The 60,948-nt window shown below is 43.2% G+C and overlaps 1 protein-coding gene across 1 annotated transcript; it reads left to right on the top strand.

The window, feature by feature from the left end:
- Nucleotides 1-2,304: 2,304 nt before the first annotated feature.
- Nucleotides 2,305-52,876, top strand: MPHOSPH8 (M-phase phosphoprotein 8; the record flags this gene model as incomplete). The annotated part of the gene is made up of 14 exons (XM_080689415.1): nucleotides 2,305-2,517; nucleotides 15,678-15,833; nucleotides 20,419-21,270; nucleotides 22,216-22,315; nucleotides 23,469-23,726; nucleotides 27,639-27,764; nucleotides 27,845-27,933; nucleotides 36,293-36,433; nucleotides 39,657-39,743; nucleotides 41,222-41,376; nucleotides 43,376-43,530; nucleotides 50,176-50,303; nucleotides 52,420-52,503; nucleotides 52,835-52,876. 14 exons carry the CDS (start codon nucleotides 2,305-2,307, stop codon nucleotides 52,874-52,876), a joined length of 2,586 nt encoding a protein of 861 aa, XP_080545541.1.
- Nucleotides 52,877-60,948: the final 8,072 nt, after the last annotated feature.

Raw genomic sequence — 60,948 nt, forward strand, 5'->3', positions numbered from 1 at the left:
TGGGGATGGAACCCTTCTACCTCTGGGCTATACTCCCAGACCTATTTTATATTTTATTTGGAAACAGAGTTCTCTTAAGCCAGCTGAAGCTGGCTTCAAACCTGCACGATCCTCCTGCTTCAGCTTCCCAAGTGGTAATTACAAGCGTATACCACCACGCCTGGCAGGAGCAGATGAATTTTAAGAGGCAAAAAACTAAAAGAAAAAAGAGGCAAATTAAAATAACTGGCCCTAGCTGGGTGTGGTGGCACAGGCTTGTCATCTTAGCATTCGGGAGGCTGAGACTGGAGGATTGCAGTTCGCAGACAGCCTCAGCTACTTAGAGAGGTCCTCTGCAACTCAGTAAGACCTGGTTTCAAAATAAAGAATAAAAAATAGGGCAGGAGGTGTAGATCGGAGGTCTAATGCCTCTGGGTTCCATCCCCAGACCCGCAAAAAAAAAAAAAAAAAAAAAAGAAAAGAAAAGAAAAGAATCCTAGGAGAGACAAAGCAAGCAGAGGACTAAGCCCCATATCTAATGAAAGCCAATATCTTGCCATGTCAAGAGTCACCCAGGCTTCTCTATTGCAATATCCAGCCTTGTTAGAGGGCTGATCAAAGGGGGCCTTGCCAAGCCGCAGGCATCCTCAGTCTTTGAGGGCAGCCATGATGGGAGCAGATGACCTCACTTCCCTTCAGAGGTGAAGGCAACACATTTCCAATGTTTCCTCTTTACAGAGGTGGCACAACCCAGGAGCAGATGGACTCTGCTCAGGGACAGTCCTTGATCCAATATCCAGGTGCTTTTTTTTTTTTTTTTTTTTTTTTTTTTGGTGGTACTGGGGTTCCTGGAAGCCCTTCTACCTCCGGGCTACACTCCCAGACCTATTTTTACATTTTTATTTGGAAACAGGGTCTCCTAAGCCAGCGCGCGGCTGGCTTCGAACCTGCGCGATCCTTCTGTCTCTGCCTCCCAAGCGCGGGGATTACAAGCCTGTGCCACCACGCCCAGCTCCAGGTGCTTTGCAATAATGGCAGGTGCCAGACCTCCAGCCCATTCCCTTTCTCTAGAAGAGCCTTTCAGTACCTCTGAAGGGGCAGAGACTTCTTATCCAGTGCCAGTAGGGGTCATTTTGGGTATCTCAGAGACACTCTGGACAATGTTTAGAGATCTTGGCCTCTCTCCCCAAGGCTGTTCTCACCCTCTCTTGAGATAGCCTGAACGTGTATCTTTACTTTGCTTAATTTAAAACCTCTGCCTTGAGTGGGGTGTGGTGGCGCACCCTTGTAATCCCAGTACTTGGGAGGCTGAGACAGGAGGATGAGGACCTTTGCAACTTAGTGAGACCTTGTTTCAAAATAAAGAATAAGCTGAGCATGGTGGCAAAGCTTGTAATCCCAGCATCCGGGAGGCTGAGACAGAGAACTGAGGTTCACTGACAGCTTCAGGTACTTAGTGAGGCCCTCTGCAACTCAGTGAGACAGGAGAATCAGGGTTCATGGACAGCCTCAGCAACTTAGGCCCTTTGCAAGTCAGTGAGACCCTGTTTCAAAATAAATGATAAAAAATAGGGCTGGGGTGTAGCTCAGAGGTAGAATGCCCCTGAGTTCCATCCCTAGTACTGTAAAAAATAGAAGGAAAGAAAGAAAGAAAGAAGAAAGAAAGAAAGAAAGAAAGAGAATAAAAAATAGGTCTACTTCAGAGGTAGAATGCCTCTGGGTCCAATCCCCTATACTGCAAAAAATAAAAAATAAAAAATAAAACCTCTGCCTTGCCTTTTTCTCTGGCGCATGTTGAAACTCTTTTCACGTGGAAGTCAAAAAACCCACAGAAGTTATCATGTTGTTAATAACAGCAAGCACTCAGTTCAATCCCAAATACTACACAGACACACAAATCACGTGAATTATAGTTGATTGGTTCCTTTGCAGGTGTTAAACCAATCCCAATCGTATGTGTATATCTGTGTATGACTTCCAGTAGTTGGTACCCTACGCTGAAATGGCCAACTTGCGGGTGGCTCCAGGCATCTCTCGGGTCGGCCCCGCTCCCCACCCCGCCCCCGCTCCAGGTCAGCGGGCCGCCGCCCCCGCCGGCTCGTCCCGCCCCCGCGGTGCGCTTCCGGCTCGGCGTGCTTCCGTCCCCCGCTTCTTTTGAGTCCTCGGGCCGCCTGCCTCCTCCTGATTGGTTGCTGTGCCCGCCACTCCGACGCCCGAAGCCCACCATTGGCTGGTTTTCCTCAAGGCCGCGTCACGCCGCCAAGGTGGGTGAGTGCGGTGCGCGGTCCCGGGCCGTTTTCTTCGGCGGTTTGTGCATCTCCTACCATGACGGCGCCCGTGTCGGTGGCGGAAGGGGCGAGTATGACCGCCGCGGCTGTGTCAGTCGCCAGTGGCGGTGGTGGGTCGCTTGAAGAAGGAGTCGGCATAGCGGGCGAGGAGGACTCGGCCGCGCGGGGAACGGAGGCCCTCGGGGACAGTGAAGAGGACGGGGAGGACGTGTTCGAGGTGGAGAAGATTCTGGATATGAAGACCGAGGGGGTACGAGGGCCTGGGCGGCGCGGGAGGAGGGTCGGGGTGCGACGCGTGGCGGTGGGGCCGTGGCAGTGGGGCGGCCTCTAGGCTGTGAAGGAGTGTCAGTGGAGTAATGCATCCGAGTGCGAGGTCTGCACCATCAGCGTTTGCAGAACCAGAAGAAAACATCCTCACCTGTTCAGGAATTCCTATCTGCCCTCAAGATAAAGATGCATTTTTAAAAAAATAAACTTTGGATGGTACTGGTGATGGAGTTCAGGAGCCCTCCCCCTTTGGGCTACACTCCACGGCCCCCTTTTTTGTGGTACTGGGTATTGAACCCAGGGGCATTTCACCCCCGAGCTACATCTCCAGCCCTTTTTATTTATTTATTTTTTATTTGGAAATTGGCTCCCGCTAAATTGGTGAGGCTGGCCTGGAACCTGCGATCCCCTTTTTCATCCTCCCAAGTACTGGGTTTACAGGAATGCACCACCACAGCCGGCTATTATTTATTTATTTATTTATTTATTTATCTATCTATGCGGTACTGGGGATGGAGTCCATGGGCATTCTACCTCTGAGCTACACCCCCAGCCCTATTTTTTTTATTATTTATTTTGAAACAGGGTCTCACTGAGTTGCACAGGGCCTCACTAAGTAGTTGAAGTAGTCTGCGAACCGTGATCCTCCTGTCTCAGCCTCCTGAATGCTGGAATTACAAGCATATGCCACCACACCCGACACATTTTTTTTTTCGAAATAGGCTCTTGCTACGTTGCTGAAGCTGGCCTTGAACCTGCGATTCTCCTGTCTCAGTCTCCCAAGTAATGGGATTACAAACATATGCCTCCATGCCTGGCTTGTATTAATTTCATTATCTGTTATTTCCCTTTTGTCTTATTCTGCCTTCTGGTAGTCGTTTTTTTATCCATTCATTCAGCAACCTTTTTTTTTTTCTACCAACTACCAATTTGTGTGCCATTTTGGTCCTGATTATACAGAGATAATTTAAGCACAGTTGCTAACATTGGAAAATTCTGTCCAGGGGGTGTTGAATAATTGAAAATCTCCTGGCATGGTGGTGCACCCTTGTAATCCTTATGTTCAGGAGGCTAAGACAGAATCACAGGTTGGAGGCCAGCTTCAGGAATTTAGTAAGACTTTGTTTCAAAATAAAAAATAGAGCTGAGCCAAGTTATGCACACCTGTATTCCCATTACTAAGACAGAAGGATCACAGGTTGGAGGACCGTGTGAGCAATTTAGTGAGACTGTATTTCAAAATAAGAAATAGGATAGGGCTGAGGGTATAACTTAGAGGTAGACCATCCCTGGGTTCAACCCCAGTACCAAAAGAAAAAGAATCATTATCTGAATCTTGTCATTATTTTATTACTTTCTTACCTTTCTTTTGAAGTTTTATCACCTAAGTATCTATTCCTCAACATAGTTTTGCCTTATATTTAACATGTGTGTGCCTTTTTTTCCTCCTCATTTCATTTCTCTGCTGGGGATAGAACCCAGGGTCTCATGCATGCCAGGGCAAGTACTTTACCACTGAGCTTCATCCCCAGCTGTTTTAATTTCTATGTTTACTTATTTTGTGGTACTGGGGATTGAACCCAGCCAGGGCTATTCTACTTCTGAGCTACACCTCCAGCCCATCCATCCTTTCGTTTGTTTATTTATTTATTTATTTATTTATTTATTTATTTATTTATTTATTGTGTGTGGGAATTGAACCCAGGGGCATTCTATGACCGAGCTACAATTACCTGGCTCTTTTTTATTTTTCATTTGCAACAGGGTCTCTTGTGTAGGGTCCGAGTGTAGTGGCACATACACTTAAAATCCTAGTACTTGAGAGGCTGAGACAGGAGGGTCGCAGGTTGATGCCAGCCTTAGCTACTTAGTGAGGTCTTCTACAACTTAGTGAGACCCTGTTTCAAAATTTAAAGAATAAAAAAATAGGACTGGGAGTGTAGCTTGGAGGTAGAATGCCCCTAGGTTCAATCCTCAGTACTGAAAAAAAAAAAAAGGTTGAGGGTGTAGTTTGGAGGTAGAATGCCCCCGGGTTCAATCCCCAATACCGAAAAAAAAAAAAAAAGAAAAAGAAAAATTGGGCTGGGGGAGTAGTACTGATGGAGAATTCTCTCGTCCAGTCATCAGTACCAGACACACACACAAACAAAAACAGGGTCTTGCTAAATTACTGAGAGCCTCTGAATTGCTAAGGCTGGCTTCACACCTGAGATTTTCCTGTTTCAGCCTCCCAAATACTGGTATTACAGGAGTGTGCCACCATACCCTGCTTCCCAGGCCTTTAAACAGGGTCTTGCTAGGTTGCTGAGTCTGAGTCTTAAGTTGTGGAGGCTGGTTTCTTTTTTTTTTTTTTTTTTTGAGGGTCTGGGGATGGAACCCAGGGGCATTCGACCTCTGAGCTACTCCCCCTGCCCTATTTTTTATTCTTCATTTTGAAACAGGGTCGTACTGAGTTGCAAGGGCCTCACTAAGTAGCTGAGTATCCCACTAAGTAGCTGAGCTGTCTCAGACTCCCGAATGCTGGGATAACAAGCATGTATGACCACGAACGGCATATTGTTTTTTATTTTGAGACAGAATCTCACTGAATTGCCCAGGTTGGCCTTCAACTTCTGAGCCTCCTATGTCAGCCTCCCGTGTAGCTGCGTATAGATATGCCCTACCACCTTAAGCTCTGAAACATTCTCTGGTCCAGGATATTTTGTTTTTTGTGTTTGTGGTACCCAGGGCTACATCTGAGCTCTATTTTTTTTTTTTTTTTTTTTGGAGGTACTAAGGATTGAACCCAAAGGCATTCTACCTCCATACTACAACCCTAACCCTTTTTTTATTCTTTAATTTGAAACAGGGTCTTACTAAGTTGCAGAGAGCCTCACTAAGTAGGTGAGTGAGGCTGGCCACAAACCTGTGATCCTCCTTTCTCAGCCTCCCAAGCATTGGGATTACAAGTGTGCACCACCACTCTCAATACTGTATTGGTCTTTTTTTAGTAAATGTTGAAGGTGTAACTTCTAAAAATGGTTGATGGGTGGAATTAATCTAATAGATTTGCTACTTGTGATGTTTCAGATAGTCTGTGTTCTGTTTTTTCTTTTATCTGTATTTTGTGTCTGTTATACTGGAGAGATGTGTTTAGAGCTTCAGTTTTTATTGAAAATTTAGTCTTTTCCTCTTTATAGTTATATAAGTTTTGCTGTATACTTTTTTTGTGTTTGTGTATGCTACTAGGGATGGAACCCAGGGATATTCTACCTCCAAGCTACACCCCCAGTCATACTGTTTATTTTTTTATTTTATTTATTTATTTATTTATTTGGTGGTACTGGGGTTCCTGGAAGCCCTTCTTCCTCTGGGCTACACTCCCAGACCTATTTTATATTTTTGAGACAGTGTCTCTTATGCCAGCGCGGCTGGCTTCGAACCTGCGCGATCCTCCTGTCTCCGCCTCCCAAGCGCGGGGATTACAAGCGTGCGCCACCACGCCCGGCAATACTGTTTATTTTGAAATAGGATCTCACCAAGTTGCAGAGGGCCTTGTGTTCCTGAGGCTGGCCTCACACTTGAGACCCTTTTATCTTACTAAGTATGTGCCACCATGCCTGGGTATGTCTTCAGTTCTAACTACACCTTCACATATGTCCTTACAAGTTATTTTTTTTTTTTGCTAAACAGAATATGTATACATTTTCATGTGGTTACAAACACTGTCTTACTTTCTAGTATTAAATCATAAGACAGTATTGTTGCATCACAAATAGAATGATAGAAGGGCAGTATATGGGTATGACTGAGGGTAAAATGGCAGAGATCAGGTCTTGGTAATCAGCTTGTAGTGTATTTTATTTATTTGTTTTTTATTTGGAGAGAGCTTCTTGCTATGTTCCCCAAGCTGGTCTTGGAATCCTGGGCTCAAGTTTCAGTTCCTTCTACCTTGGGCTCCCAGTAGCTGAGGCTACAGGCTCATGAACCTGGCTTCAGTTTTCTTGGAAAGTTGATTGCCTTGAAGGTGGTATGAATAAAATCAAGCAGATGTTGAAAAGAATGAAAAATTATTTTAGATGAACAAGGAAATGGGCAAAAGACACAACACATAAGTAACTGTTTTGTGGTACTGGAGATTGAACCTGGGGACATTCTGCCTCTGAGCTATACCTCTAGCCTTTATTTTTATTATTTATTTTTTTTATTTTTTTGCAGTTCTGGGAATGGAACCCAGGGGCATTCTGCCTCCAAGCTACATCTCCAGCCCAATTTTTTATTCTTTATTTTGAAACAGCGTCTCACTAAGTTGCAGAGGGCCTCAATAAAGTAGCCAAAGCTGGCCACAAACCTGTGATCCTCCTGTCTCAGTCTCTCAGTATTGGGATTACAGGGGAGCGCCACCCCGCCTGGTTCTTTATTTTTATTTTTTTTTATTTATTTATTTATTTATTTATTTATTTATTTATTTATTTATTTATTTTTGGTGGTACTGGGGGTGGAACCCAGAGGCTTTCTACCTCTGGGCTATACTTCCAGACCTATTTTATACTTTATTTGGAAACAGGGTCTCACTAAGTAGCCGAGGCTGGCTTCAAACCTGCGTGATCCTCCTGTCTCAGCCTCCCAAGTGCAGGGATTATAAGCGTGCGCCACCACGCCCGGCCTTTTATTTTTATTTTAAAATAAGATCTCATAAGTTGCTGAGGTTGGCTGGGACCTGGAATCTTCCTGTCTCAACCTCCTAAGTACTGGGATTACAGGTGTGCACAACTGGGCCAGTTTACGTAACCATTTTCAGCATACAATTCAGTGGCATTAGTTATATTCACTGTGTCCTATAACCATCACCTCTATTTACAGAAACTTTTCATCCCAGAGACTCTAACCCTCAAACAGTAACTTTCCATTCTTTTTGCCCACATCCTGCCAGTCCCTGGAAACATTTAATCTACTTTCTTGGGTTTTTTTGGTTGTTGTTGTTTGTTTTGTTTGGTGCTGACACTTGGACCCCGGGGGCATTCTACCCTTGGGCCACACTCCTAACCTTATTTTATTTTTTGTTTTGAAACGACGTTTTGCTAAATTGCTGAGGCTGGTCTCAAACCTATATTTCTTCTGTCTAAACCTTCTAATACTGGGATTACAGATGTGTGCCACAACACCCAGCTTTTTTTTTTTTTTTTTTTTTTTTTTTTTTTGCGGGTCTGTGGTTGGAATCCAGGGGCATTTGACCTCTGAGCTATACCCACTGCCCTATTTTTTATTCTTTATTTTGAAGCAGGGTGTCACTAAGTTGTGAAGGGCCTCACTAAGTAGCTGAGGCTGTCCGCCTCAGCTGCGATCCTCCAGTCTCAGCCTCCCAAATGCTGGGATTACAAGCGTGCGCCACCACACCCAGCTCCCAGCTTTTTAATCTACTTTCTTTCTTAATAAAGTTGCCTATTCTAGGTCCCTCATATATGTGAGATAGTAAATACTTATTTTCTTGTGTCTAGCTTATTTCACTTAGCATATTTTCAAGATAGAGATATGTTGTGGCATGTGTCAGGATTTTGTGTGTGTGTGTGTCTATGTGTGTGTGTCTATGTGTGTGTGTATGTGTGTTTTACTGGGAATTGAACCCAGAGTAATTCTGCCTACTAGCTACTCCCAAACTGATTTTATTTATTTGGAAGCAGAGTCTCACTAGGTTGCTGAGAGCCTCACTTAAATTGCTGAGGCTGGCCAGGCATGGTGGCGCACACTTGTAATCCCCGCGCTTGGGAGGCAGAGACAGGAGGATCGCACAGGTTCGAAGCCAGCCACTCTGGCTTAAGGGACCCTGTTTCCAAATAAAAATATATTAAAAAAAAATAGATCTGGGAGTGTAGCCCGGAGATAGAAGGGTTTCCAGAAACCCCAGTACCACCAAAAAAAAAAAAAAAAAAATTGCTGAGGCTGTCTTCTAACTTGTGATCCTCCTTGTTGCGGGGTGAAATGTGCGTGGTATGTGTGGGGAGAAGTAATTCCCCCACCACCACCACACAAACAGACAAACAGAAAAACCGTGGATTCTTGTCCTAAGCTAAGAATAAATATTCATCGCTTGGACAGCTGCTGAAGATTTAAAGAAGTTTATTACAAAGATAGAAATATAGAGATAGTTACAGCCCTGTGCCGGAGAGGGGCACAGGGGGGCAATTCAAATGAAAATGCCAAAGAACTCCAGTTTACTGTTTTATCCCGACCAAGTCCGTGGCAGGTCTTTTGATCTGGAGATAATGCTACCCCCTTATCTCCAGCCCCTGGCTCTGCTTCTGCTATCTCTGCAGCCGGTTTTTGTTTTGTTTTGTTTTGTTTTGTTTTGTTTTGTTTTTTGGGGGGGAGCCATCCTGTCTCCAAACACAGGCCTATACCTTTTGTTTCATCCCCCAAGATGTGTGAACTTGTTTCTCCAGGATCTGGGATTTCCTCCCCTCTCTGGCTCCAGCCTTTTTTCTCTTTTAAAATGTAAATTACAAGTCCCCTTCCTGCTAGCTAGCCCTGGCTTTCTTAGTAAAAAAAAAAGATATATTTTTAAAATTGGAAATCTTTCCCAATACTGATATATTAATACATTTTAAAACCTCTTCCCAATACTAATACACTCCTGTCTCAGCCTTCCCAAGTACTAGGTGAAAGGTTTGAGCCGCTGCCCCGCAGGGGGCGGGGCCGGAAGCTAGGAGGCGGAGCTCCGTGATTCCCAGAGGAGACCACTCCCCTCGATTTAAGGCAGCTGCTGCTAACACACAGAGCGAAGCGCGGCACAGGCGCACACAGGGAGACAGGAGCTCCGCTCGCATGGGATTCCGCCCCCGCGGGAGCGGGGACCAATAAAAGCATGCATATCATTTATATCAGTTTCCTGCGTGTATCTGTGCGCCGATGGGACCCGTCGCATCTTTTTACACTAGGATTACAAGCATGCACCCCCATGCTCAGCCTCTCTTATGTTTTAAGGCTAAATAATTTCCCACTGTATATTCTGTATCTGTTTATCCATGAATCCATCGATGGACACTTGGGTTGCTTCTCTTTCTGGCTTTTATGAATAATGTTAAGATCACCATTGGTGTACACATATCTATTTGAGTCCCTCTTCAATTCCTTGGGTATATACATTTATGTGGAATTCCTGGGTCATAGAATGATTCTATGTTTAACTTTTTGAGAAACTCTTTTCCATAGTAGCAGTACCATTTTACAGTTCCAACACCTAGATTACAAGGTTCCAATTTCTCTGTCCTTACCAAAACTTTTTATTTTGTTGTTAATTCAGTAACTAGGTATGAAGTGGTATCTTACTTTGTATTTTTATTTGTCTCTCCCTAAGGATTAATGAGGTTGAGCATCTTTGCTTGTTGGTAGTTCCTGTATTTTTGGAGAAATGTCTGTTCCAGTCTTCTGCTTATGTTTGAATTGTAGTGCATATATTATTTGTGTGTCATAGGAATTGTTTATATGTTCTGATTCCACATCCCCTCCACCCCCTTGGGTACTGGGGATTGAACTTGGGCATTCTGTCTACAAGCTATATTTCTAACCTTTTTTTTTTTTTGGTAGTACTGGGGTTCCTGGAAACCCTTCTACCTCTGGGCTACACTCCCAGAATATTTTTATACTTTTTTATTTGGAAACAGGGTCTCTTAAGCCAGCAAGGCTGGCTTCGAACCTGCGCGATCCTCCTGTCTCCACCTCCCAAGCGCGGGGACTACAAGGGTGCACCACCATGCCCGGCCTATATTCCCAACCTTTTTTTTAAAAAAAAAAAAAAATTTAACTTTGAAACGGGGTCTGGCTAAGCTGTTGAGGCTGGCTTTGAACCTGTTATCCTCCTGTCTGGTCCTCCCAAGTACTGGGGTTACAGTGTGTGCCACTGTCCCTGGAAAGACTTCTGGAATTTTGATAGAGATTGCACTGAATTTGTACATTATTTTGGGTGGAGATATTTTAACAATATGCAGTCTTTCTACCTTAGAATGCAGGATGTTCTACTTATTTTAGGTCATCTTTAATTTACTTAGCATGGATTTTTCCTTTCTTGGGGGATATAGTAGGGATCAATCAGGGGTGTACTACCACTGAGGTATATAGCCAAATCCCTTTTTATTATTTTTAATTTTTTAATATTTTGTGGGTCTGGGGATGGAACCCAGGGGCATTCGACCTCCAGGCTACACCCCCTGCCCTATTTTTTATTCTTTATTTTGAAACCGGGTCTCACTGAGTTGCAGAGGGCCTCACTAAGTAGCTGAGGCTGTCCGCGAACCGTGATCTTCTGGTCTCAGCCTCCCGAATACTGGGATTACAAGTGTGCGCCACCATGCCCAGCTGCCAATCCCTTTTTATTTTTATTTTTATTTTTATTTAATGGGGGGGTCTGCCTCTGAGCTACACCTTCAGCCCTATTTTATTTTGAGACAGGGTCTTATTAAGTTACAGAGGGCCTAAGTTGCTGACACTGGCTGCAAACCTGTGATCCTCCTGTCTCAGCCTCTCAAGTACTGGGATTACAAGTGTGTGCCACTACACCCAGTGTCTTATTTTATTTTATTTATTTATTTATTTGTTTATTTAGTACTGGGGATGGAACCCAGGGACATTCTACCTCTGAGCCACACCCCAGCCCTATTTTTTTTTTTAATTTTATTTGGAAACAGGGCCTCACTAATTTGCTGAGAGCCCCACTAAGTAGCTGAGGCTGGCTTCGAACCTGTGCGATCCTCCTGTCTCACCTCCCAAGTATTTGGATTACAAGAATGCACCAATACGCCCAGCTTCATTCTTTATTTTAAAACAGGGTTTCACTAAAGTTGTGGAGGTCCTTACTGTGTATCTGAGGATGGCCTTGAATCTGTAGTCCTCCTGTCTCGGCCTCCCAAGTACTGGGATTACAACCGTATGACACCATGCCTGGCTATGCCTAGTTTTTATTAAGTTTTTTTTACCAAATTTCTGGCTAGATCTTTTAGTACTCTGTTAAATAAGAGTAATAAAAGTAGGCATGTAATACTTTTTTACAGAAAAGATGTAAATAGCTTAATGGTAGTTCTACAAGTAGGTATGGCATAGAGCAGAAGTCAGGTGACTTTTGGTAAGTGACCCTAACCTCAGTAATCCCAGTGCTTGGGGGTTGAGACAGGAGGATCTCAAGTTTGAAGCCAGCCTCAACAACTTAGACCCTGCTTGCTTTTTTTTTTTTTTTTTCTTTTTTTTGTGGTACTAGGGATTGAACCCAGGGGCATTTCTAACTGGAGATGAACCCAGGGGAATTCTACCTCTGAGCTTTTATTTTTTATTTTGAAACAAGGTCTCACTGAGTTGCAAAAGATCTAAGTAACTGAGGCTGCCCTAACCATGATCCTCATGTTTCAGCCTCCCAAATGCTGGGATTACAAGCATGTGCCACCATGCCTGACGTTTTATTCTTTATTGTGAAACAGGGTCTCACTAAGTTGCGGAGGGCCTCACTAGCTGAGGCTGGCTACGAACCCAGATCCTTCTGTCTCAGCTTCCCAAGTACTGGGATTACAAGTGTGTGCTACCATGCCCAGATAGACCCTGTTTTCAAATAAAAAGTAAAATAGGGATGGGGGTATAGTTCAGAGGTAGAATGCCCCTGGGTTTAATTCTCAGCACCACACCTCAACAAGGTGGGTTCAATCCTCAACACCTCAACAAGCAAAAAAAAGTTAGTGTTCACTGTTGTCATTGTAGAAGTACATTGTCATGTCAAACCTTCCTTCTTTCAAACAGTGATCTTCTCTCTTAAGAACTTCCCCAGTGAAACACCCAGGCCCCAGGCCCTTGCCTACTTCAGACATGGACACATACTGCTCTTATAGTGGGGAAGCGAGGTGGACACAGGCTCTGGGATAAGCTTCAGGGTTTGAGTTCTAGCTGAACTGCTCATTAGATGTGTGATCTTGACTAGTTATTTAATCTATCCAGAAGCTTCAACTTTCTCATACATAAAATGAGTAAAACCACCTACTTGATAGGGTGGTTATAAAGATTAAATAAGCTAATAAATGCAAATATTTTGACAGTACCTTCGAGCTATATCACTAGACCAATTTTATTTATTTATTTATTTATTTATTTATTTATTTATTGAAGGTTTGGGGATAGAACCCAGAGGCATTTGACCTCCAAACTACACTCCCTGCCCAATTTTTTAATCTTTATTTTGGAACAGAGTTGTAGAGGGCCTCACTAAGTAGCTGAGGCTGTCCGCGAACTGCGATTCTCCTGTCTCAGTCTCCCAAATGCTGGGATTACAAGTGTGCGCCACCACGCCCAGCTCTTGACTAATTTTATTTTTTATTTGGAAACAAGGCCTCACTAAGTTGTGGAGGGCCTCATTAAGTTGCTGAGGCTGGCTGTGAACCTCTAATCCTCCTGTCTCAGCCTGCCAAGTATTGGAATTACAAGTGTGCACCACCATGCCCAACTATTTATTTATTTATTTATTTATTTATTTATTGCAGTACTAGGGATGGAACTCAGGGTCATTCTACCTCTGAGTCACACCCCCAGCCCTATTTTTTTGTTCTTTTTTTTTTTTTTTTTTGGTGGTACTGGGGTTCCTGGAAGCCCTTCTACCTCCAGGCTACACTCCCAGACCTATTTTTATATTTTTTATCTGGAAACAGGGTCTCCTAAACCAGCGTGCGCGGCTGGCTTCAAACCTGCGCGATTCTCCTGTCTCTGCCTCCAAAGCGCGGGGATTACAAGCGTGCACCACCACGCCTGGCTTATTTTTTTATATTTTTGAAACAGGGTCTCTTAAGCCAGCAAGGCTGGCTTCGAACCTGCGCGATCCTCCTGTCTCCGCCTCCCAAGTGAGGGGATTACAAGCATAACCCTGGGTTCCATCCCCAGGCCTGAAAAAAAAGTAAAGCCATTCTTAACTCCCAAAATGAGCAAAATTAGGATGCAGGCCCTGCTAGTTTGTTGATTCCTGATAGAGGTGGACTTTTGTGTTGATGCAAGTGAAAGTTGGAGCATCTTTTCTGGAAGGTATTTGGTAGTGTGTTTTAACAGTTAAATAGCATTTTGGGGGTGGTACTAAGGATTAACTCAGAGACATTCTATCTCTAACCTACACCCTCAGCCCCATGTTTTTGTTTTGTTTTGTTTTGTTTTGTGGTATTAGGAATGCAACCAGGGGCCTTCTACCTCCAGGCTATCCTCCCAGACCTATTTTGTACTTTATTTGGAAACAGGGTCTCACTAAGTTGCTGAGAGCCTCACTAAGTAGTTGAGGCTGGCTTCAAACCCATGCAATCCTCCTGTCTCAGCCTTCCAAAACCTGGAATTAAAATTGTGTACCCACACCTGACTCCTTTTTTTTTTTTAACAGTCTAAGTTGCTGAGGATGGCCTCAGACTTGTTCTTTTTTTCAACCTCCAAATACTGGGATTACAGGTATATGCCACCACACCTGGCAATGGCTGATGGTTTTTTTTCCCCCTGATACTAGGGTTTGAATCCAGGGGCATTATACCTCTGAGCTACTCCCCCAGTCCTATTTTGGTTTTAATTTTTTTTAGTTATTATTTTTTTTTAATTTTGAAACAGGGTCTCACTAAGTTGCAGAGGATCTTGCTTAATTGCCAAGGCTGATCATAAACCTGTAATCCTGCTGCCTCAGCCTCCTAAGTATTGGGATTATAGGCGTATGCCACTACACTGGCTAGCTATGTTTTTTTTTTTACCTCATTGAAATCCTGTTGGGGAATTTATTCTATACCCTAATCAGAAATACTTAAGACGTGTGTGTGTGTGTATACATATACATATATATATACATATATACATATATATACATATATACACACACACACACACACACACATATATATATATATATATATATATATATATATATATATATATAATTAAAACTGTCTTTGGGATTACAGATATGTACCACCATGCACAGTTTAATAGTTTTCCTTTTCTTTTAGGGTACTGGGAATGGAACCGAGAGGCATTGTACTTCTAAGCTACATACCAGCTGTATTTTATTTATTTATTTATTTATTTATTTATTTATTTATACTGGGAGTTAAACCCAGGGGTATTCTGTCTCTGAGCTATACCCCCAGCCCTAGTTTATTTTATTTTTTGTGGTGTTGGGAATAGAATATAAGAGCATTCTACCCCTGAGATACACCTCCAGCTCTGTTTTTATTTATTTATTTATTTATTTATTTATTTATTTTTGAAACAGGGTCTCACTAAGTTACAGGAGCCTCACTAAGTTGCTGAGGCTTTCCTTAAACCTGTGATCCTTCTGTCTCAGCCTCCCGAGTACTGGATTTACAAGTGTGGGCCACCACACCAGCTTTATTCTTCATTTTGAAACAGGGTCTCACTAAGTTGCAGAGGGTTTTAGCTAAGGCTGGCCGGGAACCTGCAATCCTCCTGTCTCAACATTCCAAGTACTAGGATTACAATGGTATGCCACCACGCCCACCATTACTTTTGTTTTTGAACAGGGGCTTGCTAGGTTGCTGAGTCTTGTTACATTGCTGAGGCTGTCCTCGAACCTGCTATCTTCCAGTCTCAGCCTCCCAAGAACTGGGATTACAGTAGTACACCACCAAATGACCTTTAGTTTTCTACTTATTAAAGATAGACCAATGGTACTTTTCTTAAACCACTTGCCTCAAGATCTGAAAATACATACTTTATAATGTGATGTTAATTTTCATTTAGGAGCATTTCTTCAAGTTTTTATGTGTTCTCAGCAATTTGTGTTTTGAATTTTTTTTTTTCAATACTGGGATTGGAACCCAGGGGCATTTGACCTCTGAGCCACACCCCAGCCCTATTTTTTGTTCTTTATTTTATTTTATTTTATTTTGCAGGTCTGGGGATGGAACCCAGGGGCATTCGACCTCCAAGCTACACCCCCTGCCCTATTTTTTATTCTTTATTTTGAAACCAGGTCTCACTGAGTTGCAGAGGGCCTCACTAAGCAGCTGAGGCTGTCCACGAACTGCGATCCTCCAGTCTCAGCCTCTCAAATGCTGGGATTACAAGCGTGCGCCACCACTCCCAGCCTCAGCTGTGTTTTGAAATTTAATCAGTCAGTAATATGTTCTTTTTGCCTGTTTTCAATTTATGCCACAGGGTAAAATCCTCTATAAAGTTCGATGGAAAGGGTACACATCCGATGATGACACCTGGGAGCCTGAGGTCCACCTGGAGGACTGCAAAGAAGTGCTTCTGGAATTCAGGAAGAAAGTTGCGGAGAACAAAGCTAGAACAGTCAAAAAAGACCTTCAGGTATGTTTTACCACTTGTTTGTTTCTTGCCTTTCCACACATAAACTTACTGTAAATTGTACTGATATGAACTATGTGTGATAAATAATTTAAAATTAATAAAACACAAAATATGTATTCATGGGAGGGGTGTGGTGTGGAGTATTAGAGATTGAACCCAGGGGCATTCTACCTCAGAGATACATACCCTACTTTTTGTTGTTGTTGTTTAAAAACAGGGTCTTACTAGGTTATAGAAAGTCTCACTATATTTATGATGCTGTCCTCAAACCTGCAATCCTCTTGTCTCAGACTCTCAAGTATTGAGATTATTGGCATGTGCCACCACACCAGTTCTATAACACTGTTTTTGTTTTGTTTTTTTTTTTTGGTACTGGGGATGAAACCGAGGGGCATTCTACCTCTGAGCTACGCCCTCAGCTCTAGTTTTTATTCTTTATTTTGAAACAGAGTCTCACTGAGTTGCAAAGGGCCTCACTAAGTAGTAGCTGAGGCTTTCAGCGAACCGCAATCTCCTGTCTCAGCCTCCCAAATGTATAACACTCTCTAGTGTGAATTTTATATATATTATTTGTTCTCACAGATTGTTTTCAGTGATTTTCGCTAACCTTTCTGTGCACAATCTGATTTTAGTTAAAAAGTATAATTTGGACATTGTGTTAGCTAACACTAATAAAATGCCTGAGATAATCAAATTATAAATAGAAAAGGTTTATTTTGGCTTACATAATGTAGGTTCCATTCTAAGTCAGGCTGACCCATTCTTGGCTTCCTTAATGGGGGAGATACTGGATGGCAGAGGTAGGCAGCATGTAGAGATGCAAATTACTTGCCCTATAAGCCAGGAAACAGGACCCAGAGTCATTTGTGAGGGTACACCTACCCAAGGACCTAAGGACTTCCCATTAGGTTCCACTTCCTAAAGGTTCTACATTAGCTGGGCTTGGTGGCGCATGCTTGTGATCCCTGCATTTGGGAGGCTGAGACAGGAATATCACAGTTCGCAGCCAACCTCAGCTACTTATTGAGGCCGTTTGTAACTCAGTGAGACCCTGTTTCAAAATAAAGAGTAAAAACTAGGGCTGGGGGTGTAGCTCAGAGGTAGAATGCCCCTGGGTTCCATCCCCAGTACCGCATAAATAATTAATAAATAAATAAATGTTCTACCTTTTAGATGGCTGAAACTACTGAATATCAAACCTTTTTCTGTGTGTAATGTATGTGGTATTGGGAACTGAGTGCAGGAGTGTTCTCTCTCTCCGAGATATATCCCAAGCTCTTATTTTTTATTTTGAAACAGGATCTTACTACATTGCTGAGAGATTTGATAAGTTGCTAAGACTGGCCTTGAACCTGTGATCTTCCTGTCTCAGTCTCCCAAGTACTGGGATTATAGATGTGCACCACCACACTCAGCCATGGGCCTTGCCTTAATATTCAAAGTAAGGCAGGCATAAGTTTTTTTTTTTTTTCTTTTCCTCTTGCAATACTGGGGATTGAACCAAGGGCTTCATGCATGCTAGGCAAGTGCTCCACCTCTGAGCTATGTCTCTAGCTCACAACACTCTAAAGTGTTGGTTAATATTTTTCTTTAAGAGTAACATAGGGCCAGGCGTGGTGGCACACGCTTGTAATCCCCGCACTTGGGAGGCAGAGACAGGAGGATCGTGCAGGTTCGAAGCTCAGGGGTTGAGTCCAGAGCTCAGGCATGGGGTGAGAGGTAGAGAGACAAGGAGAGCAAGGGCTGTATTCTCTAGCAAGAGAGAGAGCCAGGGATTCAAGGACACAAGCATAGTCCCTAAGGCCACATCCCCAGTGACCTAACTCCTCTGGCCACACCAGGCTGGGATTACAAGCATCCACCACCATGCCCAGCTTATTTTTATTTTGAAACAGGGTTTCTCTAGGTTACTGAATGTCTCACTACTTGCTGAGACTGTCCTCAAACCTGTGATCCTCCTCTGTCAGCCTTCCAAGTCCTGGATTACAGGTGTGTGCATGCCCGGCTTACAACATACTTTTTTTTTTTGGTGGTGGTGGTACTGAGGTTCCTGGAAGCCCTTCTACCTCCAGGCTACACTCCCAGACCTAGTTTTTATATTTTTATTTGGAAGCAGGGTCTCTTAAGCCAGCACAGCTGGCTTTGAACCTGTGCAATCCTCCTGTCTCCGCCTCCCAAGCGCAGGGTTTACAAGCGTGCGCCACCACGCCTGGCTAAAGTATATGTTTACAACACAGGTTAAATATAAAAGTATGTTGTGCCGGGCGTGGTGGCGCACGCTTGTAATCCCAGCATTTGGAAGGCTGAAACAGGAGTGTCGCGGTTCATGGACAGCCTCAGTCACTAGTGAAGCCCTGTTTCAAAACAATCTTTCTTGGTTACATTTTTTGCAAGTTACATGTTATGACTACAGGTATGACGCTATTTTTAAATGTGTGTACGTGGTACTAGGGATTGAACCAAGAAGAGCATTCTTTTTTTTTTTTTTTTTTTTTTTTTTTTTTTTTTTTTTTGTTGGTACTGGGGATGGACCCAGGGGAATTCTACTTCCATGCTACACCTCCTGTCCTATTTTTTATTCTTTCTTTCTTTCTTTCTTTCTTTCTTTCTTTCTTTCTTTCTTTTTTTTTTTTTTGGTGGTGGTACTGGGGTTCCTGGAAACCCTTCTCTGGGCTACTCCCAGACCTATTTTTTAAATTTTTATTTGGAAACAGGGTCTCTTAAACCAGCAACGGGCTTTGAACCTGCAGGATCCTCCTGTCTCTGCCTCCCAAGTGCGGGAATTACAAGCGTGTGCCACCACACCCGGCTCTATTCTTTATTTTTGAAACAAGGTCTCACTGAGTTGCAAAGGGCCTCACTAAGTAGCTGAGGCTGTCCATGAACTAGGATCCTCCTGTCTCAGCCTTCCAGTTGCTGGAATTACAAGCATGTACCACCATACCCAGCTTCCAAGAGGCATTCTACCTCCATGCTACACCTCCAGCCCTATTTTATTTTGTTGTTTGTTTGTTTGTTTGTTTGTGTGTGGTACTGTGGGTGGAACCCAGGGGCTTTTCTACCTCTGGGATATACTCCCAGACCTATTTTATACTTTATTTGGAAACAGGGCCTCAGTAAGTTGCTGAGAGCCTCATTTAGTAGCTGAGGTTGGTTTCGAACCTGTGTGGTCCTCCTGTCTCAGCCTCCCAAGCACTGGGCCTTGGATATGTTAGGCAAGTTCTCTGCCACTGAGCTATATCCCTTGCCCTTTTTATTTTACTTTGAGACAGGCTCTTGCTTAGTTGCATAGGCTGGCCTTCAAGTTGGTAATCTTCCTGCCTTGGCTTCCCAAGTGGCTGGAATTATAGGCCTGTTGTACCATGTGCAGCCTGTATATCATATATCACTCTTCTCCCTCCCCTCCCTCTTTCTTTCTTTCTTTCTTTCTTTCTTTCTTTCTTTCTTTCTTTCTTTCTTTCTTGATACTGGGGATTTAACTCATGGACATTCTATCTCCAAGCTACACCCCCAGCCTTATTTATTTATTTATTTATTTATTGTGGTGCTGGGATTGAACCCTTCTTTATTTTGAAGCAGGGTCACACTAAGTTGTGGAAGGCCTCACTAAGCAGCTGAGGCTGGCCATGAACCCGGATCCTCTTATATCAGCCTCTCTGGGATTACAAGTGTGTGCCATCAAGCCCAACTCCTGTTTTATTTTTAATTATTTTTAAATAGGTTATGCTACGTTGCTGAAAGTCTTGCTAAGTTACTGAAGCTCTCCTTGAACCTGTGATCCTCCTGTTTCAGTTTCCCAAGTATTGAGATTATAGGCGTGTGCCACCATGCCCAGCTTTGGATCAATTTTTGAAGGTAAAAATGTTAATTCATTTAAAATTATTCTTGGGCTGATTATCCAACTCTTGTTTTTTCACTTCATACTTAAAGTCTTCGCTATTTTATTGCTTTGTTGTAGCTCTTCCTGATGGTAGACAAGAATAAGTGATTGGAGGAACTCTGCTTAAGTCAAAGTTCTGTCCTCTGCAGTTTCAAAAAAAGATTGAAGGAGAAGATTGAAAGATTGAAATGTTAAACTGGTACACATATTTCAAAAACTTTAAATTGATTTTGTAGCTGGGCGTGGTGGCGCACACTTGTAATCCCAGCATTCGGGAGGCTGAGACTGGAAGATCGCGGTTCACAGACAGCCTCAGCTACTTAGTGAGGCCCTCTGCAACTCAGTGAGACCCAGTTTCAAAATAAAGAATGAAGCCGGGCGTGGTGGCGCAGGCTTGTAATCCCCGCGCTCGGGAGGCAGAGACAGGAGGATCGCGCAGGTTCGAAGCCAGCCGCGCACGCTGGCTTAGGAGACCCTGTTTCCAAATAAAAATGTAAAAATAGGTCTGGGAGTGTAGCCCGGAGGTAGAAGGGCTTCCAGGAACCCCAGTACCACCAAAAAAAAAAAAAAAGAATGAAAAATAGGGCAGAGGTGTAGCTCGGAGGTCGAATGCCCCTGGGTTTCATCCCCAGACCCGCAAAAAATCAAAATAAATTAAAATAAAATTATTTTGTAATTGTTTTGATTTTTATTTGCATTTTGTAGAGACTGTCCTTGAGTAATGACATATTTGAGGCAAACTCTGATAGTGATCAGCAGAGTGAGACAAAAGAAGATACTTCCCCAAGGAAGAAGAAGAAAAAATTAAGGCACAAAGAAGAGAAAAGCCCAGATGATCTGAAAAAGAGAAAAGTGAAGACCGGGAAGCCAAGAGATCAGTCCAAGTCAGACCTGGACAGCGCCTTCGAAAACGCAGCTTTTGATTTAAGGACCAAGAAAAGAATTTTGGAAGCCAAAGAAGAATTAAAGGACTCCAAAAAGCCCAAGAAGGATGAAATAAGAGAAGCCAGGGAGTTAAAGAAAGTTAAAAAGGTTGAAATAAGAGATCTGAAAACTAAACTAAGGGAAGATTCCAAAGAAAATAGAAAAACAAAAAAAGAGAAATGTGTCGAATCTCAGCTGGAGTCTGAATCGAGTGTCCTTAATGATTCCTCTTTTCAGGAAGAGGACAATGAAGAGTTGTGTCCTGATAACAGAGAAGAGAGACAAAAAATTAAAAGCGCAAAGGATAAAGCAGGGCAGGATGTCATACAAGAGAGTGTCTTTGAGAAGCATTTGGCTGGCGCGCTCAGTACTGACGAGGACACCGATGGCAAAGCCAAGAGGAAGAAAAAGAAACCAAGGAAGACTGAGGAGCCAAAAGGGACCAAGAAGGAAGAAGACAGGAACGTCTTCCCTGAGAAGAAGACTGTCCCTAAGAAGCAAAGGAATCAAGAGAAAGGCAGGAGCGACCCAGATGCAGACAAGCTGACATCTCTTCTGGCTGCCCAGACACAGAGGAGCTTCAGGTCTAGCGGGGAAGAGAGAGTCCTCAGGTCCTATGACTGGACGGAAGAGGTGAGGAGATGGGGAAACCTCAGGGTAACAAAATGCCCAGGCTAGGCCGGCCAGCGCTGTGTTGAAGTCTCACAAAGAAGGAGCAGGACCTGGTCAAACCTAGAGCTTGTGCTTCTGTCATCAGGGCTCTGTTGAATGGAGTGAGCGACTGGGTAGCTCTGAGCGCTGAGGCGCTCCGGACTGGGGTGCCTGCTTGTCATAGTAGCTGACTGCACACATGCATTTGTTTGTGTGTATGGTGTGGGGAGTACTTGGGATGGAACTCAGATGCTCCACTACAGAACTATGATCCCAGCTCTTCATTTATGTATTTGTTTATGTTTTTATTTTTGTGATGCTGGAGATTAGATTCAGAAAGATTCTACCTCTGAGGTATAACCCTTGCCCCCCCCCCACCTTTGTTTTATGGTGCTGGGTCATTCTAACCTCTGAGCTCTACCCCAAGCCATATTTTATTTTCTATTTGGATACAGGGTCTCACTAACTTATTGTGGGTTTCCTCCAACCTCGATACACCTGTCTTAGCCTCTCCTGCTGAGATTACCGGCATGCACCACCATGCCTGGCTCCACATCCCTTTTTATTTTTTGAGATGGTCTCGCTAAGTTACCCTGGCTGGCTTCAAACTTGACAATCCTTCTGCTTCAGCTTCCCCAAGAACTGGGATTTTGGATGTGTGCCACCACTCCCAGGTGGTTTTGCATTTTGCATTTGCTATTATAAGTTACCATGTTTGAAGGGTGTAATCTTTACTGAGAAAGCAGAGTGAGAAAGATGAAATGGTCAGTGATCACACACCCTATTAATCATAGGGGCACATTGACACCAGGGACCTATATTTTTCAGTTTTCAAATCATAGTATCAGCTTTTGATTCTTTCTTGTTTTGGGTCTGGTTTTTTTTTTTGTTTGTTTGTTTGTTGGTTGGTTGGTTTTGTTTTTTTAGGAGAAAGAAACCAAAAAAAATGAACCCAAAGAGAAATGCCAGAAAAGGAGTGATTCAGATAAGGAAGAAAAAGGCCGAAAAGAGCCAAAGGGATCAAAAAGTAAGTGTAAATGCTAAATAACATTTTACTGTTTTTATTACTATCTTGTTATTTTTCTTTTTTTTTTTAATTTTTATTTTTTGGTGGTACTGAGTGTGGAACCCAGGGACTTTTCTACCTCTGAGCTACACTCCCAGACCTATTTTATACTTTACTTGGAAACAGGGTCTCACTAAGTTGCTGAGAGCCTCACTCAGTAGCTGAGACTGGCTTTGAACCTGTGCGATCCTCCTGTCTCATCCTCCCAAGCGCTGGGATTACAAGATTGTGTGATCATGCCCGGCCCATTATTACTGTCTTTTTATATCGTGAACTCAGTTTACTGTGAAGATAATCTTTTTTTTCTAATATGCAGGGCAAGGGAATGGGAAAATTCCATTTACTGGTTACTTTAGAGTTTTATGCTACTCTTATTTAACTAGTTACTTAGGTTTGTTCATTTGCTTGTTTGTTTGTTTGTTTTGTGGTACTTGGGATCAAACCCAGGGACAATTTATCTCTGAGCTATACCCAAGTAATTTGTTTTGTGTGGTACTGGGGATGGAACCCAGGGGCATTCTACTTCCAAGTTACACTCCCAGCCCTACCCCCCCCCCCCCCGCGGGTCTGGGGATGGAACCACAGGGGCATTCAACCTCCAAGCTACAACCCCTGCTCTTCGTTTTTATTCTTTATTTTGAAACAGGGCCTCACTAAGTAGCTGAGGCCCTCCATGAACTGTGATCCTCCCGTCTCAGCCTTCCAAATGCTGGGATTACAAGCGTGCGCCGCCACGCCCGGCTTTCCCAGCGCTATTTTTTATTCTTTATTTTGAAACAGCATCTCACTGAGTTGCGAAGGGCCTCACTAAGTAGCTGAGGCTGTCCGCGAACTGCAATCCTCCTGTCTCAACCTCTCAAATGCTGGGATTACAAGTGTGCGCCACCACGCCCGGCTTTCCCCAAGTACTTTTTATTTTTTTTTTTGTTTTGAAATAGGGTCTTGCTAGGTTGCTGAGAGTCTCCTTAAGTTGCTGAGGCTGGTCTTGAACCTGCTACCCTCCTGTCTCAGCCTCCCAGGTACACCCAGCTTCTTTCATTCTTAATCAGTTTTCCTTTTTATTGCAACAGAAATTTTGACACATGTTTAATAACAGTTTTAATTTTTGCACTAGTATTTAAGGAAATCAGAAATGCATTCGATTTATTTAAAAAAACTACAGAAGAAAAAAATGATGTTTCTGAGAATAATCGGAAAAGAGAAGAAATACCACAGGATTGTAAAACCACTGAAGATCTCAAAGCTGAGGAAAAGAAGCATTCACTTAGAGAGCGGAGGAGCACCAGAGATGAGGCTGACAGCTGGGCGCACATTGCTGCAGACGGCAGACAGAAGAGCTGGGATAATATGTGCCACATGGGTGAGAACTCCGGTGAGTTTGTTGCATGTTTTGCTGAATGATTTCAGAGTAACAAACCATGTTATTTACACTGCTCCCACTGATCTCAGATGCTGGGATAGTAACAGATTTTATTTATTTTTGTGGTACTGGAGATTTTGATTGCCTGGATGAATAACTTTGTTTTCAAGACTTTAAAACATGTGTGTGCGTGCGTGCGTGCGTGCGTGTGTGTGTGTGTGTGTTACTAGAGGTGGAACCCAAGGGCTTTTCTAACTCTGGGCTATACTGTAGCTGAGGCTGGCTTCAAACCTGTGTGATCCTAGACAGCCTTCCAAGCGCTGGGATTACAAGCATGTGTCACCACACCCAGCTGTTTGATTTTTAATGGATCAAATGAATATTTTCTACATTCCAGTAATTGCTTATTAGCATATTCAGGAATTATAAATACTGCCATCTAGGTGCAGTGGCACATGCCTATAATCCCATTACTCTGGAAGCTGAGACAGGAGGATCACAGGTTCAATTTAGGAAGACCCTGTTTCAAAATAAAAAGCAAAAAGGGCTAGGATATAGCTTGGAGGTGCTCTACCTTGTTCTGGCCCTGGATTTGATCCCTAGTACTATACAAAAATAAAAAGAAGAAGAGCTGATTGTGGTGGAGCACACTTGTAATCCCAGTACTTTGGAGGCTGAGATAGAAAGGAGAATTGCAGGTTTGTAGCCAGCCTCAGATACTTATTAAAGCTCTCCGCAACTTAGTGAGACCCTGTTTCAAAATAAAGGATAAAAAATAGGGCTGGTGATGTAGTTCAGGGGTAGATGCCCCTGGGTTCCATCCCATGTACCACAAAAAGAAAAGAAGAAAAATTATGAAGACCATTGGTTTTTGAGCCAGATTGAGTATCATTAGGTTTCATTTTAAAAATGATCACATACAGACTTATTTGTATTCTTCCTTTTAACTTCACAGTAAATAACACCAAGTAAGATTGTACTACTGGAGCAGGGCGTTGGTAGCACATGCTTGCAATACCAGTACTTAGGAAGCTGAGACAGGAGGATCACAGGTTTGCAACCAGCCTCAGCAATTTAGCAAGGCCCTTTGCAACTTAGTGAGACCCTATTAAAAGACAAAAAATAAAATCGAGCTGAGGGTTTAGCTCAGAAATAGAATGACCCTGGGTTCAATCCCCATTACTCCCCACACCACAGACACAATTGAGTGGAATCAAGAGTATATTGTTGAGGAGGCTGAGACAGAAGGATCACAGTTGGAGGACAGCTGTAGCTACTTAGGCCCTCCGCAACTTAGTGAGATCTTGTTTCAAAATAAAGAAAAAATATGGATGGGGATGTAGCTTGGAGGTAAAAATAGGGCTGGGGGAGGTAGAATACCCCTGGGCTCCACCCCCAGTACTGAAAAAAACAAAACAAAAAGATTGTATTGCTGGATGTGATGTCACATGCATGCTGAGGCAGGAGGATGGCAGGTTCAAGGCCAGCCTCAGCAACTTTGTGAGATGTGTTTCAAAATAAACCAAAAAGTGCTGGGGATATAGCTCAGTGGAAAATGCTTGCATAGACTGTGTGAGACCTTGGGTTCAATCCCCAGAACCGTAGCACAGGAAAAAGATAATATTGTAAACATTACCCTGAGTATCGTGAGAGCATTGGAATTGGTTGAGAAGGGAAAGACCAGGATAGCAAGTTTGAGGCCAGCCTGGGTAAATTAGCAGGACCTGGTGTTGAAATTAGAAATTTTTTAAAAAGGGTTGAGCCGGGTGTGATGGCACATGCTTGTAATCCCAGCACTTGGGAGGCTGAGACAGGAGGATTGTACAGGTTCAAAGCCAGCCTCAGCTACTTAGTGAGGCTCTCAGCAACTTAGTGAGACCTTGTTTCCAAATAAAATATAAAATAGGTCTGGGGGTGTAGCCTGGAAGTAGAAAGCCCCTGGGTTTCATCCCAGTTCCACAAAAAGGGAGGAGGCTGGGATATAGCTTAGTAGTGAAGTGCTCCTGATTTCAATCCCTAGTATTACCCCCCCCAAAAAAAAAAGATGCAGTAGAATAATGAAGTCTTATTATTTTAAGTAAAAAGAGACAACTAGGCTGGGCATGGTGGCATACCCTTGTAATCCCAGCATTTGCCAGGATGAGACAGGAGGATCTCAGTTCATAGACAGCCTCAGCTACTTAGTGAGGCCCTTTGCAACTCAGTGAGACCCTGTTTCAAAATAAAAAATGGGGCCCAAGCCAGGCTTGGTGGCACACGCTTGTAATCCCAGCATTCAGGAGGCTGAGACTGGAGGATTGCGGTTCACGGACAGCCTCAGCTAGTTTGTGAGGCCCTCTGCAATTCAGTGAGACACGGTTTCAAAAAAGAATAAAAAATAGGGCAGGGGGTGTAGCTTAGAGGTCGAATTCCTAGACCTGCAAAAAAAAAAAATGGGAGTGTAGCTCAGAGGTAGATGCTGAATTCGATCCCCAGTACCGGAAAAAAAAAAAAAAAAAAAAAAAAAGCCAACAACAACAAAAATGAAATAACTGTAGACTACATATGGATTAAAAGGACAAAAGAATTCTGTTAGTAGTTTCTTTATTTCTTCTTTTTTTTTTTTTTTTTGTGGTGCTGGGGATGAAATCCAGGAGCCTTCTACCTCCGGGCTACACTCCCAGACCTATTTTATATTTTATTTGGAGACAGGGTCTCAGTAAGTTGCTGAGAGCCTCACTAAGTATGTGAGGCTGGCTTTGGACCTGCGCAATCCTCTTGTCTCAGCCTCCCAAGTACTGGGATCGCAAGTGTGCGCCACCTTGCCTGGCCCTGTGAGTAGTTTCTTACCAGTAGATTTGAAAATCAAATGACAAGGGTAAATATAATTTAACAAAACCCACCTATGAAAAAAATGGACTGAGCTGAGCTTAGTGGCAAATGCCTATGATCCCAGTACTTGGGAGGCTGAGACAGGAGGATCACAGGTTCAAGACCATTCTTAGCAATTTAGTGAAACCCTGTTTCAAAGTAAAAAAAAGTGATCAGAGGTAGAGGTCAGAGTTAGAATGTCCCTGGATTCAATTCCCAGGGTCACAATTTATTTTTTTTTTTAAGCCAGGCATGGTGGTGCATGCCCAAATCCCAGTACCTAGGAGCCTGAGACAGAAGGATCGCAGCCAGCCTCAGGTACTTAGTGAGGCCTTCCATAAACTTAGCAAGACCTTGCTTCAAAATAAAAAAGTAAAAAAGAGCTGTGGGTATAGCTCAGAGGTTTTAATCCCTAGTACTATGTGCATATGCGCATGGGCGCGTGCTCACACAGACACACACACAGAGTTGTCTTACAAATACTGTGTGTGTATTTGGGTGTGTGTGTGTGTGCTGGGGACTGTAACAGGAGCATTGTATCTCTGAGCCATATCCTAGCCCTATTTTTTTGCGGGGGGGGGGGGTGGGGTCTGGGGATGGAACCCAGGGGCATTTGATCTCCAAGCTACATCTCCTGCCCTATTTTTTTATTCTTTATTTTGCAACAGGGTCTCACTGAGTTGCCAAGGGCCTTACTAAGTAGCTGAGGCTGTCCATGAACTGCGATCCTCTGGTCTCAGCCTCCCAAATGCTGGGATTATTAGTGTGCGCCACCATGCCCAGCTTCCGAGCCCTATTTTTTATTTTGTTCTTTTTTGGGGAGGGGTACTGGAGATTGAACCCAGGGACATTCTACTTCTGAGCTAAATTCCCAGCCTTTTTTTTTTTTTTTTTTTTTTTGAAACGGTGCATGCTAAGGTCCTAAAGATCTTGCAGAGTTTCTGAGGCTGTCCTTAAACCTCCTGTCCTCCTGTCTCAGCCTTCCAAGTACTGGGACTTCACGCTTGGTGCATTGTGGGTTTTAAAATAATCTTCCAGAACAATGTATGTTAATAAAGGTTGTATGTATTTCAGATGGCAAGCAACAAATCCTGAGTTTGGGCATGGACCTTCAGCTGGAATGGATGAATTTAGAAGATTTTCAAAGGCACCTTGATGGAGAAGATGAGACTTTTCCAACAGCAGATGTGATTCCAAATAGTGAGTGGTTTTGAAATTACCCAGTTCTCTGACATATATCTAGATATATAAAACCTAATTCATCTTTTCTTTGATTTTAGATTTGTTGAGGGATGCTGTGAAAAATGGGGATTATATTACTGTAAAGATTGCACTTAACTCAAATGAAGAATACAACCTGGACCAGGAGGTAATATGTCTTTTAAAAAATCCCACAAAAGAACATTGAAAGTAGCTCTTTTAACATCTTTTGTGTCTGGGGGGTGGTACTGGGGATTGAACTCAGGTACATTTAATCTCCAAGCTACAATCCCAGCCCTGTTTTTATTCTTATTTTTTATTTTCTGTGGTACTGGGGATGGAACCCAGGGGCATTCTACTTCTGAGCTACACCCCCAGCCCTGTTTTTTATTCTTTATCTAGAAACAAGGTGTCATTGAGTTGCAAAGGGCCTCTCTAAGTAGCTGAAGCTGTCTGAGAACCCTGATCCTCTGTTTCAGCCTCCCAAATGTTGGGATTACAAGCGTGCGCTACCACACCCAGCTTATTCTTTATTTTTGAAACAGGGTCTCACTAGGTTGTGGACGATCTCAGTAAGTAGCTGAGGCTGGCCGCCAACCTGCGATTCTCCTGTCTCAGTCTCCCAAGTACTATGATTTTAAGTGTGTGCCACCATGACCAGCTTCTACATCTTTTGATATTTCCCTTTCTTTTTTTCTTTCCTTCTTTTTTTTTTTTTTTTTTTTTTTCTTTTTCATACTAGGGTTTGGGCTTAGAGGCATTCTACCTCCACATTGTGCCCCCAGCTCGATTTTATTTTTTTTATTTGGAAACAGAATGTCACTAGGTTGCTGAGAGCCTCACTGCCTTGCCAAGGCTGGGTATAATAAGCATGTGCTTATACACACTGGGATAATAAGCATCCACCATCATGCCTGGCTTCAGTTTTTTTTTTTTTTTAATTACAAAAAATGCATATCAGCCAGGTAAGGTGTTGTATGCTACATTTATAAGCCTAGTATCTAGATATCTGAGACAGGAAGATCACAAGTTTGAGGTCAGCCTCAGCGAGACCTTTATCAACTTACTGATATCCCATTTCAAAATAATAACAAGAAACATAGTCACATTGTAGTATTGTTTAAATGTACAGTTGTACTCCCTATAATTCTTCCCACCACAGTGACCATGTGGTCTCTCTGGGTCTGTCCCTGGCTTACCCTCTGCCATTGAGTAGCACAGAGAACTGTTTTCACATGGCCATTGTGGTGTTCTTTGTTAGGGACACAGCTATGCAGTTGCCCATCTTTCCATTTGTTGCTAAGGATCTTTCACACTGATGTGTACGAATGTTTTTACATTGGAAGCATATTAACCCTTTCTTCCCAGTTTTCAAGTTTTCTTTTTCTTTTTTTTTATTGGTGCATTGTATTCATACATCATAACGGGGTTAAAAAAAAAATACTTTTGTAGACATACATGCGCACATCACCCAGTTAGCCCCTACCCGATCCCCACCCCATTCCCTCCCCATCCCTCCTTCCCATGCTTGGCTTAGTGGTTGAAATCTAGTATTATAGCAATTTATCCAAAATTAACAATGATAATCTCACATAACAGTTTCATTTGTCTGATACCAAGCTTTTGATGACTTAAAGATAACATTTCAATATTTCTTTTTGCTTTCTTTCTTACCAGAGAATATTTTTTTTTCTTTTTTTTTTTTTAGGTGAAACTATCATACATTTACTTATTTATTTTTCAAAAAAAAAAATCTATCCTAATATGGAATATGGACTCTAGATACCCAAAATGATCTTGAAAAAGAACAAAGCTAGAAGATGTATATTTTCTGATTTCAAACCATATAAAGCTACAATAATTGAAACAGTGTAGTACTGTTCTAAAGGCAGATATATAAACCATTGGAGTTAAATAAAAGCCTAGAGCTAAATTCTTCCCTATATTGTCAAGTTATTTTTGACAAGGTTTCCACGAACATTTGGTGGTGGAAATAATAATCTTTTAACTAAATATTGTTGAAAAATAATAATTACATGAAAAAGAATAAAATTGGACCCTTTCCTAACACCATATACAAATATTAACTCAAAATAGATAAAAGACCTAAATATAAATCTTAAGACTATAAACTTTTAGAAGAAAATCTGGGTCATAAAACCTCACAACATTGAAATTGGCAGTGATTTCTTGGATATGATTTCAATGGCACAGGCAACAAAAGGGTAAACAAACTCCCTAAAAGATAAAAAAATATTGTATATCCAAAGATAATGTAAATAGTTAAAAGTTACTGATAGAATGGGATAAAATATTTCCAAATGCTATATCTGAAGGTATATTAATATTCCAACTAGAAATCCTAAGAATTAGCAACAATAAAAGCAAACAATACAGTTTAGAAATAGGTAAAAGACTAACATAAATAATGAATCTCCACAGATAACCAATCTTAGTTGTCTGTTGGATGGAAAATCTTGTTTCTCTGGTTCTGGTGTGTGTTACCTATTTCTTCTTTGTAGTTAATCTCTTTGAGTATTTTCTCTAGCACTGGTTTTGAGGACATAAATTCCTTCAGTTTCTGTTTGTCATGGAAGCTTCTTATTTCCCCATCTAATTTGATAGAAAGTTTTGCTGGGTAAGAAATGTTTGGCTGGAAGTTGTTTTCTTTCAGAGTTTGGGATATGTTACTCCAAGCCCTTCTGGCTCTCATGACTTGGTTTGGGAAGTCTGGAGTGATTCTAATTGGTTTGCCTCTGAATGTCACTTGGCCCTTTGTTTTTGTTGCCTTTAAGATTCTCTGCTTGGCTTCCACATTGGTCATTTTGACAATTATGTGGCGTGGGGATCCTCTTCTTCGATCCTGTCTAAAGGGAGTTCTATAAGTTTCCTGGACATGTGTATCAACCTCTTGCTCTATGTTTGGAAAATTTTCTGCTATTACTTCCTTGAAGAGATTGTTGATCCCTTTGGTTTCACCTTCTTTTCCCTGCTCTATTCCAATTATTCTTAGGTTAGCTCTCTTAAAGTGGGCCCATATTTCTTCAGTGTCAGATTCCTGCTGTCGGATTTTTTTTTCTAAATTAGAAACTGCGTTCATTTTTTGAATGATCATCTTCTAAGAGCGAGATTCTATTCTCCATGTGGTCTAGTCGGTTGTTTGTACTTTGAATTGAGGCCTTTACTTCATTAATTGCATCCTTTATCTCTTTTTGACTCTCTCTGAATTTTTTTCGAAACACCTCTATTATTTCTACAGTTATTTTCCTGATTTGATCTTCTAGAAATCTCTGAATTTCTGTTTTATCGGGTTCTGATGTTGTGGGGTTGTGGGCATTCATTGCTCCATTGTTATTCCTCTTTCCCATGATTTAGGAAGTTTATGCCTTCTCTGGGTTCTTCCCTTGGGTCACTACGACTTCACTTAAGGTGCTCTGGATCTCGAGTCTGTAGGGTATCTCGGTCCCCACTACTCCTTTACTGGGTTGTATCGCAGAGTCTCAGACCCTGGGAGTCAATCGAGGCTGCTTTAGACCATGGGGGGGTGCCAGGTTGGGCGTTCTCCTATGGTGTGATATCTCTGCCACCGCCACTCGCCCACTGGGTCAAATCCCTGGGAGTACAGTACTGGGGTTTCTCCTCTAGGGGCCACAATTTGACTCACTGTTGTTGAGTTCACAGATGGAGCTGTAGTGGACTCGGTGAATTCACTGCTGCTGCTGCCGCCAGTGGCAATATGACGCCGCTGCCACGCCCTCAGCCATGAGGATGGCGTATTTCTTCTCTGGTTTTGAGCTCCGCTCTGAGCCCCTGCAGGGTGTTCTGAGCCCAGCCACTGGGAGCTTTAGATGCGCCCTGCACCGAGAAATCTGCCGAATTCCTCCCGGCTGATTCGCAGCGGCTCACCTCGGCTCGCTGTCTGCGCTCCTCTCTGGAGCCTGGTGGGCTGTTGAGTGCGTTGGTCTGGTGCCGTCCAGTGAATTCGCCGCTGCCGCCGGCAGTAAGGCACTGTTGCCGCGTCCTCGGCAGTGAGGCCAGCATATCTCCTCTGTGGCTCTGAGCTCTGTTCTGAGTCCCCCTCCTCTCTGGGGCCTGGTGCTGCAAGGGAAGATGGCGCCTGCCGCTTTGTGCCGTGGCTCCGGCAACAGCACTGCAGTCTGGTTTCTTTCTGGTGTCTTGTTTTTCCAGCCCTCTTTTTCTCTGTCCCTTGTAATTACATTTTTTGTTTCTCTGCTGATGGTGTTTTCTAGCTATGAAAGGCGCTGACTTTGTGGTAATAGAGATTGGTTGTTAGCGGGGCTCATAAGCCCCGCTTTTCTCCGTCGCCATCTTCCCGGAAGTCTCCTCCAGTTTTCAAGTTTTGAAGTGTGTGTGTGTTACTAGGGATTGAACCCAAGAGCCTTCAAACCTCTAATCTACACCCCTGCCCTTTTTATTTTTTTACTTTTTATATTCTTGCGGTACCAGGGATGGAACCCAGGGGCATTGTACCTCCGAGCGACACCCCCAGCCCTAATTTTTATTCTTTATTTTGAAACAGGGTCTCACTGAGTTGCAGAGGGCCTAAGTAGTAGCTGAGGCTTTCCAAAAATGCTGGGATTACAAGTGTGTGTCACCACACTTGGCTTTTTATTTTTTATTTTAAAGCAGGGTCTCATTAAGTTGCTGAGGCTGGCCTCAAACCTGTGATTTTCTTTTTTTGCTGTACCAGGGCTGGAACCCAGGGGCATTTTACCTCCGAGCTACACTCCCAGCCCTATTTTTTAGTCCTTTTTAATTTTGAAACAGTGTCTCACTGAGTTGAGAAGATCCTTGCTAAGTAGCTGAGGCTGTCTGTAAACCGTGATCCTCCTGTCTTAGCCTCCAGAATGCTGGAATTACAAGCATGAGCCAACACCTCCAGCTAAACCTGTGATTCTTTTGTCTTAGCCTACTAAATACTGGGATCACATATGTGCACCACTGCACCCTCTTGTGTTTTCAAACTTTTTTTTTTTTTTCCTGGCTGTGTTTTGAGTCTTTCATTGCATTAAGGAAGATTTACTATTAGTCACATCTGTTGATATACTTTATTGAGTGTCCTATCTTGCTTAGAAAGATTCATTATCTTAGTTTTCTTGCTTTAATTTTATTTTTGTGGTACTGAGGATTGAACCCAGGGGCATTCTACAAACAAGCTACAATCCCAACTCTATTTTTATTCTTTACCAACCTGCAATCCTTCTGTCTCAGCTTCCAAAATACTGGGATTACAAGTGTGCCACCATGCCCAGCTCCTTTAGTTTTATTTTGTGTGTGTGTGTGCGCAACTGAGGATGAAACCCAGGGGAATTCTACCTCTAAGCTAAATGCCCCAGCTCTATTTTATTCTTTTATTTTGAAATAGGATCTCACTAAGTTGTGGAGGGTCTCACTAAGTTACTGAGGTTAGCTGCAAACCTGTGGTCTTCCTGTCTCAGCTTCTTATTGGTGATATATTTCTAAGGTTTAATTCTTTGGGATTGAAGTTTAGAATATATTGTTGGTATTTTGATTAATATTATATAAAATAAAACTGGGCATAGTGGTGTAAGCCTTTTTTATTTTTTTCTCAGTACTGGAGATGGAACCCAGGGGCATTCTACCTCCAAGCTACACTCTAACCCTATGTTTTATTTTTTATTTTGAAACAGGATCTCACTGAGTTGCAAAGAGCCTCACTAAGTAGCTGAGGGTGTCCTCAAACTGTGATCCTCCTGTCTCAGCCTCCCAAATGCTGGGATTACAAGTATGTGCCACCATGCCCAGCCAGTGCACACCTTCTAATAGCAGTACTTGGAGGTTGAGACAGGAGTATTGCAAGTTTGAAGCTAGCCTAGGCAACATATCAAGACCCTGTTTAAAAACAAAAAATAAACCGGATGTGGTGGCGCATGCTTCTAATCCCAGCATTTGGGAGGCTGAGACTGGAGAATCACAGTTTGCGGACAGTTTCTAATCCCAGCATTTGGGAGGCTGAGACTGGAGAATCACAGTTTGCGGACAGTTTCAGCTACTTAGGGAGGCTTTTCACAACTTAATGAGACCCTGCTTCAAATTAAAGAATAAAAAATAGGGCAGGGGGTATAGCTCAGAGGTCGAATGCCCCTAGGTTCCATCCTCAGATGCACAAAAAATAAATATTTTTAAAAAACCAAAAAATAAAAGGACTAAGGGTATATAGCTCAGTGGTAGAATGTCCCTGGGTTCAAGCCCTAGTACTAGTACTTGCCAAAAAAAATTTACATAAAATATACAGAATAATTTAACTAAGAATTAACTTTTTAATTTACATCTTATGTCTTCCATCTGTGAACAAAATCACCACATTTAACTCTTTGTTTAATTTTTTGCAGTAACTGAGCATGCATCCCAAGGGCATTCTACTTCCGAGCTACATCCCCAGCCCTATTTTTTATTCTTTATTTTGAACCAGGGTCTCACTGAGTTGCAAAGGGCTTAAGTAGCCAATGCTGTCCTTGAAACACGATCCTCATGTGTCAGCCTCCTGAATGCTAGGATTACAAACATGTGCCACCACGCCTAGCTTCACATTTAACTTGTTATACACTTAAGCAGTTTGCTTTGGATTTGATTATCTACAAATGATAACTCACCATTTGTTCTATATTATGCAAATTGTTGATGCATTTTTGCCTATGATCCTAGTACTTGGGAGGCTGAGACAAGAGGATCACAGGTTCAAGACCAGCCTCAGCAACTTTTTTTTGTGTGTGTGGTACTAGGAATGGAACCTAGGGAGATTATATCTATACCCCCAGCCCTAGTTTTTAGCCTTTTTATTTTCTGAAATAGGGTCTCACTGAGTTGCAAAGAGCCTCGCCAAGTAGCTGAGGCTATCCACAAACCACTATCCTCTGGTCTCCGCCTCCCAAATGCTGGGATTACAAGTGTGTGCCACCATGCCCGGCCAGCCTCAGCAACTTTGTGAGACTCCACAACTTAGGCTGTGTTTCAGAAAATATATAGAATAGAGCCGGGGATGGAACTCAATCCCCAATATCACACACACACACACACAAAAAGTTGTAAAATGTTACTTTAACAGTTACTTGTGAAAACAGTTTTAAAGGTTATTAGGTCATTGTTCTGAAAAACCTAAAAGATGTTTAATTCAGTGGGCTTACTGATTTCACATTGAAACATCTTGAGTGAAAAGACTTGTTTTTGTGTGTGGTATTGAACCCAGGGGCATTCTATCTCCAAGCTACACTCCAACCATTGATTGATTGATTGATTGATTGATTGTGGTTCTAGGGATTTAATCCAGGCACATATTAACTCAAAGTCACCCTCTCAGCTCTATTTTATTCATTTATTTATTTATTTATTTATTTATTTATTTGAGAGTCTGGGGATGGAACCCAGGGACATTCAACCTCTGAGCCACACCCCCTGCACTATTTTTTATTTTTTATTTTGAAACAGGGTCTCACTAAGTTGCGAAGGGGCTCACTAAGTAGCTGAGGCTGTCCGCAAACTGCAATCCTCCAGTCTCAGAATGTTCCAGTCCTCCTGAATGCTGGGATTACAAGCGTGGGCCACCACACCCAGCTTTATTTTTTTATTTTGAAAGAGGGTATCTACTTGAAAGGCTGTGACAGAAGGATCATGGGTTCGTGGCCAGCCTCAGTTACTTAGGCCCTCTACAACTTAGTGAGATCTCTTTCAAAATAAAGAAAAAAAATCTGGGGGTGTAGTTTAGAGATAGAATGCCCCTGGATTCAATCCTTAGTACCACCAAAAAAAAAAAAAAGAAAGAAAAAAGAAACAAAGTCTCACAAAGTTGCAGAGGGCCTCATAACTGCTGAGGCTGGCCACAAACATGTGATCCTCTTGTCTAAGCCTCCCAAGTACTGGGTAGGAGTGTGTGCTACCACACCCACATTTATTTTAAAACGGGATCTCACTAGGTTGATTAGATCTCACTACTTTCTGTGGCTGTTAACCTGTGATCCTCTTGTCTCAGCTTCCCAAGTAGTGGGATTACAAGTGTTCCACCACATCTGACACTTGATTTTAAAATTTTTCTAGTAGCTGGGCGTGGTGGTACATGCTTCTCCTAGTACTTGGAAGGCTGAGACAGGAGGATCACAGGTTGGCAGCCAGCCTCAGCTACAAATGAGGCCCTTTGCAACTCAGTGAAACCCTGTTTCAAAATAAAGAATAAAAAATAGGGCTAGAGATGCAGCATGGAGGTAGAATGCCCCAGGTTCAATCCACAGTACCAAAAGAGAAAACAAAACAAAAATTTCTAGTTAAAGCCTAACCAACTGGGTACGGTATCACATGTCTGTAAATCCTAGCACTTGGGAGGCTGAGACAGAAGGATCATAAGTTTCAGGACAGCCTTAGCAACATAGCAAGACCCTGTTTAAAAGTAAAATAGGGCTGGGGGAGTGCAGGTCAGAGGTAGAATGCTCTGGGTTCAATCATGAGCACTGCACACCATAAAAGACTAAGCTGCTGTTTGTTAACAAACCACACAGGATGCTAGCGGGATGACACTGGTGATGCTGGCTGCGGCAGGAGGACAAGATGACCTCCTGAGACTCCTCATCACCAAGGGCGCAAGAGTGAATGGGCGGCAGAAGAATGGCACCACAGCTCTTATCCATGCTGCCGAGAAGGTGTGAAGCTGCACGGCATCAGGTTCTCCCGCAGTCAGAGCGGTCAGACCATTCCAGTGCTCACATAGTCACACAACCGTAGGCTTTCCTGCTTCAGTTGACTGTGATGTGTGATGGCTGGATGTTGTGATCATCATAGTATTTTATAATAAAAAAAAAATTTTTTTCCAGTACTGGGGATGGAACCTCTGAGTTACACCCCAGCCCTATTTTTTTATTCTTTATTTTGAAACAGGGTCTCACTGAGTTGCAAAGGGCCTCAGTAAGTAGCTGAAGCTGACCACGAATCGCGATCCTCCTGTCTCAACCTCTCAAATGCTGGGATTACAAGTGTGTGTCACCATGATCAAAGTTTCAAAATGTGACTCACCTAGTTTGAAGTAATTTATATTGGATATGACCTCTAGTTAAGGTACCACTATTGATTTCACCCTGAGATAATTTTTTGATGGGCTGTACCTGTAATCCTAGTATTTGGGAGGCCAAGATAGGAGGATCGTAGGTTCAGGGACAGCCTCAGCAACCTAGTGAGGCTCTCAGTAACCTCAGTAGTGAGACCCTGTTTCAAAAGAAAACCATAAAAAGGGCTAGAGGTGTACTTGGAGATAAAATGCCCCTGGGTTCCATCGCTAGTACCACACCCAAACATACAAAATGTTTTCAAGTGTTATCTTCTCTTTTGTGGTACCTCTTTAGGTATACTTCCAGCCACCCCCCTTTTTTTCAATGAAACAGGGTCTTGCCGTGTTTCTGAGGACCTGAGTTGCTGAGGATGGCTTCCAACCTGTGATCCTCCTGTCTCAACCTCCCAAATACTGGGCTTGCAAGAGTGAGTCACTACACCTGGAAAGTATTATCTTTTTAAAGGGGTTCTTTTTTTTTTTGGAACCAGGGATCAAACCCAGAGCACCGCAGCTGCAAAGCAGGTGCTTTGCCACTGAGCTACATCCCAGCCCTGAAAGTATTATCTTTTTAAAGGACTTATACTCAGAGACATTCTACCTCCAAACTACACATTAGCATTTATTTATTTATTTATTTATGGCGGTACTGGGGATCAAACTCAGGGGCATTCTCCCTCTGAGCTACATCCCCAGCCCTATTTTTCTTTTTTATTCTTTATTTTGAAACATGGTCTCACTAAGTAGCAGAGGGCTTCACTAAGTAGCTGAGGCTGGTCATGAACCTGTGATCCTCCTATCTCAGCCTCCCAAGTTCTGAGATTACAAGTGTCTGCCACCACGCCTAGCTTATTTTTCATTTTTGAAAAAGGCTGTCAAGTAGCTGAGGTTCTTGCTAAGTTGCTGAGGCTGGCCTCAAATCTGAAATTCTCCTGTCTTAGCTTCCCAGGCAGTGGGCTTTCAGGTGTAAGTATAACACACCTGGCTGCAGAGGTTATTGCATAGAGACAGCAAGTCACTGCTGTTATCAGTGGTGCCTAGGGGGCTCCCATGGTCCCCACAGTAAAGAAACGGGAAGAGAGTGGCTCCTACCCACTTGGGACACAGTGTGCCTTGTCTTATCAAATTTTAAACCATCTTTTAAAAAAATGTCACTTAAAAGAATTTAGGGCTGAGCACAGTGTCACACACCTGTAATCTCAGGACATGGGAGGCTGTGACAGAATTGCAGGTATGAGGCCAGTCTCAGCAACATAGTAATACCTTCAGTAACTTAGACCATATTCTTTTTTTTTTTTTTTTTTTTTTTTTTTTGCGATACTAGGGAGGAAACCCAGGAGCATTGCACTTGGTCCTATTTTTAGTCTGTCTGTCTATCTATTTATTTATTTGCAATACTGGGGATGGAACCCAGGGTCATTCTACCTACAAGCTATACCATATCCCAGCCCTATTTTTTATACTTTTTCTTTTTCATTTTTCTTTTTCTTTTTTTGCAGGTCTAGGGATGGAACCCAAGGGCATTCGAACTCCAAGCTACACCCCCTGCCCTATTTTTTTTTTTTTTTAAATAAGGTCTCACTAAATTCCTGAGAGCCTCACTAACTAGCTGAAGCTGGCTTTGAACCTATGCAATCCTCCTGTCTCAGCCTCCCAAGTGCTGGGATTACAAGCGTGTGCTACCATGCCCAGCATTAGTTTTTTTACTTATATTTATTTATTTATTTATTTATTTATTCTTCATTTTGAAACAGGGTCTCACTAAGTTGCAGAGAACCTCACTAAGAAGCTGAGGCTGTTCGTGAACTGCAATCCTCTGGTCTCAACCTCCCAAATACTGGGATTACAAATGTGCGCCACCACACCTGGCTCATTTTTTTATTTTTATTTGTGTATTTATTTATTCATTTATTTATTGAGGGTTTGGGGAATGGAACCCAGGGGTATTTGACCTCCGAGCTACATCCCCTGCCATATATTTTATTCTTTATTTTGAAACAGGGTCTCACTAAGTTGCAGAGGGTCTCACTAAGTAGTCGAGGCTGTCCGCAAACCCCGATCCTCTAGTCTCAGCCTCCCGAATGCTGGGATTACAAGCGTGCGCCACCATGCCTGGCAGTTTTATTTTTTGAAAAAGGGTCTGACTAAATAGCAAAAGATCTTGCTAAGTAGCTAAGGCTGTCTGCGAACTGAGATCCTCTGGTCTCTGCCTCCCGAATGCTGGGATTACAAGCGTGTTTCACCATGCTCAGCTCTTAGACCCTATTTCAAAATAAAAATAGAGCTGGGTCCAGGCATTTTGACATACCTATGACCTCAGTACTTGGGAAGCTAAGACAAGTTGATCACAGTTGGATAGAAGCCAGCCTCATCAATTCAGTGAGACTTGTATCAACTTAATGAGATCCTGTTTACAAATATAAAAAATTAAATAGGGCTTGGAGTGTAGCTCGGAGGTAGAATGCCTCCTGGGTTTCATCTGCAGCAACACACACACACACACACACACACACACACACACACACACACCTAGGGATGTAGCTTCAAGGTAGAACACCCTGGGTTCAATCCTCAATACCAGTTAAAAAAAAGAATTTTGGGAGCATGGTGTGGTGGTGCACACCTGAAATCCCTATACTTGGGAGGTTGAGACAGGAGGTTTGCAGGTTCATGGCCAGCCTCAGCAATTTAGTGAGACCTGTTTCAAAATAATAGAATAGGTCTGAGGGTGTAGTTTGGAGGCAGAATGTCCCCTGCAGTCAATCCCCAGTACCCACAAAAAGGGAGGAGAAGAGAACTAAATTTCTTCTTCTCTTTAACAGAACTTTCTGACGACAGTGGCTATTCTCTTGGAAGCTGGAGCTTTTGTAAATGTCCAGCAGAGCAATGGTGAAACCGCACTCATGAAGGTATGCCTCACTCTACAGGTTTTGACTTGGTGCTGGAGCGAGAAGAGCCCAGGACAGACATCCCTAGGCTCTTGAAGCTGGCACACAAGCAGGAAGGCCCCACAGAATAGCACTCAGCTTGGTCAGCCATGTGAATGGAATAAGCACAGGATGGGGAACTAGGGTGAGACATCCGAGGGTGCAGCAGGCACTGAGCAGTGTCCTGAGGGTCATACACAGGCATGTGTCAGTGGAAAATGGAGCAGGACAGGAAGCCTGCAGATGTTTGGGAAGAACTGCCCCACAGAGGAGAAGTGCTGCCCTGAGCTGAAGGGGCAGAAGAAAGAGCAGTCACATCAAGGTTACGCTTCACTGCAGAGCATGTCTAGGTGGCAGCAAGGCCCAAAGGCAGGAGGAAGGCGTCTGTACATTAATCTAGGCAAATGTGGCCCACAGCCACCAAGAATGTGTTTGGCCTTTCTCCAAAACTATTAACATGTCCAGTGGCAGTTAACAATTTGGTGTCTATCATTGGCTGATACGGCATGCTTGGCCTTTTCTGTTTGTTTGGCACTGGGGATTGAACCCAGGGTCATTTTACCTCCAAACTACACTCCCAGCACTCTTTATTGCTATTTCTGAAGCTGGCCTTAACCTGTGGTCCTCCTGTCTCAGCCTCCCAAGTACTGGGATACAGGCATGTGCCACCATGATCTGCTGGCTGGCTATGACCTTGTCCAGTAGGGTTAGAGAAGTGTGCCAGAGGCACCTCACAGGCACAATGATAGTTGCAAGCCATGTAGCTCAGGTGGGTTCCTATGCCAGTCTCTGTAGGTGCAGAGACCAGGGAACAGGAAAGAGCATGCCATGCTCTCCTGTGCTCGCTGTGTACTCCCTGTGCATGCTATCACTGCACCAGATGTGCAGATTTTCCTTTGCCCCAAGGGCCCCCGCCAGGTCTGAGTCTTTGCTCTGGCTGTGCCAGGCCCCAAGCTAGTCTTCTGTCAAGATAGAGGAAGCCCAGACACCAAGTCGCACTTACTTCCTTTATGTGTGCTACTGCCACATGCATTGGCCAGAGGAGGTAGCATGGAGCATCCTTGTACTAGACACTCCTAGGCCTGTGAGCAGCAGGAGTTAGGCAGCTCTGTGACAGAAAGGACAGGAGTTCGGGCCACTTCTCAGAGGGCTGGCCTCCTAGCAGGAGTGGCATGCATAGAGATGAGTCTCAGGGACAGCAGCTATGGCCATACGTTGAGAATGGTGTGACCCGGTGGAAAGGACGAAGCCTGGGCTCTACTAGGCGGGGGCATAGCAGGAGTCCAGGAAGGTGACAGCCAAGGGTGTGTGATGCTGCAGAGTCCTGACCTGGGTTTCTTGCCCTTCCTCCTTCATGATTGGCCTCCAGAACTCCCTGGCCTGTGTGGAGGGCAGGACAGCACCAGTTGGCAATAATTAGCGCTTGCGATTACAAAACTAACACCCTTTTCCTGACCTAGGCCTGCAAAAGAGGAAATTCAGACATTGTGCGACTTGTAATTGAATGTGGAGCTGACTGCAACATTTTATCAAAGCACCAGAACAGTGCACTACACTTTGCAAAGCAGTGTAACAATGTGCTGGTATATGAATTGCTGAAGAGCCATTTGGAGACGTAAGTAGCTTCACAAATATATATCTCTTTGGACTCATTATAATTGAAATGGCCTGCCGGGCATGATGGTGCATGCTTGTAATCCCCGCGCTTGGGAGGCTGAGACAGGAGGATCGTGCAGATTGAAGCCAGCCTCAGCTACTTAGTGAGGCTCTCAGCAACTTAGTGAGACCCTGTTTCCAAATAAAATATAAAATAGGTCTGGGAGTACAGCCCAGAGGTAGAAAGCCCCTGGGTTCCACCCCCAGTACCACAAAAAAAAAATTGAAATGGCCTGTGTGTAACAGGTTAGAAAAAGATTAGGTATGATCTGAACGTGGTAGTTTGCGCTTTACCCCGGGGCTTAGACGGCTGAGACAGGACAATTGCAGATTCAGTGCTAGCCTCGGCAAGTTGGTTTCAAAACCAAAAAGGGCTGGGGGTGTGGCTTGGTGGTAGTTGGGCCCTGGGTTTAATCCCCAGTACCAAAACAAGGGCAACAAAAGACTTATACATCCTGATGGATTTCTATTCTCAGTCCGTCATGGAGTTAACAGATGGCATGTGAACTGCTCTTTTACAAGTTATTGAAATCTTGTAATTTTATTTATAAATTTATATAATATTGAAATTTTATAATTTCATAGATAACACTGGTGTATCTTGGAGCATCTCCTTAAAATCTTAAGGATGCTCTTAATTTGGCTGACATTTTCTTAAAACCAAAGTTTATTTTTAAGCCGGGCATGGTGGCACACACTTGTAAATCCCAGCATTTGGGAGGCTGAGACAGGAGGAACATGGTTCAGCTAGCTTGAGCTACTTAGGGAGACCCTGTTTCAAAATATAAGATTAAAAGATGGGTTGGGGGTGTAGAGGTAGAATGCCCCTAGGTTCCATCCCCAATAATGGGGGAAAAAAGTTTATTCTTTTTAAAGTAGATATTCTTTTTTAGAGTAGTTTTAATTGTGCAGCAGTATTTGAGTAGATGATAGAGCATCCCCACCTACTTTCTGTCCCACCCACGCAGCCTCCACACAGTCACCATGTCAGAGTTGCCCAGGGACCCATGTGAGCCTAGCACACCCAGCGTTGAGAGCTCACCTGGGCTGTGATACAGCCACTATTGCTGTATCATAGCGAGTAGTTTTGCTGCCCTAAAAATTCTTTTTCCCCTCTTCCTCCCTCCCTCCTCAATGTCTGGCAATATCTGATTGCATACTGTCTCCCTAGTTGGCCTTTTCCCAGTAGCTGGAATCAGACATTATCTGGCATTTTTGGTTGCTTTCCTTCAATTAGCAATGAGCATGCAAGTTTCTTTCCATGTCATTTTCTGACTTTATGGCTCCTGTCTGTCTTTCTTTGTGGTACTGGGGTGGAACCTAGGACATTGGCATTATACCTCTGAGCTATACTTCCAGTCATATTTTATTATTTTGAAACTGGGTCTCACTAAGTTGCAGAGGCTGGCAGAACCTTCAATATTCCTGTCTCAGCCTCCCCAGTACTGGGATTTCAGGTGTGCACTACCATGCCTCATTCTACTAAAACTTTTTTTTTCTTTTTCTTTTTTTCTTTTCCTTTTCTGGTACTGGGGGAACGTAGAGGCTTTCTACCTCTGGGCTATAGGCCCAGACCTATTTTATATTTTTATTTGGAAACAGGGTCTAAGTTTCCGAGAGCCTCACTAAGTATCTGAGACTGGCTTCAAATCTGCAGGATCCTCCTGTCTCAGCCTCCCAAGCACGGGGATTACAAGTGCGCACCACTACACCCGGCTCCCAGCCCAATTTTTTATTCTTTATTTTGAAACAGGTCTCACTGAGAGTTACAAAAGACCTCACTAAGTAGCTGAGGCTGTCCACAAACCACAGTCCTCCTGTCTCAGTCTCCCAAATGCTGAGATTAAAATTGTGCACCACCACGTCAGTTTACTTAAAATGTTTTCTTTTAATTTAAATTTATGATTATTTTATGATTATACTTTACATTAGCAGCTCTCCCTGTCCTTTCTTAATAGGCTTTCGAGAGTGGCAGAAGAGACAATCAAGGATTACTTTGAAGCTCGCCTTGCTCTACTGGAACCTGTGTTCCCAATAGCTTGTCATAGACTCTGTGAGGGGCCAGATTTCTCAACGGATTTCAGTTACAAACCCCCCCAGAACATACCAGAAGGTAAACCTATGCTTACCCTTAGTTTTTCTGTTTGATGTACGTACTATAAATATAAACTGATTCTTAGATAGAACCCTGTCCTTTGAACAAAAACTTACGGAAATGCCATCACATGTAATAAGTTTATAAAACAGTGTAGCAATAGAAGCCAGTCAGGCAAGAGAGAATTGTTCACCCCTGGTCCCTAGCTACTGTGAGGGCCCCATAGGGCATTGAGCCCTGCCTAGAGTATGGGATTGGGTCTTAATCACACCTGTATTGAGTATTGGTGGTACTGGGGTTCCTGGAAACCCTTCTACCTCCGGGCTACACTCCCAGACACCTATTTTTTATATTTTTATTTCGAAACAGGGTCTCTTAAGCCAGCATGGCTGGCTTCGAACCCGCGCGATCCTCCTGCCTCTGCCTCCCAAGCACGGGGATTACAAGTGTGCGCCACCACGCCCGGCGCAGAACTGGGGTTTATTTTTTATTTTTATTTTTTATTATTATTTTTTTTTATGGTACTGGGGGTGAAACCCAGAGGCTTTCTACTTCCGGGCTATACTCCCAAACCTATTTTATATTTTATTTGGAAACAGGGTCTCACTAAGTTGCTGAGAGCCTCACTCAGTAGCTGAGGCTGGCTTGGAACCTGTGCAGTCCTCCTGTCTCAGCCTCCCAAGCACGGGGATTATAAGCGTGCGCCACCACGCCCGGCTTAGCTTCTAGATTCTAAGGCTAGAATCTTTTTCTACAAATTTTATTATTACTAATAGACTTTGCCCTCTTAAAAAGCAAGTTTTAGAAGCAAAGGAGACTTGAGCCCTCCTTCCTTGCTGTTTGGGGAGGCAGGACCTCGCCTACCTGGGACACCGCGGCTGCATCCCTAAGGGCCTGGCGACTGTAGGAAGGTGGGCTCTAACTGTTTAACACCTCCGTCCCCATGAAAACCATGCATTCAGTAATCGAAAGTTTATGGAGGAAAACAGCCCAGTTTTACCAATTGAAAATAGCCAGTTGTGACGTCTTAGTGTTTAGTGAACTTGGCATTAAAGAATCCAAGTTTGAACTAGGCACAGGAATGCACACTTGTCATCCCAGTACTTGGGAGGCTGAGACAGGAGGATTGCAGGTTCGAGGCCAGCCTTAGCAACTTAGACCCTGTTTCAAAATAATATACAGCCGGGGCTGAAGAAGTCTGGAGGTACAGTGCCCCTGGGTTCAGCTTCAAGTACCAAAAAAAAAAAAAAAAAAAAAAGACTATAAGGACTTGCAGTTTGGATTGTTCACCCCGTGCTCATGGCTGGGATGGGTCTTTTGGTGGACTTCCTGTGCCATAGCATGACTGGACTGATGGGGCCTGCTTTTTTTCTTATGTACATCGTCTGTATCTACCGGAATCGTGCGCATGTGCATGCTGGGGATGCAATCAAGGGCATTCTAACTCTGAGCTGGACTCCTAGCTCCCCGCCCACACACACATCCTTTCTTGGTGGTACTGGTGATGGAACGCAGGGGCATTCTACCTCTGAACTACACCCCCAGCCCTATTTTATTCTTTTATTTTGAAACAGGGTCTCAGTAAGTTGCAGAGGATGTCACTAAATTGCTGAGGCTGGCCACGAATCTGCAGTCCTCCTGTCTGCCTCCCAAGTACTGGGATTACAAACATGTGCCATTATGCCCAGCCTGACTGTGGCATGTTGAGTGGGCTGGTACAGTTCTTAAGGAACTATCGACATGTTATTGATACATAGTTTGACTAAAAAATGTGTATTGAAACTATTAGAAAATTGATCCAAGTACTCTGTCTGGTTTTGCTTATGAAATTTCAGTGTTTTGTGAGTGGAACTGAGTCAGGAACACATCTCCCTAAGACAACTCATTTTGTTCTGAAATAGCCCCTCCCTTTTTTTGTGTTTCTGGGATTGAACCCATGGGTATTCTGCCTCTGAGCTACACCCCCAGCCCTTTCTGTTTTTGAAACAGGGTCTCATTAAGTTTAGAGGTTGACTGAGACTGTCTCAGCCTCCCAAATACTAGGATTACAGACATATGCCACCACGCGCAGCTCAAAGTAGCTCTGGATGAGAAAGGCAGTGGTTAGCTACTGTCCTGATATTTTTGCTCCATTCCTGCAACCCCCAACCTCATATCCCCTGTGCTGCTGAGTGGAGCTGAGAAAAAAGATCAAGATCACCCCTACATTCCTTATAGGCCTCAGATCCCAGTGTTCCATGCAGGGAAGTTGTATTATGCAGCTAGAGATTAAAATTTGTCCCACTTCTAACAGCTTGAAGACAGTACCCTGCATGCCCTTTTTCCCCTGGGACTAGAGGAAATGACTTTCAGAGTCTTTTCCTCTTTTTCAAGGTCTCTTATTAATAACTAGCCTAAACCAATATTCTGTAATGTCAAAATTAATTGTACCAGAAAAAAAATTATACACTTCATACACCAATTTTTTGTTTCCTTAAGAGTACAAAACTGAGCTGGGTGTGGTGGCGCACGCTTGTAATCCCCGCATTTGGGAGGCTGAGATGGGAGGATCGCTGTTAGTGGACAGCCTCAGCTACTACTTAGTGAGGCCCTTTGCAACTCAGTGAGACTCTGTTTCAAAATAAAGAAGAAAAAGTAGGGCTGGGAGCTGGGCATGGTGGTGCACGCTTGTAATCCCAGCATTTGTAATTCCAGCATCCGGGAGGCTGAGACCGGAGGATCATGGTTCGCAGACAGCCTCAGCTACTGAGGCCCTCTGCAACTCAGTGAGACCCTGTTTCAAAATAAAGAATAAAAATTTGGGCAGGGTTGTAGCTCGGAGGTCAAATGCCTCTGGGTTCCAGCCCCAGACCCACCAAAAAAAAAAAAAAAAAAGTAGGGCTGGGGCTATAGCTCAGAGGTAGAATGCCCCTGGGTTCCATTCTCAGTTCTGCAAAAAAAGAAAAAGAAAAAGCGTACAGAGCTGGACTTGTTGGCACATGCTTGCAATCCTAGTGCTTGGGAGTCTGAGACAGGTTGGAGACAAGTCTCAGCAATGTAGCAAGACCATCAGCAACATTTTTCTTCCTTTTTTTTCCCCCTGTGTGTGATACTGGGGCTTAAACCCAGGGTTGATCTACCTCTGAGCTGTACCTCCAGCCCTATTTTATATTATTTATTTATTGTGGTACTAGGGATTGAACCCAGGGGCATTCTACCTCTGCCTCAGCCCTATTTTTCAATCTTTCTTTTTTTTTTTTTTTTTTTTTTTGCGGTACTGGGGATGGAACCCAGGGGCATTCTACCTCCGAGCTACACCCCCAGCCCTATTTTTTTTTTTTAATTCTTTTAAACCGGGTGTCACTGAGTTGCAAGCTAAGTAGCTGAGGCTGGCCACCAACCATGATCCTCCAGTCGAAGCCTCCCAAATGCTGGGATTACAAGTGTGTGCCACCACACCCTGCTCACTGTTTTTTGAAACAAGGTCTGTCTTACTAAATTACAGAGAACCTCACTAAGTAGCTGAGGCTGGCTGCAAACCAGTGATCCATCCTTGTCTCAGCCTCCCAAGTACTGGGATTACAAGCTTGCCCCACCATGCCCAGCCTCTTTTATTTTTTATTTTTGAAACGGAGTCTCTCTAAATTACAGAGGTCCTCACAAAATTGATGAGGCTGGCTGTGAACCTGTGATCCTCCTATCTCAGGCTTCCAAATATTAGGATTACAGGTGTGTGCTGTCATACTGGCTCTTTCTTTTTTTTTTGGCAGGGGTGGTTCTGGGAAACCCAGAAGCATTCTACCTCTTGAGTTACTCACCCAACACTTTTTTTTTTTTTCCCTATTTAATAACAGAGTCCCACCAAGTTGCAGAAGGTGGCATAAGATGCTGATGCTGGCCTTGAATCTGCAATTTTCCTGACTCAGCTTCCCAAGTATTGGAATTAAAAGCATGTTCCACCATGCCTGGTGACACTGTTTCAAAATTAAAAAATAAAATAGGGCTGGTTGTAGCTCTGAATTAGAATGCCACTGGGCTCTACCCCCAGTACCACACACACACAAATAATAAAAATTTTTGTTGAAAAATGGTTCCTAGCTGTGGTGGTACACACTTGTAATCCCAGTACTTGAGGGGCTGAGACAGGAGGATCGCAGGTTCACGGCCAGCCTCAACTACTTTGTGAGGCCTTCTGCAACTTAAGATGTTTTAAAAATTAGAAAATTTAAAAAAAAATTAAGCCTGGGGGTGTATCTTGGAGATAGAATGCCCCTGGATTTCATCCCCACTTCCACAAAAAATTTTTTAAAAACTCTTTGGAGGCTTGGTGTAGTGGCACATGCTTATAATCCCAGTACTTGAGAAGCTAAGACAGGAAGATCACAGGTTCACAGCCAGCCTCAGCTACTTGGTGAGGCTTCCACAACTTAGTGAGACCCTATTTAAAAATAAAGAATAAAAAATAGGACTGGGAGTGTAGCTTAGAGGTAGAATGCCCCTGGGTTCAAATCCACCCCCCCCCCAAAAAAAAGTTTTTGGATATAAGAATATTTTGGATATCTAGTAACAGGTTCATGAGGTTTTTTTTATTTTTTTGGTACTGGGGATGAAACCCAGGGACTTTCTGTCTCTGTGCTATATTACTAGATCTATTTTACATTTTATTTGGAAACAGGGTCTCACTAAGCTGCTGAGAGCCTCATTAAGTAGCTGAGGCTGGCTTTGAACCTGTGCGATCCTCCTGTCTCACCCTCCAAAGTACTGAGATTACAAGCGTGCGCCACCACGCCCAGCTAATCAGAGTATTTGGAAGAAGTAAATGATATGTGGAAGAAAATGGAAAGCCATTTAATTATTTATTTTATTTTATTTGTCGTATTGGGGATGGAACCCAGAAGCATTTACCTTGAAGCTACACCCCCAGCCCTATTCCCCCCCCCCCAGTGGTACTGGGGGTGGAACCCAGGGGCTTTCTATCTCCGGATTATACTTCCAGACCTATTTTATACTTTATTTGGAAACAGGGTCTCACTGAGTTGCTGAGAGCCTCACTCAGTAGCTACTAAGGCTGGCTTCGAACCTGTGCGATCCTCCTGTCTCAGCCTCGCAAGCACAGGGATTGTAAGCGTGCGCCACCACACCTGGCTTCCAGCCCTATTTTTTATTCTTTATTTTGAAATGGTCTCACTGAGTTGCAACGGTCCTCACTAAGTAGTAGCTGAGGCTGTCTGTTAACCCAGATCCTCCTGTCTCAGCCTCCCAAATGCTGGGATTGCAAGTGTGCGCTACCATGGCCAGCCTAGAAAGCCATTTAAAGCCACACCTAGATAGCCATAGAAATGGTAGAATGCATGCATTGAGCAGCAGTGTTAAATATTTTTGTTTTCAATCTAAAATAACTTCTGTTTAGAATTTTTGTTTTTTAGCACCGAGTAGAACCATAGGCTTTCTACCTCCGTCAACCCCCAGCCCTATATTTTATTCTTTATTTTGAAACAAGGTCTCACTAAGTAGCACTTAGTGAGTTGCAAAAGGCCTCACTATGTAGCTGAGGCTGTCCCCGAACTGTGATCCTCCTGTCTCAGCCTCCCAAATGCTGAGATTATAAGCTTGCGTCACCATGCCCGGCTTTAAAAAATTATTATAGGTTTCTCATACTCTTAAGATGGCCCTTGTTCTTTCTTAAATGTGTATCCCCACTTTCCTAAATAAACCTATCTCTGACTCTGGGGGAGGGAGAAATTTTTTTTTTCCTGTGGTACTCAGGATTGAAGCCAGGGGCATTCTACCTCTCGCTCTAACCCAGTCTATTTTTTTTTGTTGTTGTTTTTAAGTACTAGGGATTGAACCCAGGATCATTCTTCCTTCAACATACACCCCTGCCCTAATTTTTATTCTTTATCTTAAAATGGGGTCTTCTCAAGTAGCTGAGGCTGGCTTGCCAAACTGTGATCCTTCTTTCTCAGCCTCCCAACTACTGGGATTACAAGTGTGTACCACCACAGGCCCAGCCTTCTAATTTCTTTCCTTCTCTCCCTTCCTTCCTTCCTTTTTTTGGTGGTACTGGGGTTCCTGGAAGCCCTTCTACCTCCAGGCTACACTCCCAGACCTAGTTTGTGCTTTTTTATTTTTGGAAACAGGGTCTCTTAAGCCAGCATGGCTGGCTTCGAACCTGCATGATCCTCCTGACTCTGATCCTCTTGTCTCTGCCTCCCCAGCGCAGGGATTACAAGCATGCGCCACCATGCCCAGCCTAATTTCTTTCATTTTGAAACAGGGTCTCACTAAGTTTCTCAGAGTCTCCTTAAGTTGCTGAGGCTGGCCTTGAACCTGCAGCCCCCATCTCAGGCTCTCAAGTACTGGGATTACAAGTGTGTACCACCATGCCTGGCTAAAAATTGTTAAAGTCCTTTCAGAGATTGAACCCAGGAACTTAAGGGTGATAGGAAAGTACTCTATTCCTGAGCCACATCCCCAGCTTAACATCCTATTTGGGAGCTAATTAGTAGGGATTACTTGGACAAAAAGCAAATTGGGTCCGTTTGAAAACTGTGAACTAACACATGGGCATCAAGTTGGGTCCAATCTCCCCTTCAGCATCAGTGGTGGGCAGGCTTCCCCAGATAGGAAGGTCCAAAATGCAGACTCCTGAGCCACTGTGCTAACCCTCCTGTTTCCCCTCAGGCTCTGGCATCCTGCTCTTTATTTTCCATGCAAACTTTCTGGGTAAAGAAGTTATTGCTCGGCTTTGTGGACCCTGCAGTGTACAAGCCGTAGTTCTAAATGACAAATTTCAACTTCCTGTTTTTTTGGTAAGATTTTTCCATAGTGTAATAATACTCTTAAGTTTTTATGTTTAAATAAAATGGGGATTTTTATGTTCATTCAAAATATGATAAATTATCCAGTAAACTAGTTGTTGGGGATGAAGCAATACAGTACTCTGAAATACAAATTTCTAGTGCATGAGAAATATTATGTTTGTGTGGTGCTGGGGATGGAACCGAGGGGCATTCTACCTCTGAGTTATGCCCCCAGCCCTATTTTTTATTCTTTATTTCAAAACAGGGTCTGAGTTGCAGAGAGCCTAAGGTAGGCAGGCCATGAACCTGAGATACTCTTGTCTCAGCCTCCCAGGTACTGAGATCATAAGCATGTGCCACCATGCCCTGGCTTATTTTTTTTTTTTTATTTTGAAACAAGGTCTCTTCACTTCATTGCCAAAGCTGGTTTCAAGCTTGGGAGCCTCCTGTCTCAGCCTCCCAAGTACTGGGATTACAGGGTTGTGCTACTATGGTGTGGCTAATCATACTCATTTTTAAATATGAGGCCTCCTCCCACTATGGCAATTACAAATGTTAAAGAAAATTTGAAAGTGTTAGTAAATACCTAAATACTACCAGTGAGTGGTGTGTGTGTGTGTGTGTGTGTGTGTTTACTGGGTATTGAACCTAGAGGCAGTCTACTTCTGAAACTATACTCCTAACCCTATTTTGCTTATTTTTGTGGTACTGGGGTAGGAACCTTCTACCTCTGGGCTACATCATCAGCCCTATTTTTTTATTTGCTAACAGGGTCTCACCAAGGTGCTGATGCTGGCTTTGAACCTATGGCAGGAAACTCTCCAGTCTCAGGCTCCGAAGTGCTGGGATTACAAGCGTGTGCCACCACATTCGGCTCTTAATGTATATTTTAATAACTACACTTCTTTTTTTGTGTGTGTCTGGGGATGGAACCCAGAGGCATTTGACCTCTGAGCTGCATCCCCTGGCCCATTCTTTATCTTGAAACAGTGTCTCTCTGAGTTGCTGAGGGCCTGAGTGGCTGAGGCTGTCTGCGAACTGTGAACCTCCAGTCTCAGCCTCCTGAATGCTGGGATCACAAGCATGCGTCACCACACCTGGCTAATAACTATACTTCTTGCCATCAGCTACTTAGCGAAGACCTTCACAACTCAGAAAGACCCTGTTTCCAAAGTGTAGCTCAGAGGTACAATGCCCCTGGGTTCTATCCCAGTACCAAAATATTATTAAAAAGAAAAGGATGTGGTGCTCTAGATTATAATTCTTTTACTGCTTTTGGAATTCATTTCTTGGGCTGAATTAAGCATAATTTATTACATTAAATCTTAAGAGATCTGTAGTATGTATTCTAACCCTATATATGTATTTGCGTGTGTGTGTGTGTGTGTGTGTGTGTGTGTGTGTGTGTGTAGCAGCAGTAGTAGCAGAGGCAGTGGCAGCAGCAGGGGAAGGGATAGATCTAAGGGGATTCTACCTCTGAGCCTTGTTTTGAAACAAAGTCTAGCTAGGTTGCCAAGGCTGGCCTTGAACCTAAGATCCTATTTTAGCCTCCCAAATATAGGAATTACAGGTTTATACCCCATGCCTGGCTAATTTGTTTCTTTTTTAAAAGTCAGCTGAGATTCTGTTTCAAAGTAAACAGGGGTGGGGGTGGGGAGGTGTTCATCTTCCTAAATAATCCTCATGTAGGTTCCATCAAGTACCAAAAAAGAGTGTATGTATGTAATCTTTCTTACACTACTGAAATCTTAGTGGTATTAGCTATACTTAGGGGCAACATAGGGTCCTTTCTCAAAATAAAAGGGCTAAGGGTTTAGCCCTGGGTTTCACCTTCAGCGTAAAAAAAAGTTTTAAAGTCTGTTAAAAGATGGGGCGTGGTGGTGCACACTTATAATCCCAGTACTTGGGAGGCTGAGACAGAAGGATCAAAGGTTTGAAGTCAGCCTCAGCAATTTAGTGACCTCCGAGATTCACCCGCCCCCACAAAATTAGAGCTGGGGGTATAGCACAGAGGTAGACTGCCCTGGGTTCAATCCCTAGTATCAACGCCCCCAAAAAACACTTTTGATGTAGAAATTTTTCTTAAAAAATACTAACTTCATTCTCTTATCCTTTTTCTCTCCAGGATAGTCATTTTGTTTATTCCTTCAGCCCTGTTGCAGGTCTCAACAACCTCTTCATAAGGTTGACAGAAGCACCCTCTGCCAAGGTGAAACCTGTGTTTCCTGTTTAAGTAGCATTGCTGCCCTAGACTGCTTTGTGATCATAAGCAAAAACTCCCAGAATGCCCCTGGGTTTCTGGGAACTTCATTGAGCCCTTCTTGGAAGCAAGTTTCCCCCAGGCAGGGGCTGGAGGCACTCTTTTGAAACTCCCTCTGGGAGTAGAAGGGACAAGTAGTAGAGGCTGAATGCTATTCTAGGCATTGGTACTAAATGTCACCTTTCTGTGGGTAACACTTGGAATTCTTTTCTACTGAGGTAGCAGCAAGGCCAGGCCTGGGCCAAGTTGTCTGTGCTGACACATGCATGTCTGTCCCCAGGTAAAGCTGCTTATTGGCGCCTACAGGGTGCAGCTCCAGTGACCCGGCACTTCAGTACTCTGCTCACACGACTCCGACACTTTCTGTGAAGCAGTCTGTAATCCTCAGATGTAAAGATTGAGCCTGTCTCCTGTGGTAACTTATAAGGGACGTGGTGGCTTTGCTATGTGTGAAATACAAATGGAGTTTTTGCAGCATTCTCAACTCTTAGCCTTGTATCTGGACTGCGTATTTCATTTTCCACAGTGTGGAATGATACATGAGGACTATTTACGAAGATTAAAGAAAGTTTTAATTAACTCCAAAATTCCTACAGGCCCTGGTTTGTGTTTATTTGCAGTACTGTGGATTGAACCCAGGGGCATTCTGCCATTGAGCTACACCCCCAGTCCTAGTTTTTATTCTTTATTTTGAAACGGTCTCACTAAGTTGCGGACGGCATAAGTAACAGCCTGGGCACAGACCTGTGATCCTCCTCTCTCAGCTTCCCAAGTACTGGGATTACATTAGTGCAATACCACACCAGGCTTGAGTTTGTGTTTAAGATAAGAAGAGGTGCAAAGTGCTTCCAGCAGAGCCAGCACACTGTGCATAGCTCACCTTGTGCAAAGCCCTCCCCCGTCTGTCCAGACCAATATGCATGAAGCCTGGGCATAAAATGTGTCTGGTCTGTTTCTTGTTGGAATTCATTGAGTGATTTTGAAATGACAGTTTGTCCAGGTTTTGAAATTCAAAACACTGGGAAGTGAGGTGCTTTAGGCTCAGTCGAGCCTTGTACCACTGTAGAGTTAGCACTGTTCACAGGACTCACAACTCTTGAAAATATTTGGCAAAACTAGTTGGGTGAAGAGATCTATCATCCCAGTATTTGGGAGTGAGACATGAAGTTCTCAGGTTCAAGGCCAGCCTCAGCAACATGATAAAACCCTGTTTCAAAACAAAACAAAAGGGGTTGGAGGTATAGCTCAGAGATAAAATATCAGCTGGGCGTGGTGGCGCATGCTTGTAATCCCAGAACTTGGGAAGCTGACACAGGAGGATTGCACAGGTTCAAAGCCAGTCTCAGCAACTTTGTGAGACCCTATTTCCAAATAAAATATAAAATAGGTCTGGGGTTATAGCCCAGAGTAGGAAAGCCCCTGGGTTCCATCCTCAGTACCACTAAATAATAAACAAACCTAGAGAAACAGGTTAAGGAAAACGGTCAAAAAGCACAGGACACAGAATACCATTTTTATTTTATTTGTACTAGGGATTGAACCTAGGAGCGCTGTACTGCTAACATATACCCATCCTTTTTTATTTTGCAACACAATCTCACTAAGCTGCTGAGGCTGTTCTTGAATCTCTTCTCATGGACTGGAATTACAGGTGGGCACCACCACACTCAGCTTATGCAACAGCATATTAGCCCAATACATGGAATAAAAAGAAATTTTGAAATTTTTAACGTTTCATACAACTACTATATATGTAATACTGTATAAATTTTAATCTTTTAGATTAAGTAGATTCAGAAAAGACGCACTGAAACTGGTTTTCCCTCTAACTATGGTCAGGTTGGAAAACCAGCAGCAGCAGAGGTCAGCAGTGTATGCAGGACATATTAAAGAAGAGCCAGGCAATCCCAGTACTTAAGAGGCTGAGAAAGGAGGATCGCAGGTTCAAAACCGGACTTAGTGGGGCTCTCAGAAACCTAGTGAGACCCTGTTTCCAAATAAACTGTCTGTGGATACTGTTGTCATTGTGCACTTGGCCTGGCACTCACCTCAATTCCACCTGTAAGATGAGCACACCTGTTACTACGATTAGTCATCTGCCTGTGCTCAGACCTAAAACTTGCCCTGCTCACCTGTGCCAGACTACACACGCCTTGGTAAACACAGGCATTTTGGCTTCCCCAGGAATACCAAAAGTGCTACTTCCTTTCTTATGCCAGGGATCAGACACAGAACCTTGTGTCAGGCAAGCTCTTAACACCGAAAATGACTGCCCATAATTTCATAGTAGAGGGGCAGTCTCAATCCTTAATGTTCCAAATTGCAAGGAGGCAGGTGGATATGTTGTTCATTATTTTTGAATTCGTAGACTTAAATTCCATTTGTTTAAAAAAAAAAAAATAACACCCTGATTATAAATGAGATTCCATTTGAAGTGCAGGAAATGCTCCCTTGGGACCTCAGTGTCCTGATCACTCATACATCCATGAACTGCTTGTGCAATGTTCATTCATAAACAAGGTTTCCTGGATCATTAAAAGCACTTTGCTCACGATGTCAAGATACCTGCAAAGGAGACACATTCTTCAATAGCAAACAAGAACTAATATGCACAATATATTTTACTTCCTTATGGTACTAGGAATTGAACCCAGGAGAGGGCTCTTACCCCTAAGTTATATCCCAGCCCTTTTTATTTTTTACTTTGGTCTCTAACCTAGAAAAATAATTTACTGGACTAAAATCATGGAGCAGCCAACCTAAAAAAATAGTCAAGACCCCAGTCCACACTATTTGTCCTATAAAAAAATCTGATTCAATGGCTTCCACTACTAGGGTCCTACTGGAGCCTTATAAGCTTAGGTTGCTTGAGTACCTGAAGAGATAAATATGTCATTAAATGTCAATACTAGTAGCAAATGTAGTGATTTGGACAGTGTCCTTGTCCCGGTACAAGGTTGCATTGCCTGGGTGGAAACTCAGAAACACAAGTCCCACATTGGTGTGGTGGCACACACTTGTCACCCCAGTACTTGAGAGGTTGAGACAGGAGAAATCACAGGTGTGAGACCAGCACCAGGAACTTACTGAGGCCCTGAGCAACTTAGACACTCTGGGGGTGTAGCTCAGAGGTAGAATACCCCTGGGTTCAATCTCTAAACCCTAGGCCTAAATCCACAAGGGATTTAGCATCTAATGGACCTTCCAAGGGGTTCTGTGTGGGGGAGTCCAAGGAGATGAACTGTCTGTTAGGGGTTTTGTGGCTGTGCAGTGCTGGGGATGGAAAGAGAAAAATGCTCTGCTGCTGACACACACTGTATGAAGCCACATAAAACCAAGAAAAACCTGCTTTGGGACTGTGAGGCCTGGGTTTTAGCTCCAGCAATGAAAAGGAGATTAGGAAGGTAAGGGGGTATGGGAATGGAACCCAGGGGCATTCTACCTCCAAATAACACCCCAGCCCTATTTTTTATTCTTTATTTTGAAACAAGGTCTCACTGAGTTGCAAAGAGCCTCACTAAGTAGCTGAAGCTGTCTGTGAACTGCAATCCTCCTGTCTCCGCCTCCCAAATGCTGAGATTACAAGTGTGCACCACCACACTGGGCCTTTGTCCCAGCTCTTTAAAGGTTCATCTTTTATTTTCACTAGAATTAAATCTTTAGTATTTAGATAATCTTAACTTTCTTTACGTATCTTCCCATTTCTTTTCATGACTTTCTTAGATGAAATATTTCATAGAAAGCACTTATTTCAGATAACTATATAAGGCCACAGCCGAGCTGCGGCAGAGATCCCTACGTGCACTGGGGTTTTTTCCTTCTCCATATTTTGTGGTGTTGATTCAAATTTTATTTAAAAAGGGACATGTTAATATATTATTTTACATACAAATACATAGCAATTTGAAAATTTGATACCACAAAATGTCCATAAGACAGTATGTCAAGATAGCTATGTTAGCATTTGAAAAGGCAATTCTAAAAAAAAATATTTTTTTTTTTTTGGTGGTACACGGGTGGAACCCAGAGGCTTTCTACCTCCGGGCTATACTCTCAGACCTACTTTATATTTTATTTGGAAACAGGGTCTCCATTTGGAAACAGCCTCACTAAGTAGCTGAGGCTGGCTTTGAACCTGTGAGATCCTCCCGTCTCAGCCTCCCAAGCACTGGAATTACAAAGGTAAGCCACCACGCCCAACTAAAATAACATTTCCTAGACCCACTAGTGTAACACTAAGCCTCCTAAAATTTTGTCTAAGCCAGGCATGGGTCTATTTTATGACTACATGTTCCAGGCATGTTTGGTGGTGCAACCCTATAATTTCAGTACTTGGGAGGCTGAGACAGGAGGTTCAAAGGTCAGGACTAGCTTCAACAAGTAGTAAGACTCATCAACCTAGCAAGACTGTTTTCAAAAATAAAATAGAGATTAGGGTGTAGTTGAGAGGTAGAAGCCCCTGGGTTCAATCCCCCATACCACGAAAAACAAACAAACAAATAAATAAATAAATATAAACCAATGCTGGCACACCTACCAAACACAAAGAATCCGAATCAAACAGCACACAGGGAAGATGGCACCGCCAAATGGATGTGAATGCTGCATGGATGGCCTGAGTATGGTTGCTTGCTGCCCTCTGCAAACTCTGGAAGCTGAGAGAGTTCAGAAGCTTCAGCCATGCTCCCTTCCAGTATCCTAAGAACACAATAAAATCTGACTCAGCCTTTTAAAAATCAATCACATGTCTTATCCCTTAAAAATTCTTAAGAGTTATCAAGTTTAAGATACCATTTAGTGATACATGATTTGATTATATTCCAAAGGACAATTAACAACTGAAAATGCATTTAACTATTAGGTCCTAAAAATTGAGTAATTTTTAATTTGTTAAGCCAAAATATTAAAAATAATTTTTGCTGAATCTTTATTTCCTTAGGCTCTTTTATAATAAAAGGGTTATTGGCCCCTCCACACAACATAGTAAGAAACCTTATAATACAAAATCATATGAAAGTGGGACATGGCGGCATAGACCTGTAATGTTAGTACACAGGAGGCTGAGACAGAAGGAGCACAGATTCACTTAGTAAGGCCTTCAGCACCTAGTGAGACCGTTTCCAAATACAAATAAATTTGGGCTGGAGGAGCTTGGACAAAGAGTGCTCCTGGAATTTGATCTTCCGCACACCACCAAAAAAATCACATAAAGAATCTTAATTCCTACAAAATCTACAAAACATGCCAAAGAAGGATGTGCACTGCAGCGCCCTGCCATGCTCCCCCAGAAGCCCTTACCAATGTTCAGTAAACAGGACGCACAGAAGATCGTTCCTTGGGAGTAGGTTGATGTTATTATGTCACCCATGCAAATCTTAGTTTACAACATAGATAAAATAACACATTACTACACAATTTCAGTGTAAGAACACAGAGATACGTGTTTTGTTGGGGTTTTTTTTTTTTTTTTTTTTTGAGACTGGCATAGTGGCACAACCTATAATCCCAGTACATGGGAGACTGAGAAAGGAGGATCATAGCTGAGATGCCAGCCTAAGCAACCTAGAAAGTCTCTGATTCTGCTGGGTTTATGTAACTGCAGATACCGGGTATCAGTACTGTTTTCAAGCTGGGGGTGGTGGTGCACATTTGTAATCTCAGTAGTAGGGAGACTGAAACAAGAGGATCACAGGTTCGAGGACAACCTCAACAAGTAGTGAGAATCTCATCAACCTAGCAAGCCTCTGTTTCAAAATAAAAAAATAGGGCTGAGGGGTGTAGCTAACTGGTTAGAATGCTCCTGGGTTCAATCTCAAGTACCCCAACACACTGAGATCTCAAATTCATAAACACTTCACACCTTCACAAACGTATATGTAAAATATGCATGCAAAACATATATACAAGCTAGCACTTGTAATGACAGTACTTAGGAGGTTCAGACAGAAGAATCGCAGGTTCACAGCCAGCCTTGACTTAGTAAGACCCTGTTTCTAAATAAAATGAAATAAGAGTAGGGTAGCTCAGAGGTAGAATGGCCCTCAATACCATCCCAGTACCATTAGAAAAAAACAAATATACATTGCCGGGTGTGGTGGCCCACACATGTAATCCTAGTATTTTGGAGGCTGAGACGGGAGGATTGCAGACTCAAGGTCAGTCGACAACTTAAGGAGACCCTGCCTAAAAAGAAAAATGGGGCATGGTAGCACAGGCTTTTAATTCCAGTGGGAGGCTAAGAAAGGAGGATTTGCAGGTTCTCCACCAGGTTCAGCTATGTAAATGAAGCTCTTGTTTCAAAATGAGTAAGAAATAGGGCTGGGGGATTAGCTCCAAGGTAGAAGGCCCCTGGGGTCAATCCTCAGTACCACACACACAATATATATACACATACACATACAAATTTGCACATGCTCTACAGGAAGGATCACATATCTGTTAACGTACCTCATTGATACAGGAACCACAGTCCCTGTTATAAAGCTATAAATGCTATCTTTTATACACTTCCACCAACTGGCATTCTACTACACAAGACATCTGTTGGAGATGTGCTCCTAAATTCATCTGTGTTCCTAAGTTGGTTTTTTATTTCCTACATATATATCTTTGGTAAGGTTAAAGTAAATGAGAAAAATAAACCCATAAAACCAAACTGGACTTCTGGTTCTTCTTCTGGTGCTGGAGATTGAGCTTACGGCAGTCTACTTCACTCTATATTGAGCTATATCTCTGGGTTTCTGTGCCACAAAAGCTCAGCAACATTTAGTTCTTTAAAGTGTGGCATAAAACTGAGTGTGGTGGCGCACACTTGTAATCCCAATACATGGGAGGCTGAGACCGGAGGATCGCAGGTTTGCGGCCAGCCTCAGCTGCTTAGTGAGGCCCTCTGCAACTCAGTGAGACTCGGTTTCAAAACAAAGAATAAAAATAGAGGGCAGGGGGTGTAGCTCAGAGGTTGAATGCCCCTGGATTCCATCCCCAGACCCGCAAAAAAAAAAAAAAAAGAGCAACAAGGTATAATGAAAATAAGTGCCAAGTGTTTCTCCAATAGCTCAGAAAAGAATGGTCCTGGGTTCAATCCCCAGTACCAAAAACAGCCATCTATGGTGGTCAACAAAACAGTGGTCCTCTGCTGTGGATGGACAGATTGGAAAGGCGCTCACAAGAAAGTCTCCAGCTTATGAACACTGGAGCCATACAACAAAAAACACGATCCTTTTTTTTTCCTTTTTTTGCAGTATTGGGGGGTAGAACCAGGGGCATTATACCTCCAAGCTACACTTCCAGCACTATTTTGGATTCTTTATTTTGAAACGGGCTCACTAAATTGCAGAGGGCCTCACAAGTTGCTGAGGCTGGCCGTGAACCTGGGATCCTCCTGTCTCAGCCTCCCAAATACTGGGATTATAAGCGTGCACCACCACACCTGGCCACACAAACTTTTAATAAATGACAGGTAGTAGTCCAATGATTTCAGAGACAAAATTTTAAAGTCTTTCACAGAAAATTAGTTTCAAGTTCATGAAGCAACTCAGAATTGGGAAATAACCTGAAAAAAATATCGGGTTTAAATATAAAGAATCATTTATAGAAATGACCTGGAAGTTTAGAAAAATACTACAGAAAAGATTAGACATCCCGCAGGGCGTGGTGGCGCACACTTGTAATCCCAGCATTCGGGAGGCTGAGACCGGAGTATTGCAGTTTGCAGACAGCCTCAGCTACTTAGTGAGGCCCTCTGCAACTCAGTGAGACCCGGTTTCAAAATAAAGAAGAAAAAATAAGGCAGGGGGTGTAGCTTGGAGGTTGAATGGACCTGGGTTCCATCCCCAGACCTGCCAAAAAAAAAAAAAAAAGATTAAACATCCCAACATAGAAAAGAACTTGACATAAACCAGGCATGGTGGTCCACACTTATAATCCTAATACTTGGGAGGCTGAGACAAGAGGATTGAAGGCTTGAGGACAACCTCAGCAAGTAGTGAGACTCTCATCAACCTAGGGAGAACCTGTTTCCAAATAAAAATTGGCCTGGAGATGTAGCCTGAAGACAGAATGCCTCTGGGTTCAATTCTGTCACACACACACATAAGCCAGGTGTGGTGGCACACGATTGTAATCCCAAAATTTGGGAGGCTGAAATGGGAGGATCACGGTTCATGGACAGCCTCAGCTACTTAGTGAGGCCCCTTGCAACTTAGGCCCAGTTTCAAAATAAATAAAAAATAGGGCTAGGGGCATAGCTCAGAGGAAGAATGCCCCTGGGTTCCATCCCCAGTTCTGCCAAAAAAAAAAAAAAACTTAATGTATAAATGGATTTTTTTTGGGGGGGGGAGTCTGGGGATGGAACCCAGGCGCATTCGACCTCTGAGCTATACCCTCTGCCTTATA

Source organism: Muscardinus avellanarius, assembly GCF_963383645.1.
Source record: "Muscardinus avellanarius genome assembly, chromosome: 2".
Lineage (NCBI taxonomy): Eukaryota > Metazoa > Chordata > Mammalia > Rodentia > Gliridae > Muscardinus > Muscardinus avellanarius.